Source organism: Capsicum annuum, chromosome 3, assembly GCF_002878395.1.
Source record: "Capsicum annuum cultivar UCD-10X-F1 chromosome 3, UCD10Xv1.1, whole genome shotgun sequence".
Classification (NCBI taxonomy): Eukaryota; Viridiplantae; Streptophyta; class Magnoliopsida; order Solanales; family Solanaceae; genus Capsicum; species Capsicum annuum.
Window position 1 is genome coordinate 117,547,044 of NC_061113.1, and position 72,089 is coordinate 117,619,132.

The 72,089-nt window shown below is 37.1% G+C and overlaps 1 long non-coding RNA gene across 1 annotated transcript; it reads left to right on the forward strand.

The window, feature by feature from the left end:
* Nucleotides 1-14,750: 14,750 nt before the first annotated feature.
* On the forward strand, nt 14,751-17,638 carry LOC124896644. Its single transcript, XR_007053000.1, has 2 exons — nt 14,751-14,963; nt 15,080-17,638. It is a non-coding gene; the product is annotated as an uncharacterized LOC124896644 (long non-coding RNA).
* Nucleotides 17,639-72,089: the final 54,451 nt, after the last annotated feature.

Consider the following 72,089-nt stretch of genomic DNA (forward strand, 5'->3'; position numbering starts at 1 on the left):
TTTGGAAGCAACTTCCAGAGAGATCATGTAGATAATCCTGCGGCGCCCTAGCTGGATCGGGGCTCTAAACCAGGATCATCCTTGGATGGAGTAGTGCTCTACAAAATTCTTAGCCTTGGCTGGATCAGGGCAACACCCAGGGTGGCGCCCCCTCCGCTCCACTGCTCAATTCTTGGTTAGTTCCTACTCCTACATGGCTTTGGCTTACACTTATGCTATAAATACATCATTAGACACGTTTTTAAAGATCTGGGGACATCTTGGAGAATTAAAGGGCTTCTACAAATTCAAATTTTAGGTTTTTATTATTTTAATTTAGCTCATTCATGTTCTTAGTTGTTAATTACAACCTTGTGATTACAATTATGACTATGCGTGGGTAAACACCCTCTTTCCATGGTTAAAGCCAAAACATGAGTACAATTGTTTTGAATTAAGTTCATTTAAGTTTACTTATCAATATTGGTTGTGTGTTTATCTATGATTTAACTATTTGAAGGATTGATCACCCAAAAAATACATCGATTGCCGACCTTTTGATCATGGGAGAGGGAATAGGGAGATAGAACATGAAGATGAACAAAAAAGGGTTTGTATTCTTTTATGAAATAAGGAATTCAAATTAGTGTCTAGGACAGAGATTACTTAAATGCCTTGATTCAAACGTAGGATGATAACTTAAGAAACTGAATTTGATTAGTACATCCCACTAAACGATGTAGTTGTAAGGTCCAAATTAGGTAAACGGTTAGAGGTTGGGAGACTATGATCATGCAATTAACCCTACGAATCATCAACCAAGATAAGAAAGTTAACGAATGAAGGTCAATAACATAGTATGATTGTTCAAAGTGTATTAACCATGGGCTTTAATCCATTGATTGTTTCAAGATCTTTATTTTACGTTTTATTTACTTTTCTTTAGTTACAAATTCAAAACTCTCTTTTTGTTTACCTTTGCATCAAATTAATCTAAACGTTAAACTAGAATTGAATCGTTATTAAAGCAAGTCCTTGTGGGATAGATACTCGGCTTTATTAAAGTCCACTTTACTACTTGGTAAACCACGTACACTTGCATGTGCGCTTGAGTGCTGTCATCAGGGCTTTATAGAATATCTCCAACAAACTTGTCCCTAAAATTCGATGGTTGGGCACCATGCTAAGTTTCTTCTTGAACAAGAACCAAGCCTCGTACATAGACTATGACTGCAGCTTCCTGTAATTTTAAATCTCGTCCTTCAGCTATAACACCCTAGATGGAGGAAAGAACCTTGGCAAGAATTGTCTGTATAACTCATTCCACATAGTGATAGAGCTTCTTTGAAGTTTACCCAGCCATAAAAATGCTTCTCCTATAAGTGAGAAGGGGAACAACCTCAGTCTAAGCACCTCCTGATTCACCCCAGGAATGGTATACGAAGTGCATATCCTAGTAAAATTGGCTAGATGCATCTTTGTGTCATCTGTAGTCAACCCCGAAAACACAACCATTCAGTATAAGAGATGGATCATAGAACTAAAGATATCAAACTTGACATTTGGGGGAAAGACTGGAGAAATAATAACTCAAGTCTCTATCGGCTCAACATACCCCATATCCTCTTTATCATCCTCATAGGGCTTCAATTACTGATATGCTGGGATAACTTGAGCACAACCACCTTTAACACTGTTCTAATTACAATCAATTGCTACTCGGCAATCTACTTCCTGCCTCTGCATAACTAACTTTAACTCCTGAGCTATGTCCTAAGCATTTTCTTCTCTTCTCTGATTAGTAGCTTGTTCTAACAGATCCTTAGTCTGTCGATCAATAATGTCCCAAACTCCTTCAAGAGGAAGGGGTTTGCAGGATTATCACGACTTAAACCAGGGCCTGGTCGTGATGGGTATCTCAAGTCCCATGTGGACCAGAGATCACCCCCTTCACCTAATATAACGATTACAACAACCACAATTGTCAGATAAATTCTAACATATAATAAGATAATGAAGAAATAAGACTGATGATAATTCATGATAAGTCTATACCAACAACCGGCAATCGGACAATCGTTGGTCGCTAAGCATCAGATCCAGCCAACATACCCAAGTCCACAGTAATCCAATCAAGCCTCTACAATTCGAAGTCAATAAAATATCCGGACGTGCCCCTGGCAATAGAAAACACCAAAGTCTAAACAAGTCTAAGACATAGAATATAAAGACTAAGAAATGAAGCCTTCCAAAGTATGGAAGATCAACACTTCAACGTCAACTCATGAACAACTCAAATACCTGATCACTATGGAGGTAAAGTAGAAGAAGTTCTTGGACTTGCATTGGATGGGGATACATCTTTCGGAGATGATTAGAGGTTGGAGCGCTAGCATGTAACTCAGGGATAAAGAAATAAAATAATGCTATCATTCAAAACCAAGTCAAATAATCATATGCAATAACACACACACACACATATTATGCCAAGATAGGGAATAAGGCTTAGCATGCATATTGAAAACCTTAACTTGGGATGTGTAGCATAACCGTCATATAACAAGGCACCCACGGGCTATACGGGCCCATCTCTCCCCTAACTGGAAGGGCCCCAGTGCGTGTAGCCGCACAAACCAGAGAATATCCATAATAGTATATGCCATTATGGAGGACTAAGACCTTTCGGTATAATCAAGGTGACTTAAGCACCAAGGTATACAATATAGGGGACTCGAACCTCTCATTCATATATCTATTCGGGGGACTCGAACCTCCTAGTCATATAGAAACCCACACCGACTAGTGCGGTTTTTAGTGTTAGTTCCTTAGACTCGGGCCACACATCCCCTTTAAATCCCAATTTAAAACATCCATTACACACATAAACAACCATTAATCCATTTACTTACTAAAGGTATCCCATTGGTATAGTCATACCAATCCCACTTGCAAACGTAAACATGCCATATCCATTACCAATCAACTTTGGGACTCGAACCCATTGTCTAAACCAAGACATCAATGCAATTCAGCATTAAAGGACTTGAACCCATTTAACCAATTAAACCACCAAGGTTACCATTAAAATCAATTTATGGCCAACAAGGCCTCCATAAAACTATTTACCAATCAACAACATTCATAGCCCAATGCCTTAGTTAAAAACATAATTCATATTTGACAAGATTCTTCTCATTGATATTTTCATAAACAGGTTGAGGGCATACCATTATTAAACCTTTATTCAAGCCAAAAACCATCAAGTTAGGGTTAACCATGACCCCTTAGTTTAAATAAAAATTCCCAATCACCCACGTGTGCAAACTATTATCAAAACATGTATAATCACAATTGAATACATGAGAAAACAATACTCAACATTATGTATTCAAACCCTCAACCATAGTTTTCAAAACCACCATTAATGATTCATAAACAATGTTGAAAATATATGATTTTTGTGAACTAACAATGAGGGAAGTGTCATATGCCTGAGTTACAAAGATTCATGGAGAGATTTTGATCATTAAGCCTCTAGATGACCACCTTGAAGAAACCTTAGCCTCCTTGAGAGGTTTTTAGAGAATTGTGAGAGTGTTTTGATCTTCTTAAGTGAAGAATGATAGGCCAAAAAGTGTTATAAGATGTGGGGTTGTAAGGGTTTGGTGTGGAAATGTGAAAAATACTCTCATCTTAAAAGCTATAAAAAGAACGCAGGAGGGTACAATTGGACCCCTCAGCTCGTATCCATATCATACGAGTGGTACCCTCAACTTGTAACTTGATTAGAAAGTTGGACACCACATTCTGTCCAACATTGACTCCTTAGACTAACTAGTACCATCATTATACGACTAGTACCCTTCAAGTTGTACCCTAAGTAGAACATCAAAGGGTAGACACTGGACAATATACGATTAAGCACTATACCTCTCGTATCAAGTATATACGACTCATGTGGAGTCTTTTTGTACCTTGAATAGAACTTAGCCAATATTACACTAGCCAACATACGACTAGGGTCCTAGACTGTATCCACATCATATGACTAGCATAGTGCGAGTCGTATGATGTTTAGAAGGCTCAAAACTTGAGAAATTTGCAAGGGCCAAAGTTATGGGTGTTTCAGCCTCCCCCACTTAGGATCATTCATCCTCGAATGATGGAAAAAGGCAATACAAGCACAATTAAACCCTCAAACTTCTCTACTCTTACCTTTAAGATAGAAAATAGCATGCCAAGGAATTCACAATCCACCATTAACAAAGATAAAAAACAAGGAGGTTAAGAGTAATACATATATCAAGCATGATTCGAAAAGAGGAATGGATACTTGGACTTCATGTCCTCCTCGACTTCTTATGAAGCTTTCTCAGACTTTTGGTTTTGCCATAGAACCTCTACCGAATCCACGTCCTTCATTCGCAATCGACTAACTTGCTAATCCAAGATCCTCATTGGGACCTCCTTATATGACAAGGAATCCAAAATACCAATGTTCTTTAAAGGACCAACCAATGAAGTATCAGCCACGCATTTCCGCAACATAGACACATAGAATACCGGATGAATGAAACTCATGCTAGAGGGAAAATCCAAATCATACACAATATTACCAACCCTTATCAACACCACATATGATCCAACATAGCGGGGATTGAGCTTCCCCTCCCTTCTAAACCGCATTACTCCCTTCATGGGAGACACCTTCAACAACATATAATCTCCAATCTCAAACTCCAAATGCCTTCATCTCATGTTCGTATAGGACTTCTGGCAACTTCGGGCGGTCTTAAGCCTATCCCAAATCACCTTCACCTTCTCCAAAGCTTTGGTGAACTAAATCTGGGCCAAACATCTCCGCTTCACCAACCTCAAACCACCCAATAAGAGATTTACACCTCCTACCATACAATGCCTCAAATGGGGTAATACCAATGCTAGAATGGTAACTATTGTTATAGGAAAATTCAATCAAACAAAAATTGCCGAACAAACTACCACCACAGTCAATCACACAGGCTCGCAGCATATCCTCTAAAGTCTGAATAGTCCTTTCAGCTTGCCCATTGACTGTGGGTGAAAGGTTGTACTAAGACTCACTTTAGTCCCTAAACCACACTAGAACAAGTGCCAAAAATACGATGAAAACTGATATTAGGCACCCTGCGTCCTATACCCTTCACCATGCTTAGAGAAAAGATCACCCAGTGGCTTCGGGTAAGGAGTACTACTTGTAGATAAAGAACCTGAACTCCCCCATTTCTTCTTAGGCCACTTTCTCCTATCTCTACCACTCTGCTGCTGGCCTCCACATTAATCAGAAAATCTCATCCTGCTTCTTTTTTTTTTCTCAACTTGTTACATATAAACCAAAAGATGAGAAATATTCATATCCTTGTTCAATAAGACATCCTTACTCTCCAAAATCAACTCATGGGACAACCCAGAATCAAACTTATGCATTTTAGCTCTCATACTAGGCACCAAATCTGGAGAATACCTGGACAACTGAAGAAATTTCAATGCATACTCCTTGACTGTCATTATTCCTTGCTTCACGTTAACAAATTCCTCTGCCATGGCCTCCCTCAACTCCTAAGAAAAGAAACAATCCAAGAAGGCACTGAAAAGTCATCCTATAATACAGGATCAACATTAGTTCCCATAGACTGTTCCCACTCTTCGTACCACTAGTACACCACATCCTTCAATTTGTAGGCAGCGAACTCCACACATTCAACATCAGACGCATGCATAATTCAGAAGATCTTTACCATCTCATCAATAAAAGCTTGAGGATCTTCCTCAACTTTAACAACATTAAAACTTGAAGGACTCAACCTCATGAATTGGCCAACCCTTCTAGACTTAGAAGATGGAGTAATAGAAGAACCATACTTAGACTTAGAAATTACAAACTAAGCCAACATATGAATAGACTGACAAAACTCAACATTTATTATGTTTGCCTGAGGAGCTCGAAGAGGGCTAGAGGGGATCAGTGGAACTCCAGCAAAGCAATCAGGGACTAAACCCTAGAATAAGTCTACACCCCATAAACAGGATGTGTACCATCAACAGTATCCTCTTATGGAACAGAGGAGTCCCCATAAGCTTCACATCATTTGGGAGGCATGATTTGAAAATACGAAGAAGCGGGAATTAAAGGAATCTAAGACCATAGAATTTATAGCTCAAAGTAAGACAACAAGAAAGAAAAACATTCCTAAATGTCTCGTAGCCTATATTTTATAAGTGTGGTGCACTATACACCCATAAAAGATACTTTACTTGACCTAGGTTTGTGGACACCCAATTGATCATGAACTTGGCTCTGATTCCAATTTTGTCACGACCCGAACTAGGGCCTGGCAGTGACGGATATGTCAAGTCCCATATGGACCAGAGATCACCCTTTTCACCTAACCTAACCAGTATAATAATCATAAGTGTTGGATAACTTCTAACATATAACAAAATAATGAAGAAATAAAACTAATGACAATTCATGATAAGTCTATACCAACCACCGACAATCGGATAACCGTTCATCGCCAAGTATCAAATCCAACCAACACACCAAAGTCCACAGTAATCCAACAAAACCTCTACAATCTGAAGTCAATAAAATGTTGGGACATGTCCCCGACAATAGCCAAAACTAAAGTCTAAACAAGTTTAAGACATAGAATATAAAGACTATGAAATGAAGCCTTTCGAAGTATGGAATATCACCACTCAATGTCAACTCATGAACCACTCGAACACCTGATCACTCCACAGGTAAAGTAGAAGAAGTTACAAGACCAGCATCATGTAGGGATACAACGCCCGGCGATGGTTAACAGTTAGAGAGGTAGCATGTAACTCAGGGATAAAGGAATAAAATAATGCCATCATTTAAAACCAAGTAACATCATCATATCCAATCACATGCATACATATATACATATGTATATTATGTCGGGATAAGGAACAAGGCTTAGCATGCACGTTAAAAACCTTAACCTGGGCTGTGTTGCATAACCATTATATAACAAGGCACCCACGGGATATATGGGCCCAGCTCTCCTCTAGATGGAAGGGCCCCAGTGCCTGTAGCTGTATGAACCAGAAAATATCCATAACTGTATATTCCATTATAAGGGGGTCAAATCTCTCAGCGTAATCAAGGTGCCTTAAACACCAATTTATACAATATGGGGGACTGGAACCTCCCATTCATATATTCATTCGGGGGACTCAAACCTCCTGGTAATATAAATACCCACACTGGCTAGCACGGTTTTCAGTGTTAGTCCTTTGGACTCTACTTTCATGGACTGTCTACACATCCTACTTTAAAGCCCAATTTAAAACATTCATTACATACATACACAACTATTAATCCATTTACTTACCAAAGGCATTCTTTTGGTATTGACATACCAACCCCACTTACAAGTGTATAACATGCCATAACCATTATAAATCAACTTTGGGACTCAAACCCATTGTCTAAACCAAGATATTAATGCAATTCAATATTTATGGACACGAACCTATTTAGCCAATTAAACCACCAAGGTTATAATTCAAATCAATTTATGGCCAATAAGGCCTTCGTAAAACTATTTACCAATCAACAATATTCATAGCCTAATGCCTTAGTTCAAAACACAATTCATATGTGACAAGATTCTTCTCATTGACATTTTCACAAGCAGGTTGAGGGCATACCATTATCAAACCTTTATTCAAGACAAGAACCATCAAGTTAGGGTTAATCATGCCCCCTTAGTTTAAATCACAATTCATAAGCACCCATATGTGCAAACTATTATCAAAACATGTATAATCACAACTGAAACCATGAGAAAATAATACTCAACATTATCCATTCAAACCGTCAACCATGGTTTTCAAACCCATGATTAATGATTCATAAATAATGTTTAAAATACATGATTTTAGTAAACTAACAATGAGGGAAGATTCACATGCCTGAGTTACAAAGATTTACGGAGAGATTTTGATCCTTAAGCCTCTAGATGACCACCTTGAAAAAACCTTAGCCCAATATCCTTGAGAGGTTTTTAGAGAATTGTGAGAGTTTTTTGATCTTCTAAAGTGAAGAATGAAAGGACAAACAGTGTTATAAGACATGGGTCCTCAAGGTTTGGGGTGGGAATTATCCAAAATACCCTCAGCTTAAAAGATGTAAAAATAACATAGGGGGTATGGTTGGACCCATCAACTCGTATCCATATCATATGAGTGATAACCTCAACTCGTAACTTGATTAGAAAGTTGGACACCATATTCTGTCCAACTTATGACTCCTTAGCCTAACTCATTCTATCACCATAAGACTAGTACCCTTCAAGTTGTACCTTAAGTAAAATATCAAAGGCTAGACACTGGACAACATACGGTTAGACACTATAACTCTCATATCAAGAACATATGAATCGTGTGGAGACTTCTGGTACCTTGAATAGAACTTGTCAAATATTACACTGGGCAACATATAACTAGGGTCCTAGATTGTATCCACACCATACGACTAGCATGGTGTGAGTCGTATGATGATCAAAATGCTCAAAACTTGAGAAATTTGTATGGGAAAAAGTTTGAGGTGTTTCAAGGATTCCTTCTAGATTAGGATTTCATGGGAGTAAGGTATTTCCTCTACTCCATGTGCTTGGCATATGTTGGTGTATACCCAACTAACACCAAAAACAAAAAGACTCGAAAACTATAACAACCTCAATTTACAACTCTACACATATTCCCCGGCAACAACTCCAAGTTTTGGTCATGCGCAAGATATATCTTCAAGATGAAAATTATATGATCATTGTCAAATACGGTAACCCAACAAAGGTTAGGGTTGAATCCCAAGGGAATACGTGGAACTATGGCTCTTAACTGTTGTAGTTGACGGGCAGAACTGGAAAGTAAATGGTGCATTTAAAGTGACTATATAAAAAAAGTCGCAAATATTAACTCTGGTTCTAATTCAATTATCGACGAACACTAAGGCGATGTTCTCCCTGGCTTCTAACTCAGTTAGCTTCTCATGATCAATCCAACTATATAATTGTCGTACATGTATAGTCTGTTTAGATAGTTATCACCAACTGCCTCTTTGCACTACTTTATAAATTTCATTCATCTTCTCTTGATCTCAGAGTGCTCATTACTAACCCTTACCTTGGACCCGAGTTACAACTATCTCTTCTTGGTCTCAAGTTGATTAGATGGAAGTTAACAAGCTTAAGAAGATAATAAAAGTAAGCTTATACTGACAATAATCCCAAATTACCATTGTGATTTTTTTCTCCTAATCTCTACCTTTATCTCAAATTTATAGTAAATACAGGCTGGATCCTAAAATTTGAAACCGTTAAGACAATAATCTAAGAAAAGAAAATCATAATTTATGTAACAATAATACTCTAGAAGGATTGAACACTTCCCTTACTTTGTTATGTAGCCAGGGTTCCCACAACCCTAGCTAAAAGAGATTAGCCGCTTATGATTGTGTAAGGATTAAATGAATTCATGTTTGAAAGCATTCAACAGTCACCCAATAATCAACAACTGAAAAAACCAAAGCTTTAACTTAATTAACAACCAAACTCATTACAGAATAATTTCAAGACCAAAGATGGATCTCAGAATCAAATATATGTTTGTGCGTATAAAGATTACGTAACTCTTACTAAAAAACACATAAGGGGTATTTATAGTACATGAGGAAACTCTAAAATCAAATTCTGGATGAAAAAGGACAAAAAAATGTCGATGACCACTTACCCGCGTCTATATGTGGCCTGGACTTGGGCGCATATACCACATGTGGCCTGACCCTGGGCGCATGTAGACATGGGTAAAAACCAAAAAAATTTCCTTTACCTTCTTCTTTTGGGACTTTGGATTTCTGGCACTTACTCTACTCATATATGGTCCACATGTGCTACATGCGATCCGCATGTTGACATTGGTAGGTGTTGTAAGTTTTTTTTTCAACTCTCCCACTCTCTGGATCTTTAATTCTGGTACTTACCTTAGTCTCATATAGACCACATGTAGGTCCACAAATAGACATAGATAAATGCCAGGCCTTCCAATACTTGCAACCAAGCTTTCAAACTTCAAATTTCATCACATGCGTTGGTCACGTACCTCTAAAAAATATCACAAATACGAAAAACTGATCAAATAAGTAGCCAAAAACTCCATTTTTCATATTTTTCACGAACTTAGCATCCAATACCTAGTTTCCTGCAAAATATACCCAAAACACATCATATCTAACAAAACAACCTAAGAAACTTGCATATTTTTATAGTTTTAAGCATCGAAAGTGCTATATTTTTATAAAACATCATCCACCATGAGTAAGAGGAGTGAAGATGTTGAAGGATCAGTACCGCAATAACCATGAGACCAACACTGATCCCTATAAAATACTACCCCAAAAAGGTATAACAAGAGTAGCATCAGTATAAACTACACGTATTGGTAAGACTTATCAGTTGACCCCAATCAGAATACACGAATATAAAATAAATTTTTAAAGAATACATGCATTATTTAGACTCATTACCAACCCCCACATATTTCCTTTCACCCTTTCACTAACTTTTAATAATGATACGTGAGACACCACTCTTTGCTTATGATTATGCTACCCTAGATCACTAAGTCTGGTCTTATACTAAGGGTCAACGTAACTTTTAAGGACAACTACAACAAAAAAGACCCTAAACCTAAGTCAAGAACCTAATAAGTTGCCTAGCATTCCTGGAGAAGACCATTCAGACATGTGACCCGTCTACCTAATTCCCCAAACATTAACTCAGTTTTAGTCCATAACTTATACCCATTCTTATTTGTATCCCAGTAACATAGATTTATTTAATCATCCTTAACTTCCGTAGTCATATCCCCGCCTGAGGCAATACAATAAGTCAGGTCATAATAAAAATTACAGGTTGAATGATAAATAGTCAAGACCTAACTGGAATATAGTACCATAAGTTAATACATGCTCAACCAATACACATGTATCACACAAATAACTTAGGAATTCAATCAGCAAGTTAACATGTTCTCAATTCAGTCAAGACAAGTCAAGAGACAACAGGCCGAATCAACCATAATCGAGTCAACAACTCTGATTCTAACGTTATTCAAGTCAACCAACCATGACTCTAATAAGAGGTCTCTAAAATATATAAGAAATACCCAGACCATATAAGAATCACTAATATGTCAAGCATATAAATAAAATCCTTGGTTCAGTCATGGAACCATCAAACTCACCTACAGTGGCGGAGCCAGGATTTTAATTTAGGGGGTTCAGAAGTAAATATACGAACCAGTCGAAGGGGGTTCAACCTCTACTATATATGAATAAATAATATATACAACCATGTAAAAATAGTATAATTTTCCCTCGGAGGGGGTTCAGATGAACCCCTTGAAACACATGTAGCTCTGCCCATGCTCACCTAACCCTCGTATATACATGCTATAGGTAATTCATCCATACTCTAGACATGACCTGCTGGGGATAATTTTTGTTCATGTACTAAATCCCAGACACAAGTGTCTTCCAACTTTGTTTCACTAATAACTTGTGATAACATTCCACATTTATCAATAAGGTAGGTCAAATCATACAATAACATAAAAATCCTTTACATTGACCACACCAAAAAACATGCACTAACAAGTCATACTACACAGTAGTTAACATACACATAGTGTGTGAATTGGATTAAACTCAAATACCATTACCTACTAGTAGTTAGGGCCTTAATCACAACACCTTCATGATGCTACGTTCCAAAAATTTCAATATGGATCACCACCCCAGATCATTTCTAATCTCTCCACAACATACCTGGATTACTACTTGCTTTATGGTTTAACCAATAACTAGTGATTTATAATTCCCACTACCCTAAATAAGTGTCATATAATAGTGAACCAATAAGTTTTAGCACAGACATAACATAACATGACAAGGTACATAAATAACCCATAATTATACGTTACCCGAACCCTAACAAATTTTGGTCATCCTAACTCTATCCTTAAAGGCCTAGACATGAAATCTCTTATCCATCTATGTTACAATCATGATCTCTAACTAGGGTCTATGATACCATTAACCTTAGCTTACTTAGATATCAACTAGCTATAGAAAAGACTTACGAATGCAAAATTCGACCTTACAAAGATTGTGGACATATTGATTCTTAAATATTCATGGGTTCGCACCCATCAATATCATTTTCTCCCCTTCTCCATAGTTCTAAAATATAAGAGGCAACCCTAAGGGGTTTTGAAGCCTTTCATATTATTTATTTCAACCAAAGTGGAGAAATAAAATAAACTATCTTAAGTAGGTATCTAGTGTGCGCCATCCCGCTATAGCAGTATGCGTACCATTATAGCGGTATCGCTATAGTAGAATAAATCCCGCTATAGAGGGCTGATGTTAGCCAGACCCAACTTCTTTTAAGTCCTAAAATTTTAACACACATGTGCCCACATAAATTTGCTATTGAAATCCCAATAATATCCGTACTCTGCATGAATATTGAAGAGTTTTCTTGTAACAATGGCTTAGGTTATTATATTATATATACATTTATATATTATATACATACTTACATATATACTACATACATACATTCATACATATAAAACACCAGCGATGACCATTTGCTAAGTCCTAACGAACTCCGATCGGATGCTTGGGGTTTATTCAGAACCTCATGCACGAAACAAATTGTGGAACCCTTCCAAATTTGGCATTCCTAATTCAAAGGAACCACTGAAATTTCAATCCAAGGTTGTTTTGATAGAATTTGGGTTCCATACCTAAGGTTTTATTTTTACTAAAATCCATCCAATAGACCAAAATGAGACTAGAAGCCTTAGTACCAAGACCAAGGGTTCCCCTAGCGTAAAATCAATATTTTAGAGATAAATACACTATAAGAATTAGCATCCAAGTCCATTTATCTAAAGTTTTGGCCCAAGACCCTTTCTTTCAACTTCAAAAGCTCTAAAATAGAGAAATAGCTATAAAAACCAAATAAAATGCATGGTAACCGAACTGTCAGTTCTAATAAGTCATAAATGACTTGGTGTAGGTATAAAAAAGCTCTATATATAGACAAAGCACAAAAATGCAAAAAATATGAAGGGTCATTACATGCTCGCATTTTCTTAACCTAATCTACACCTTATAAATAAACTATCTGTCTTTGGGCACAACACTATTGTGGGTGAGAGATTGAAAAGTACATGATTTCAACTATTAAGGCTGCCTGATATCTCATCAAAATTTTCCACATGCCCCCACATGGTTGGTAATATTTTAGCACAATAAAACTTCTCTACGGATGTGTTTGGTATGAAGGAAAATATTTTCCATGGAAAATGTTTTCCTAGAAAATGTTTTCTTGGAAAACAAGTAGACTTCTTACTTGTTTTCCTGTGTTTAGTTGGTGGATGAAAAATATTTTTTGGAAAATAGTTTGTAATGTTTGGTTGGTGAATGAAAAAATATTTTTTAAAAAATACATTTTAATCTTTAGCTAAAGCGTAAAAATACATTTTTTTAAAAAAATTTTTGATCTCAAAAAATATTTTTTGGGGTGTGTTCGATATGAAGGAGGAGAAATATTTTCTAAAAAAATAAGTTGTTTCTTATTTATATTTAGGGGTGCATTCGATTTGTTCGGTTTGATTGTTGAATATCGGTACAGTTTTTTGGTTTCGGATTGACGAAATGACAATCATAACCAAACAGAAATTATTTCGGTTTGGTTCAATTTTTACAAATTCGGTTCGGTTATTTTGTATTTTTATTTCGATTTTGAAGATTAAAGTAGTGAGCATTTAAAATTGGTGATTTTTCTAGAAAAATAATTTTTTTTCAAACCTATTTTCATTCTTAAATATAATTAATTCAACACGAATGAAATAACCATAAATATCGACTTTACTGAGTCATCACCGTTGGTGTAACGACAATGACTGCATGCGACAGCGACTGTCGATGGCAGTAACGGGGTTGTCAAAATAGGTAGTAATGATAGGTAAGAAAATAAATTTAATTTTTTACAAAGCAATTTTTTTTGCGGGGGTGAGGGGTGGGGAGAGGTTGGGGGGGAGTATGGGGGGGGGGGGGGTAGGTGCAGGTGTAGGGGAGTATGAGTCGGGTAAAAAAAAATTGAAATATGTTTTTTGCATGTGGGTAGTAGGGGGTGGGGGTCGGGGCAGGAGAGTGAGGGTGGGGTAAGAAAAAAATTGAATTCTTTTAAAAAAATTTTAAAAAATTTATTTTTTTTAAACGGGGAGGGAGGGAGGTTGGTAGAGGAGGTAAGAAAAATGTTTGATTTATTTTCAAAAATATGATTTGTTTTGTTTTTGGAAAGGGGAAGGAAGTAGGGTTTTGGGTAGGGGTGAGGTAAAAAAGAATTAAAATATATTTTTTAATAGGGGTGGTAGGGGGTGGGGGTGGGAGATTGAGGGTCGGAGTAGGGATGAGTGATTTTGAGAGTTGTATGAATATTTCAATTTAAGAGTGAGATTGAAAGAAAGTTTTGAAAAATATTTTTCTTACTTTTTGAAGGGAAGTCATTTTCTTTAGTTTTAAGAAAAATAAGTTGATTTGAAAAATAGAACAGGAGAAAACTAAAAAATATTTTGCAGAAAGTGTTTTCCTTCGTACCAAACACACCCTACGTGTTGATTCAATCAAAAACACCTTTTCCAAGATAGAGTTTGGGCTTGCTTCTTTCATCATACAAACTTAACCTATGGGTTTTGACTTCTACCTTTTCCTTTATCTCTTATCTTTCTAGAGTTAAAATTTTAATCTCTTATGCGGTTTTTTGCCTGATATCTACTCCCTCAATGAAAGAGGACACCCCTAACTCAGATCTAATACTTCTATAGTAAAGAAAAAGGTAATAACCCTTCTTTCTTGGGTCCATTATTGACAAAGTAGTACCTAGTTTGTTCAAAGTTTTGGAGGATTTTTTAACCAGCTTAATGAGGATCTCAATGGAATACTTGTATACAGGTTGGGCTTCCTTGCAAAGGAGGACACTCTTTCCTAATTATCTAAGAGTGCAGATTGGAAGAAATAAGGATTTATTGGGAGATTTCTAAGCTTGGTGATAATATTATTTGCTAAATGCCAAATCTTTTATGTTTACATATACATGCTTAGTATCGGCCTTGGTAATCTAATAGACGAGGTGGTCTCTTACTTCTGCAACACTTTTTAACTGTCCCTTGGCCAACTAAACTCGGGAGTGTGGCAAACTATCACCTATATTCATGCACTTACTTTTATGTTGGGTGTTAGTTTTACCTTGACTCATCTTCTTATACTCTATTTCCTATGCTTGCTACAGGGTGAGATAATTAAATTGATCTATTAGGGCACTAAATCCTCTACTGGGGAAATAAGTTAATTATAATCTGCTTGGGTGATTCCAAGACTATGAGTGGACTGATCACTTTATGTATCCCTTACAGGCCTCTTTGGGGCTTTTTATATATTTCCATGGAATACTCATCTTAAGTTTTTGTGCATTATATCTCTTTTTTACCTTGCTTCTCATTAGTACGTCACTTTTTTATGCATATTTCATAGATCCACAGTGGCATCTACCTTGAGACAGCAAGCTCTTTGGTAAAACCTAGATGATTTTCCTTTAGGTGGCTTTATTCTCAAATGTACCACTGTAGATAACCACACCTGTGCTAGTGTATCAAGCTATCATGGATGGAAAGCAAAGAATCACGATAAGGATCTTTTATATTTGAGTAAGCCTTAATTATTTTAAAATTTTTAGGATATTTCTTATGCTCTTTTCTACACCATTTTTGAAGCCAGACTCTGTGATTCTCCCATCTTTTGTTGTGTCTCTTAGCCTTGTTGGATGGACTTTTGAGAGTCACTTCCATTCTCAGACAGACACAAGCCTGGAACTTCTTTCTAACAATTCTCTTGTTCCCCATAGCTCTAGTAGTTTGGGGAATTACTGGTACTATCATAATTAACAAGAGAATATAATCTTGAAGAAAAGTAGTTTCCATTGGGAGTTCTGATAGCTTACCTTACGTAACTTCAAATAATTGGGAGAAATCTCCCATCTTTGTTGAGTATGAGATAGCCAAGCTATTTTATTTTATGGACAATGAAAGGAATGATAAGGGGTCCACCTCGTGCTCTACCTATTTTAACTAAGATCATCCCTTGTAGGGCTAGTCATAGTCAAAGGTAGTATCTCCACCTATCCCTGTGTGTTTGAGTTTTCGAATGCTAGTTCTTTCTTCATCTTAAGTCTTGTAGGTATAGATCCTTCTACTGATCATGCTACCTCGTATTAATAGACGACCATCTTAGTTGTTCTTAGTGAGGTAAACCTTGTTTATCTCAAGGCTGATTAAGGTAACTAATTATGTAAATATCGGCATTTCCTCAAAGGACTATCACAAAATGAAAGAGACCTTTATTCAATGCATAAATAAATTATGTCTCTCATTATATAGTGAGGGTAAGTTATACTTGTCCCCCTTTTATTTTTCTTTAGGAACAACTCCTAACATGCTTCTTTTTTTAGGCAAGTGTCTTAATGGTTGAGGTGCTTCAATGATTATTGATGGAGAAGGAAAGTTACTGGTGAGACTCTTGGGGCTCAAAGGTTCTCTATATATTTTGCAAGAGTCGAGCATTTCTGCCAATATTACAACCTAGTGGTTATCAGAAATTAAAGTGCTCAAGGCCAAATTTTATGCACTTCAAATTAAAAGGGATAACCATCAAAGGGATGTGCTTCCCTTCTAGCAGAGCAAGTGGCCATTCTCCAACAGGAGAACCTTTTATAGTCTAGTTCTATCAGCACCCTTCTCAAGGGATAAATACATTTATACTGCCTGCTTGTGCAACCCTCACTCAAAGGGGCATTCCCCATCTCCTTCTACATTTATACTGCCTGCTTGTGCAACCCTCACTCAAAGGGGCATTCCCCATCTCCTTCTACTTAAGAGCCAACTAGGGCCAAGATCCATCATATGAAAAAGAGGTTCAACACATTGGAGAAGTAGGAGTTTGCTCGAAGAAAAGTCCTTGACCTCAAGATGACATAGGACAGTTTATCTTGGCATTCATCCTTCATGAGTTCAAAAAGCAACATCTAAAATTCAAGAGGGAGATTGATAAGTCCTATGATTTGGCTAGCCATATTGGAAGTCTAGATCTAAGAGCTAAGGGATTTGTACTTTAGAAAGAGGAAGAGGACGTATCTAATTCTAAGGGATCGTTTGATTTGAAAATGGTTATCCTGGAATAACATATCCCACCATGTATATGGGATAAAAATGGTGGGATAAGTTATCTCGGATTGTATTAATTCCTCCAACCAAATAAAGAAAAATGTATTCTTTTATTTTATTTCGGGATAATTAGTTATTCCAGAATGATCATTTTCAAACCAAATACCTAAGGGTGTTAGCAAGAGTAGGGGTATGTACGCTATTCGATTTTGTTATCCTGACTTGGTGGTTATCACCTCGGGACATGGCTCAAATGTATTTGCACATTATTTTAAAAAAACCTTTTGATGCCCAAGGCAATGCGTGTCTTGTCTTTTTATTAATTTTGTATTTACTTTTCCTAGAGAATATAAAATAGCTAAAGATATTGCAATGCTACCCTTGGGGTGTGAGAAGTCATAGATACTACCTTTCATGGTTTTCATAATCTTTTCATAGATACTACCTTTCTCTCATGGTTTTCATAATCTTTTCTCTTTCTTTCAGTCGCTGGCTCTAGCCTATAAAAAAGGACCAACCTTTCCCAACCATTTCTTTATATTCATCTTCCTCTGTCTCTCACATCTTTGAATACCAATCTCATATGGATAAAAAGTCAACTTCTTAATGAGGTACTTTCTCAATTTGTTGAGGGCTCCTCACTACCTTCCTTCCAATCCCTAGCCATATACTCCCCCCGTTTTAGAATATAAATAGTTGGGGTATTTATTGGTGTTTCAAAATAAGTGAATTATTGAATTTTTTTTTTAAATTTGTCCTTATGATTTAATAACTAATTAACTTTTGAAAAGGTATTACAAGATCAACTATTTTTTTTGGCTAAAAATGAAAAGTTGCGTTAAATTTATGTCTTTAATGTTTTTTCCTTGATATGGTGTTAAAATCCAATAATTCATTTATAATAAAACGGAGGGAGTATTTTTTTATTTGAGAATCTTTAACGAGGCTCACTTCCCTAAATTTGAGATTATGGTAGGGTAAGTACTATTTTTAGACCAATATCTATCATCATAGGAGTGACTTTTGTCGATCACCTTTCTTTAAGTTGCGCCCATTCCCCCTCGGAGTAGGTTAAAGAGGATGTTTAGCCTCGGTCACCTTATTATGTTTCTGATAGAACTTGATAATTGTACCCTCTTCATAAGAGAATTATATTGAGGTTTGTTCCCTGGGTTTGTTGTTGTTGTTGAGATACCCTTAACTCCCATTCTCAAGGCTTATGCTTGAGGGCCCCTTCCATTATCTTTTCACACATAAGGTTTGGTCATTTTATGTAGTGTGCCCTTTGTTTGGAGCCTTGATCTTAAGCAAAGACATATTGTCTATCACAGTATCCTCTCTTTCTTCGACTTATCTGATCGTATTGCTTAGAGTAGGCCCATTCGTATTATGTATCACACTTTTGTAATTATGCACCTTGTTTGAGATTCTACAATAATAAAAAAGAATAGTTTGTTGTTCAAATTCTTTGCATTTTCTAAGAGCCTTGTTCTTTTATCATTTATATTTCTAGCAATTGTTTTCCTATGCTAGTCACAAAAACATATTGCCTCTTTGTTTTTTTATTGTAAAGCCTGATCCTATTAATTCGCTCAGTCTAGGTGACCTTACTTTATGAAAAGTTATCGATCACTAGTCTTTTGGAGGGTTCTTAGAGGTGCCTTACATTTTGGGTAACTTCTGGTGTGGACTTTGCATAAATGTTTTGGTTGGGTTTATGAGTTGTCATGTTTGTGATAAAGACAAAGATAAATACTAACTGGTTTTTCACTTTTGTCTGCCTTTTGGGTCATCTAAATTTTTCAGTTTAAAATATGAATTTAGGACTTTTGGGTCTTGTATACCTTGTTATGTCAAGGATGGATCCCTATAATTTTTAATTCATCGTGCATCTAACTATGTCTAAGTATGTCAAGGATGGATCCTTAAAATTTTTATTTCATCGTGCATCTAATAAGTCTGGACATATCCTAGGTACTTTAGTGTGAAGCACTAAAGTGATTCCATTTTTTATATTTAGTATCAACTTACAAGATTATTCTCGGGGATAAATAGAAAATAATTATTCATAGATAAAATTTCAAAATCGTCCCTCTGGTTTGATCATCTTTGAACGAGTGGGTGGTGACATGGTCTCAGATGCTTTGTGATTGTATGATCATTCCCTGTGGTTTATGTGGTAATGCTTCCTAAAGAGGTTGTGAGTTGGGTTCTTACATCTATGGAAGTGAGTCCTGAGTTCATTTACGTATTGAGCTTCTTTAGACTTCTTCTTCAGTCCCTAGCGTAAACCTTAGTGTTGCAGAGTCATTCCCCTTTGTTGAGGTAGGGGAGAGCACCATTTAGTTTTTTTTTGTTTGATATTTTAAATGTTGGTGTCTATGGAAGTGAGTCTTGAGTCCATTTATGTAATGAGCTTCTTTAGACTTCTTCTTCAGTCCCGAGCGCAAAATCTTAATATTGTAGAGTCATTTCCCTTTGTTAGGGTTGGGGAGAGCAACATTAAGTTTTATTTTATTTGTTTTTTTTTTTTGAGTGTTGGGGATCCCCGGCTTGAGAGGCATTGCTTAATTACAACAAGTCACAATCCTATTAAAGAATCTACTCTAGTAGAGTTTATTTTCCTATTTCATACCTGAAAGTCCCTACTACTACCTTGTTAAAAACCTTGCCAGAAAACACATTTTTGGGATAAAAATTGGGAAGGAAAAAATATATCTCGTCTTTGGGTCCATCAATAGCGATATTTGAGCATCACTTGTTGCGCATCTACCCTGCAAAGAACCCATAGGATAAAAAAAAGACAGCTTGTTGAAAGAAAAAATACAAAAGGAAGTAACACACCTTTTTTCTTACATTCTCATCTTTTGAGGATCCCAATGGTCTATGGCAACCCTATTGCCTTCACATATTTTCCCATAGTTTCCTTGGCTCACTTTCTCAAGCACTCTTTAAGGTGTCCACCCTTCAGTAGGTCAGCGGCTGCCTTTTAAAGGTAGTAAAAGTCCCCGATGTCATCATGCTCGTGAGTCCCATAAAACTTGCACCGAGAGTTTGTTATCCCTCTCTTCTAGTTTAAACTGGATGGGCTTATGGAATATTTCATTATCAATGGCATACACTATGGGCTTCACAGTTTACCGATTTTACAACTCTGTTTGAGCAGGTTCTTTTTGTATTGTTCCATCGTGTTAGAATCGGCTTAGTGTTGGATATCCTATCCTACCACTAGCCTTAGAATATGCCAAATTAAAGTCATATCGACCTTGGGTTGAGCCCTTCAACATGTTTCATTGAGGGGTTTCTGAGCTGATCTATCTTCTATACACCCCATGAGTTCTTGGAGGCATTGGTTCATTCCACATCTAAGGGTTTTTTCAGTAACTCTTTGATAGTCATCCTCAATCCATATTTTAGATTCATATCGATTGTCAACATCTTTTAATGTTGTGGCTTTGACTTCTATCATATTTTCTTTAAGCTTGAATGAATTAATCAAACATTATGGTTTTAATTCTTTGGTGACATCCTCCATTGCCAAGTCATTCAACACCAATGGAAGTAGCAAGCTCTCTTTCTAGAACCTGGAAATGAACCCTCAAAGCACCTCCGTATTTTCTTACTCTATCTTGAAAATACCCCCTCAGTGGGGCTGCACCTTCTTGGCTCGGCAAAAAACCCTAACAAAGTTGTAAGACAACATATTGAACAAGTCAATAGAATTCTCTTAAAAAAGAGAGTACCGCACCTAAGATTATCCCAAAAGAGTCTCACTAAACTTTTTATCTATGACTTACTTAACCTTCTTTTGGTCAAGCCATTGTCGTCTACCATTGTGCCAAAGAAAATTAAGCGATTATAGGGGTCTGAGTTCCTATCGTATTTTGGGATGCTCGGCATCTTAAGCCTCTTTGGGATAGGTCTTATTACTGTGCTAGCTATGTAAGAAAACTTGGAGTAACTCTTAGAATTAGGGCCCTTTATAACTAGCGAGGCTCCTGATATATGATTCTTCCGAGATTGGAGCTTAGAGTACTACACTTTTATCTCTTTTCTTAAGGATTTCAGCATGGCCGCTGGCGAGGTTACATCTTTGAGCCTGGTCTTTTCTTCTACCACTATCACTTTCTTCATTCTTCCTTCGTGCTCTTATATATCTAAGTTATCTCTCTTATTTCCCCTCAAAGAGCTTAGGGTAACTTGAGCCATGCCTTCTGAAGTTTATCCATCCTCTTGTCCCGTGCTTTCATTCAAGCCATCAACTCCTTGTGGGATGTAGCAAAATCCCTTAGAAGCCCCTGCAGCCCTTCTCTACCAATTATTCTTACCTCCCTTAGAAGCCCCTGCAGCCCTTCTCTACCAATTATTCTTACCTTGTCCTCAAGACCAATGTTTATATATGCCCTGATCATGACAAGGGGAAAATGTTTGTCTTCATGGGTCATTTGTCCACTTGAGCTTGTGGAATCCATCAGTTGAGTCCCATACATCTCATAAGGAACCACATTCTTCGTACAATTACTATTGTTGGCCATCACCTATTATCCTGCAACATAAAATCCAAAAGAAAACAAGAAAAAAGATGAAACTAAACCCAAATAGTTGCTCTGGCCCCACGGTGGGCACCAAACTATTTTTATCGATTTGGCATAGTTGAATTTGTAGGTAATTAAAGATCACATGTTATGACATAGCTTCGAGTTGGTAAAGAAAGTTTGTAAATAAAAAGTAAATTCTAAAAATAATGTAAGTAACGAACAAAGTAAAGTTAGGGAATGAATCTGAGGCACGACATAGAGCGTATAATCAAGGTTCACTGGCTTTGAGCCAGCTTTTATTAGAATATTAGACTAGACTAAGCGATGAGCAAATTAAAACTTAGACAATATAAAAAACTTAAGGACAAAGCTTAAAAGAATTTTATTGTTTAGAGATAGAGTGTTAAACCAGATAATCCATTACATGGAGAAAACCATCTATTTATATTGTACAAAATTGGTCTATGAACAATAAGAGTTTGCCACTCAAAATCTATATTACCATGATAATGATCAAATGCCATTTTCTAAAGAACCATTAGGAGATGCCAACTAAATATCCTGCATTTGACACATACCTACCGACGGTCGTCCGTGCACCTGAGAGTCCTGACACATTGGTCCTTTGTCTTTCCTTTATCATGCAATCGCTATCTGTCACGACCCAAACTCACAATGAGTGGAAACTACTTTAACTCTTAGGAGGCAGAACCAACTAACCCAAGATATCAACCCAACACTTGAAAAAAATAGGCAACTAAACCAATCTTATTAATATACTAATGTTCAGCATCTCAAAGAAAAATAAATACAAAAATATAAATTTGACATAACCCCCTATACCTGAAATTCATTGTACCAAAACTCTAATAAACATCAAAAGAAGGGACGAAACCCCCAAACCAAAGTAATATCCTAGACCCCAAAAAATGAACCAGAAAAGAATTGAAGAACTCGAGGTAGCCCAAGAGTGTATCTCACTCTTGAGTTTGAATATGGTCTAATTCACAGTTGTGGCCTCAGAATAGTCGCTAGAATATTCTCTACACTGAATAAAAATAAGAGCACATGTAGTATTAGCACACAAGAAACAATTGTGTATCAAGAGGGTCATTAGAAACCTAAAAATGAGAAATATGGATACATAACTAAACCATAGTACAATAAGACGATCATGAACCCTAGTATACAACTCTATTTCAAGCTAATAAAACTTCACCTTGTTAACAAGTACAACATAAAGTTCAATCAATATAAGTCAACAAAGATAACAAGTCAAGTCAACTATGACAATCAAATAAGACTCAAAGTCAACACCCATGAAACAACTACCATATATTTCATGTCCCAATAACATAAGTAATAGACAACACAAAGTTATATCACAACTTGCAGTTAACCTAGACCACTCAAATATCGACAAGGACAATAAAAATGGAAAATATCATGTATATCAATTTACATAAAGAAAAAACCATTATCAATTAAGCACATAAACCCAATTCACTCACGAAATCAATTTATAATGGCAACACTCAAGTGTGTTTCAATCAAGGAACAAATATAATTAAGAAAACACATAATCCATAGTTCATACAGGGAACCATCACACTCACATCTACCTTGTACATATATGATAAGGGTCATATGTGTATATCCACTAGTCATGACCTATATGGGATGATCTTTTGTCCATGTACAAAATCTCAGACACAAGTGTCTGCCAACCTTAAATCAACTAATCCTATAAAGATAACTAGATACTGGTACATTCCATAATAAAGACAAATATCACAACAATCACAACCATAATGATAACAGAACAACACTTGCCAAAGCCAACAGGCTTTCATATAAGATCATTACATGCAATTAAAACTTAGATATCAAATAGTCATTCCCTTTCTTGAACATGCATTGTACAAAGTAATACTAACAGTTAGTTACTATGTACATACAACATAAATTAGGTTTCAACTACATTAAAACCCATCAACTACCTCAATTTGAGCTTGCACCACTTTAATAAACCTAAGCCTTGCTCTTTCATGTAATTTTTGTTTAGTGGTGGTCTAAAATAGAAATATAGTACATAACCAAAAAAATGACATATAATGTTGAGGATTAAAATCTAATCCTTAACCCTAGGTCAATTTTATGATTATTCTCCCCATTCTAGGGCTTTCCTACCATACATTCACCTTAAAACTACTTATAGTCATGAAAGAGTAATTAATCAATCTATAACTAAAACCCAAAAGTTCTCCACCCAATTAACCCCCTTGCACAGGAAAATTCACTTAGGTCAAGTTAAATCCTCCCTAAGACTTAGTAAATTAGTTATTCTATGGTTAATGAATAGAAAAATTAGTTAATGTGGATAGATAACTTTCCTTTACAAAGAGTTTTAGTGGAAAATAGGTAAAAATCTCCCTAAATTGCCCTATCCCAGCCTAAAACATGTTTAGAATTAATAAACTATTTTTTGGGAAGTTTCTTCATATACAATAATTTACCCCGATAGCGACCTGTGATAATGGGATTGATCATCTTTGACTCCTACTATAGCAGGATTGACCATCTTTGACTCTCGCTATAGTGGGCAGATAACTTGACTCTTAGTGGTTTCTACAACTGGATGATTCTTCTATTGGACCGTTACTGACTACTTGTCCTCAAGGTTTGGACAAATCGATTGAGAACAGAAATCAACTGTTCCTTATAAGTAAGATCCTTATCTAACCAAACTGAATCCCATTTGGTAATGTAGTATCATGACCCAAACCAGGGCCTGGCCGTGATGGGTAGTGTCAAGTCTGAGAAGGATTGGAGACCACCCTCTTTGCCTAGTCAAACAACACACAATACAACTATAAGTGGATGAGTTTTGAATATATTACAATATAGAGCTAAGTTTCAAACATATAACAAGATATTCAAGTAACTAGCTCAGAAAGAAATATAAGAATTTTAACAATCATTCCAATCCACAGTAATCCACAAAATCTTTAATAACAAAGAACAACCTAAGTTGGGCATACCCCTAACCATAGCCAAAATGAGTCCAAAAGGAATATTCCAAAACATGAATGAAACAAGATCATGAAATGAGGGTCTTCCGAAGATTGGAAGCTCAACTTCAAAGTTGTATCACGAGCTTTCAAGTACGAAAACACTTTTGCTTTATCCAAAAATCACCTATCACTGCATAGAAAAAGCATAAGTATTTCTGTACCCTACATTGCGTGGGGATATAACATTTGGAGATAGTTAGTGGAGTGAACACTAGTATGTAACTCAGGGAACAGATAAAGTAATGTCTTGATCAAATCAGTCCAAAACTATTTAAAACCAATGTACACAATCATACACACGCACACACGTGTGTGTGTGTGTGTGTATATATATATATATATATAAAACATACTGGAATAGGGAATGAGGTTTAGCATGAAATTTAAAACATTAGCCTGGACTATATAGCTTAACTTTCCTAAAGGCACCCACGGGCTATATAGGTTTAGTTTTGCCTCCTGAAAGGGCCCAATGCATGTTAGCCGCACGAACCAGAGATATCCAACAAAGATTAGGGAATGCCCTGACCTCATGTCAATCCAGGATACATATGTATAATATAGTGTGAACTGTACACACGGTCATCAAAACCCCCATGACAGAACATGTAGTTACCAGTGTTCTTCCTCTCTGGGACTTACACCTTCACGGTGAGCTACACAACCCCTCTTTAGCTCTAATTAAAACAAGTTTCACATAACCCATCCATTTATCCAAGGAATTATTTTTTAAGTCACCAACAATAGGTATCATTATACCATTACACTTGCAAGCTTATAATTATGCCATACCAATTCCACCAACTTGGGGGAATGCTACGGCCCCTTTTAGTTCATTAATCAAGTTAGGGGAATGCCATGACCCCCTTTTTTCATTAAATTAGATTGGCGGAATGCCTCAACCCCTGATCTTCCAGTTTAAAATAAAAAATATGGCCAACAAGGCCTTCAAAACCCTTTTTATCCTTTTAACCATTTATACAATGCAATTGTTTAGGGAAGTAAGCCAAATCATTTGATTAACCATATTTTAAATCCAATTATGTATGTAGGTTGAGGGATCAAAATTTCCAAAACCAAATTCCAAAACCAAAATCATTAATTTGGGGAAATACTTCAACCACCATCCTATTCACCATACCCATGCACCCCAATGGGTTTGAAATACATAAATAGAAACATGAATACTTGCACTAAAACCATGGGAATCCAATTCAAGTAACGATCATTCTAAAACCCACAATCCAAATTAAAACGCATATTCAAATCTACATGAATACCCAATTAGCCTTATGCTTTGAGTAAAACAATTTTAAGGAAAGAGATACATGCCTGAAAGTATTAGGAATTATGAAGATAAATCAAACCATAAGCCCTAGATGATCAACCTTGATAAACCCTAGCCTTGTTCTTGCTTTAAGGAACTTGAGAGAAGAGAAGTGTATTTTGATTTCTTTTACAGTGATAATAAGACCCTTAAAGTATTTTTAAGTCATGGGTCACAATTGGGGAAAGATGGAAATGACCAAAGTGCCCCTAATTAAAACACTAAAAAAACTATCGCTAGTGACTACGAGTCGTGTCATGACTCATAATGTCTGGCTTCGAGTTGTCACCATGGCTCAAAGTCTTGTTACAGTCGTGGGGCCTTTTCTTGGTTAACCTTACGAGTTGTACCCAATAACTCATATATTGACCTTATGACTCGTATGATCCTAGTCGTAACCATAACAGTGACTTGGGCACCTACACTGGTTTAGTCATGAGTTATATCCTTTGACTCGTAATTGTTCCTCATGACTCATGAGGTTTGTGTCATGATCAAGACAGAAATAGGGGAAAACTCATTGGTCACCCTATGAATCAAGTTGTGTGACTCATAAGTAGACCTTATGACTTATTAAGTAAGTCACAGAGTGGGCAGTAAACTCAAAACTCAAGAAATTTTTAGAGGCACAAATCTGGGGTATTACATTACCCATTCCCCCAGGATAATTCATCCCCAAATGAGGAGTCAAGCCATCTATTAACACAATTGTAAAATAGAAACATAACCACAATTCTTTTAGCAAAGTCAAAAAACAAAGAGAGTAGGAAAACGCATACCTTGAGTATAATTATCTAGTTTGGGGAACAAGAATGGATATTTGAACTTCATATCCTCTGCATGTGTTCTTAATTTCAAAGGTAGTTGGGATGACCATTTGTTGTTGATTGAGTTTTCTTATAATAACAGTTACTATGCTAGTATTCAAATGGCCCCGTTTGCTATTTGAGGTTCTTTATGGGCAGAGATAGAGATCGCCAGTTGGTTAGTTCAAAGTAGGTGAAGCCACTTTGATTAGGCCAGACATGCTGTTTGAGGCCATGGAAAAAGTTTAGTTGATTCAAGAGAGATTGAAAGTATCTCAGAGTCGTTAGAAATCTTTTGCAGATATAAAAAGAAGAGATCTTGAGTTTGAGGTTAATGACCTTGTGTATTTAAAAGTTTCACCCATGAAGAGGGTGAAGAGATTTGGCAAAAAGGGGAAGCTTAGTCCCTAATATGTAGTTCCCTTCCAGATTTTGAGTCTTGTTGGGAAGGTAGCATATGATCTTGATCTACCCGCAGATTTGTCCTCAGTTCATCCAGTATTCCATGTATCCTTATTGAAGAAGTGCATAGAAGATTCAGCCATTATAGTCCCTCTAGAAAGTATAGATATTTAGAATTGCCTCTCATATGAAGAGGTTCCAGTAGAGATTCTTGATCATCAGATCCGTAGACTAAGGAACAAAAAAGTTCTCTTGGTCAAAGTTCTATGGCAAAATTAATTTGTTAAGGGTGCTACTTGGGAGGCAGAAGCAGACATGCATACCAAGTATCCTCATCTCTTCTCCATAAACTCAAATTTAGCCAAAGGTAATAGTATTCCTTCCTTAAGTTTTTTTCCAGTCTCGAATTCAGTTATATAGCTATTTTTATATGAATTCATGCACTCGCAAATCAGTTCAGTAGCTCAGTATATTTTAGATTCAGTAATACAGTTTATCTCAGATGTGTATGATAATTTATAGCCTTAGGTTCCTCAGTATTCTCAGCTTACCTAAAGAGGAGATATTATAATACCCCATAGTTTTTCCTAGCCTAATTTAGCTCCTAGAACATCAACAGTAAGCTTCAAAAATGAATAACCTTTGTTATGTATGTAATTTTACAATTCTAGACCCTTCATTGTGTAGAACATTGAATTAGCTTACCATCGATATCGATTTTGCTAAAACCCGATACTCAGTTGAGAAGTTATGGCATTTTTAATAAAGAAGTATGCCATTTAGGCAAACACCACATCACGAATAGGGATAATTTTGCAACTGTCAATTTTCAGTGGACCTCCGTGATTGGCCCACACTGCGGAGAAGTTTCAGGTCCCAGTCGTCTTTTTCTAGTGTCTTACCGCGATGGTGGCGCATCGCGATGATGGTCAAAATGGGACATGTCCCTTTTCCGGTGGCCCAATCCGATTTCACCATATCGCGTTGGAGCCCCATTTCCAGTTGTCAAAATACAGTGAGCCACCGTGATAGTGGCGCGTCGCGGTGGCATGCAAAATTGGAAATTTCTCCCTAATTTTAGTTCCGACGAAAATTTAAAAAAAGACTTTTTAGTCAATTTCCAAGCCCCCAATTCATCCAAAACAAGAAATTAAACCTATTCTAAGCACTTTATGTTTATTTTCATCTATTCTCTCTCAAAATAAAAAAAACCCTAGAGCTCAAAACTTTCTCTCCAAAAAATCAATTTTCTCCCTTGTTTCTCCAAGAAAACTCGAAATTGAGGATTCCCAAATCAAGATAATCAAGAGTTCATCTTCAAGAGCACAAATAATGATTCAAGTTCAATCTTTCTTAGAAATTTCATCAACTAACGTATGTGGGTTTTATGAACAAGGATTCTCTTTTATCCTTGTGACCAAAACTAGCTTTTAACTATGAATTTACATGATTTTTTTTATGAAATTACATGAGATTCATATTAGGGTTCATACCTATTATTGCTAATTTCAAGATTATGAGATTTCAAGAGATTTAGAAGTTGAATTGTGTGTTTATTTTCATATTTTCATGCCTATTGTAGTAATTTCTAGATTTTGAGATGTGTTATCATTGTTTTCATTACCAAGAATGATTATTATTGTAATACCCCGCATGTTTCTAAGCTAGGAAGTGAATAAGTTTTTCTACGTATGAAACCTCCTATCCTATGAGTAGCATTTTAGTCCATGACTTACAATGACTATCCTAGCGATAAGATAGTTTGTGATGCCTTAAGCATGCTCATATGAGTCTCTTAGAGTGATGCAAGCTAAGAGTTTTTGAATCCATCAAGTCTTAGTGTTCGATTTTCCAAGGGTCATCTTTGAACAAGAATAACATGATTGATAGGTGACATTTTGGAAGATTTAGACCCACCAAATTATAGAGAATCGAATTAGCTTTCCAACGATACCAATTTCATCAAAATCTAACACCCGAGCAAGGACTTATGGCCTTTCAAAGTAGAATGCGCCGCCTAACCAATCGCACATGGCCACTAGAAAGAATATGCAATAGAATATACGCCGCCTATGTAAATATAGGCGATATCATATGCGGAACCTATGTAAATATAGGGGATATCATATGCGGTGCCTATGTAAATATAGGCAATATCATATACGACGCAGATCTATGATTTCAACCACAAAAACACTTAGTTTTTGAGTTATTCTGAGGGTAGTTAAGTCTTTTAACACTCTTTACATGTCCCTAAACTTAACCTCGCTAAATTTATAGCTTATAAACACATTACAACCCTATTAACATCTCAAAGTTCATTATCCAAGAGCACCATAGGAGAAAACAACTAGGGTTGCACAATCAAGCTTGAAGATCAAATTTCAAGGAAATTCCTCCGTCAATCATCAAGAACCTCCCTTCCAAGGTATGCGTAGTGTTCATCAACGGATTTCTTTCATCCGTAGAGTTCTAGAATCAATCTTTAAAATACAAAAGCTTGGTTGGTTGTGGTGATATGGTCATACCCATGTTGATGCTTGTTTGTTTTGCTATATAATAGTATCGTGACTGTATATCTCATGAAAGTTATGTTGTTAGTTGAAAAACATGATCTTTAGATGGATTGATAGAATGCAAGTATGAAATCCACCTATGCTTTAAAGAATGCATTCAAGGTGTTCGATAAATTGCCTATTATGTTAGAACTTCATATTTACATGATTTCATGATATCTAAATAACAAGTTCATGTTAGCCATACACTCCAATATGAATTTCCATGCAAATTATATGTTGTTATTGTTGTGGTATAAATCACGTATGATAATGGAGATATAAATTATGTATATAAAATATATCATGCTTTTCCTATCATGTTTGAAATGTTGAATGAATACATGAAGTATACTATCCCCTGCTTATGATATTGTGAATTGTGGACTCAAATTTTGTGATCAAGTCATGTCATGTGTGTCAGTTTCCTCCTATCGAGTCCTGGGGGTATTCGTACTCGAAAACTATAGCTGTGTGCCTACATCCATATCATGTTTCATGATATTCGAACTCAAGCTATGATTCCATAGACTTCAATCAGTCATGTGACTTATGAAAACCTCATGATCTCAGTCAGTTGTCAGATATCAGTAACATTCCGCCAGTCAACGGAATTCAGTAAGATTAAGTCATGTATAGTCAGTTATTCATGTCCAGTTCCTCCAAATGGGAGTAGAGGTGAGCACCGATTGAACCCAAGGATGGGAACTCATCCGCCAGTTCAGGGTGTGATTCTTAGAAGTCATCCTTGTGTTCCAGAACTACGTAGACAACATAGGTTAAGACATCTTAACCTGTCAGATTAGGGTTGATGAGGTGGTTTAACCTGTCAGTTTAGGGTTCCCACCATTCTCATTGAGTACCTGCCAGATAAGGGTCACTCATAAGCTGTCCTTACCCTTGGCATGGTATTGATACCCCTCCAGTCGGGGCAGAGATTGGACCCCAGCTTAGCCATAACGGCATACATGGGGCATGTCGGTTAAACACTACCTCCCACTGTTTCAGTATCAGTCTCAGTAAAAGAACTCAAGGTGTTCTTTAGATTTTAGTATATACAGGACTGTCAGATACAGTCATCCATGTTATCATCTTGCAGTATCAGTCATGACAATTATCAGTAAACCATGTATTAGCTTACAGGTCTTTCTATCACACATTCATGGTCCCAGTTTCTATATATGTATGTTTGCACTCCCACATTCATATTAGTCATTCAGTGTTGTTCATGCATGAAACCCTTTATGTTCAGCCTACCTTCCTCGTATACTCAGTACTCCAGTTGTAATGACACATTTGCACTATGGTGCTTTCTTTTTATGTTACACCATAGGTTTTGAGACACGAGCTCCAGCCCTGCAGTAGCGGTAGAATTCCAGTCACAGCGACACAGTGAGTCCTCATTGATTTGAGGACTATATGATTTGATATATTTATTTATTTCTTTAGTTCAGTTTTACAGAGTTAGTTAGAGACATGTCCCCTTAACTCCTTATTTAGATAGTTTAGAGGCTTTCAAATTTATGTTCAGATTTACGTTCAGACTTAGCTTTTAGATTGAGTTGTTTTGGGTATTTTCACTCACATGGACGTTATGATTTTCAGACATGGTTTTATTCAGTTGAACCTTATGGCCTTACAGTTTTATGTATTCTGCATTATTATGCCATAATTTGCAGTATACAGGTACAAATATCAGTCATGGGTTAGCTTATGGTCCCTCGGGGTCATGAGCACCGTGTAGCATTTTGGTTCAGAAAATCGGGGCATTAAAAACTTGGTATCAGAGCCTAAGGTTCAATAGAGTCCTAGGAAGTCTGAAAGCCGCATCTAGTAGAGTCTTGTACATGGGTATGTTTCACGCCACATTTATGTATAAGAGTCTATAAGATGTTTTAGGAATAGTCCCCTTTCTTCAGTATTCATGTCATGCTAGTGAGCATAATCACAAGTTAAACTCTCAATCTAGTCCATTCTTTTTTTATTTCAGACCATGGCCCCCAAGAGAAGAAACCAACCAGCTTCTCCGCCCGAAGATCCTTTGGACGAACATATTTGTCATGTGGAGTTTAGAGCCGCATTTACCACACTTTCTCAGTACGTGGCTGCAAAGAATGAACGGCCACCAGTCATTCCATCCAATCCAGTGGCTAATCCCATAGCACCTAGGGTTCGGGACTTCACCCGGATGAACCCTCCATCTTTCCATGGGTCTAAGTCTGATGAGGACCCTCAGTAGTTCATTGACCAAGTCCAGAAGGTCATTGACATCATGGGTATTACTTTTATTGAGAGTGTTGAGTTAGCCGCATATCAGTTACAAGATATGGCTCATGCTTTGTACAAACAGTGAAAGTCTGAGAGGGTAGAGGATGCAGGTCCTATTGGGTGGGAGGAATTTGTCATGGATTTCTTAGACAGATTCTTTCCCCAAGAGCTGAGGAAAGCCAAAGTTCTTGAGTTCGTCAACCTCAGGCAGGGGAATATGACAATTAGGGAGTATTCTCTCAGATTTACTCAGCTAGCCAGGTATGCTCCTTATGTGGTTGCATGCAATAGGGATAAGATGAGCAAGTTCATGTCAAGGGTCAACGATAGCGTGGTAAATGAGTGTAGGTCTGCGATACTGATCGGTGATATGACCTTAGCCAGACTCATGACCCATGCCCAGCAAGTAGAAGAGTACAAGGTTAAGACTAGGGAGAGGCAGAACAAGAGAGCAAGGTCAAGTAACTTTAACTTTGCTCACCCCAAGTTAGATGGAAGAAATCGTTCACAATTTTGCTCTAAGTCAGCCGCTCCAGCCCCTTCCTCTGCCAGTGCTCCAGTGCCAAAGTTTAAAGACGGCAACAAAGACAAAGCACTAGGCTGTAAATCTCAATGCAGTATTAGTAGTGCCCGAACAAATCCCCTTTGTTAGACTTATGGTAAGAACCACAAGGGCATTTGCAGAGCCGATAGTGATGTCTGGTTTGGTTGTGGCAAGCCAGGCCATAGGATTAGGGAGTGTCCGCAGTCAAGTTTTCAGGGTCAGTAAAATCATTCTGCAGCTCAGTCTGGTCGCTCAAACCAGCAGGGTGCCATTTCCAGTGCTACCAGTGGGCAACGCCTAAATAGACTCTATGCTCTTCAGTCCCGGTAGGATCAGGAAAATTCTCCTGATGTCGTTACTGGTACGTTACAGCTTTTCCATGTTCATGTTTATGCTTTGCTAGACCCAGTTGCATCCTTGTCTTTTGTTACTCTATACATAGTAGGCGATTTCGGAATCAGTCCTAAAATTCTAGCAGAGCCCTTTTCAGTCTCTACCCCAGTAGGTAAAACCATCATAGCCCGGCGAGTATATAGGAACTACCAAGTTATGATATCTCAAAAATCCATGTCAGCAGATTTAGTTGAGTTAGAAATGACTGATTTTGATTTCATTCTCGGTATGGATTGGCTTCATTCCTTCTATGCCACAGTCGACTGCAGAAATAGGATAGTTCAGTTTCAGTTCCCGAATGAGCCCGGCCTAGAGTGGAAGGGTAGCATTTCAGCGTTCAGGGGTCAACTTGTTTCCTACCTTCGAGCAAGGAAAATGATTTCTAAGGGGTGTGTGTATCATCTCGTGCATGTTAAAGATTTCAGATCTGAATCTCCCTGTCTCGAAACAGTCCCAGTTGTTAATGAATACTCAGATGTCTTTCCCGAAGATCTTCTAGGCATTCATCCCAAAAGGGAAAGAGACTTTGGCATAGACCTTTTTCTGGATACTCAACCTATTTCTATTCTACCATACAGAATGACACCAGTAGAACTCAAGGAATTGAAAGATTAGTTGAAGAATCTCTTAGATAAGGGATTCATCAGACCCAGTGTTTCCCCATGGGGTGCGCCAGTATTATTCGTGCGCAAGAAAGATGATTTTCTCAGGATGTGTATTGATTACCGTCAACTCAACAAGGTTACGATCAAGAACAGATATCCTCTTCCCAGGATTGATGATCTATTCGACCAACTTTAGGGTGCCAGTTACTTCTCTAAGATAGACCTCAGATTAGGCTATCATCAGCTCAGAGTTAGAGAATGTGACATTCCGAAGATAGCTTTTTATACTCGGTATGGTCACTTCAAATTTTTAATCATGTCATTTGGTCTTACCAATGCCCCTACAGCTTTCATGGATTTGATGAACCGTGTGTTCAAGCAGTACTTGGACATGTTTGTTATAGTCTTTATAGATGATATTCTGGTCTATTCTCGCACAGAGCATGATCATGCAGACTATCTCAGGATTGTTCTTCACACTCTCAGGGATCACCAGTTATTCGCTAAGTTCAGCAAGTGCAAATTTTGGCTAAGATCAGAAGCATTCCTTGGCCATATTATTTTCGGTGATGGCATTAGAGTAGATCCTCAGAAAATCAAGGTAGTAAGAAACTGGCCCAGACTTGTATGTCCATCAAATATCAGGAGTTTCTTGGGTTTGGCTGGTTATTACAGACGGTTTGTCAAGGGATTTTCTTCTATTACATCTCCCATGTCCAGATTGACTCAGAAGAAGATTAAGTTTCAGTGGTTAGATTCATACGAGAAGAGCTTTCAAGAGTTGAAGACTTGACTCACCTCAGTCCAGTTCTAGCTCTTCCAAATGGTTCAGACGGTTTTGTAATATATTGTGATATATCCAGAGTGGGTTTAGGTTGTGTCCTCATGCAGAATGGTACGATCATAGCCTACGCCTCCAGACAGTTAAAGCCACATGAGAAGAATTATCCTACTCATGATCTTGAGTTAGCAGCGGTAGTTTTTGCCTTGAAGATTTGGAGGCATTATCTCTATGGAGTTCATGTAGATGTTTTCAGAGACCATAAAAGCCTCCAGTATGTTTTTTCCCAGAAAGATCTCAATCTTCATTAGATAAGGTGGTCAGAGCTTTTGAAGGATTACGACACGAGTGTTCTTTATCATTCGGGCAAGGCCAATGTTGTGGCCGACGCTCTTAGTAGACTCTCCATGGGTAGTATTTCTCACATTGAGGGTAGGAAGAAAAAGATGGCTCAGGAGATCCATCAGCTTGCCAGACTAGGAGTTCACTTAGTCGATTCTTCAGAGGGTGGTGTATGTGTTCACAGTAGTTTAGAGTCATATCTTGTTTCTGATGTGAAAGAGAAGCAAGACAGGGATCCTATCCTTGTCAAGCTCAAAGAGTCAGTTCAGAATTAGAAAGTTGAGGTTTTCTCCCAAGGGGAAGATAGTATTCTTCATTGTTAGGGTTGTCTATGTGTTCCAGGTGTAGATGAATTGAGGCAGCGAATTCTTGCAGAAGCGCATGGTGCGCAATACTCTATTTATCCAGGGGACACTAAGATGTACCGCGACATGCGGGAGATCTATTGGTGGAGTGGGATGAAGAGAGATATTGCAGAGTTGGTGGCTAAGTTCTCTACATGTCAGCAGGTTAAGATAGAACATCAGAAACCTAGTGGTTCCATGCAAGAGTTTACCATTCCTACTTGGAAGTGGGAAGAAGTGAACATGGACTTCGTGATGGGTTTGCCTAGAACTCATCATCAACATGATTCAGTCTGGGTCATTATAGATAAAATTACCAAGTCAGCTCATTTCCTTCTTGTTCGTACTTCTTATTCCGCTGAGGATTATGCCAAACTCTACATTAGGAAGTTAGTTAGGTTACACGGTGTTCCACTATCTATCATATCAGACAGAGGTACCCAGTTCACCTCTCACTTTTGGAAAGCATTCCAAAAGGGTCTCAGTATCCAAGTCTATCTCAGTACAGTATTTCATCCTCAGATAGATGGTCAAGCAGAGAGGACTATTCAGACTCTTGAAGATATGCTAAGGGCGTGTGCAATTGACTTCAAGGGAAGTTGGGATGACCACTTGCCTTTAATTGAGTTTGTATACAACAATAGCTATCATTTTAGTATTCAGATGGATCCATTCAAATCTCTCTATGGTCGGAGATGTAGATCTCCGATTGGTTGGTTCAAAGTTAGTGAGGCCTCATCATAGGTCCTGACTTAGTATTCGACGCCTTAGAGAAAGTTCAATTGATTAGAGAGAGACTCCGGGCTGCTCAGAGCTGACAGAAGTCCTATGCAGATATTCGTAGAAAGGATCTTGAGTTCGAGGTCAATGACTATGTCTATCTTAAGATCTCTCCCATGAAGGGAGTGAAGAGGTTCGATAAGAAAGGGAAACTCAGTCCCCAATATGTCGGTCCCTTCAGAATTCTCTATCGCTTCGGCAAGGTAGCTTATGAGCTTGAGTTTCCTTCAGATCTAGCCTCAGTCCATCCAGTCTTCCATGTCTCTATGCTCAAGAATTGCATAGGTGACCCAACAGTTGTTGTCCCTATTCAGAGCATCGACATTCAGAACAGCCTCTCTTATGAAGAGATTTCAGTCAAAATCTTAGATTATCAGACTCGTAGATTTAGGAACAAAGAAGTCCCTCTAGTCAAGGTACTTTGGCGAAATTAGTCTCATGAGGGAGCTACTTGGGAAGCTGAAGCAGATATGCGTACCAAGTATCCTCACCTCTTCTCCGCTAATTCAGATCAAGCTTAAGGTAACAATTCTCCTTAAGCTTATTTAGTTTCATGTTCATGTTTCCAGTATAAACTTAGTACCTATTAACCGTTGCATACTTAGTCATGCATTCATGTCTCAGTTGTCCGTACATCAGATATGCATGAGTTCAGTATGTTTAGCATGTCAGTCATGAGATCAAGTTTCAGTTCTTCATGTTTAGTTCAGGTTCTATTGTCTTGTATCCCCTCTCAGTAAGTTCTCATTTGAGGACGAATGTTCCCAAGGGGTAGATATTGTAGTACCCCGTATGTTTCCAAGCTAGGAAGTTAATAAGGTTTTCTATGTATGAAACCTCCTATCCTGTGAGTAGCATTATAGTGCATGACTTAAAATGAATATCCTAGGGATAGGATAGCTTGCGATGTCTTAAGCATGCTCATATGAGTCGCTTAGAGTGATGCAAGCTAAGAGTTTTTGAATCCATCAACTTTTAGTGTTCGATTTTGCAAGGGTCATCTTTGAACAATAATAACGTGATTGATATGTGAAATTTTGGAAGATTTAGACCTACCAAATTGTAGAGAATCCAATTAGCTTTCCAACGATACCAATTTCATCAAAATCTGACACCCGAGCAAGGAGTTATGGTCTTTCAAAGTAGAATGCGTCGCCTAACCAATCGCACATGGCCACTGGAAAGCATATGCGATAGAATATGCGGCGCCTCTGTAAATGTAGGCGATATCATATGTGGCGCCTATGTAAATATAGGAGATATCATATGCGGCGCACATCTATGATTTCAACCACGAAAACACTTAGTTTTTGAGTTATTCTGAGGGTAGTTAAGTCTTTTAACACTCCTTACATGTCCCTAAACTTTACCTCACGAAATTTATAGCTTCTAAACACATTACCCTATTAAAATCTCAAAATTCATTATCCAAGAGCACCATAGGAGAAAAACAACTAGGGTTGCACAATCAAGCTTGAAGATCAAATTTCAAGGAAATTCCTCCATCAATTATCAAGAACCTCCCTTCCAAGATATGCGTAGTGTTCATCCACAGATTCCTTTCATCCTTGGAGTTCAAGAATCAATCTTTAAAATAAAAAAGCTTGGTTGGTTGTGGTGATATGATCATACCCATGTTGATGCTTGTTTGTTTTGCTATATAATAGTATCGTGACTGTATATCTCATGAAAGTTATGTTGTTAGTAGAAAAATTTTATCTTTAGGTGGATTGATAGAATGCAAGTATGAAATCCACCTATGCTTTAAAGAATGCATTCAAGGTGTTTGATAAAATGCCTAGTATGTTAGAACTTTATATTTACATGATTTCATGATATCTAAATAACAAGTTCATGTTAGCCATACACTCCAATATGAATTTCCATGCAAATTTTGTGTTGTTATTGTTATGGTATAAAACATGTATGATAATAGAGATATAAATTATGTACACAAAATATATCCATGCTTTTCCTATCATGTTTGAAATGTTGAATGAATACATGAAGTATACTATCCCCTGCTTATGATATTGTGAATTGTGGACTCAAATCTTGTGATCAAGTCATGTCATGTGTGTCAGTTTCCTCCTATCAAGTCCTGGGGGTATTCATACCCGCAAACTATAGCTGTGTGCCTAGATCCATTTAATGTTTCACGATATCCGAACTCAAGCTATGATTTCATAGACTTCAGTCAGTCATGTGACTCAGGAAAACCTCATGATCTCAGTCAGTTGTCAGATATCAGTAACGTTCCGCCAGTCAATGAAATTTAGTAAGATTAAGTCATGTATAGTCAGTTATTCATGTCCAGTCCCTCTAGATGAGAGTAGAAGTTAGCACCGAGTGAACCCAAGGATGGGAACTCACCCGCCAGTTCAGGTGTGATTCTTAGAAGTCATCCTTGTGTTCCAGAACTACGTAGCCAGCATAAGTTGAGACATCTTAACCTATCAGATTAGGGTTGATGAAGTTGTATAACCTGTCAGTTTAGGGTTCCCACCATTCTCATTGAGTACCTGCCAGATAAAGGTCACTCACAAGTTGTCCTTACCCGTGGCACGGTATTGACACCCCTCCAGTCGGGGCAGAGATTGGACCCCAACTTAGCCATAACGGCTTACATAGGGCCTGTCAGTTAAACACTACCTACCTCCCATAGTTTCAGTATCAGTCTCAGTAAAAGAACTTAGGGTGTTCTTCAGATTTCAGTATATACAGGACTGTCAGATACAGTCGTCTATGTTATCAGCTTGCAGCATCAGTCATGACAGTTATCAGTAAACCATGTATTAGCTTACAGGTCTTGCTATCACGCATTCACGGTCCCATTTTCTATATATGTATGTTTGTACTCCCACGTTCATATTAGTCAGTCAGTGTTGTTCATGCATGAAACCCTTTATGTTCAGCCTACCTTCCTCGTATACTCAGTATTCCATTTGTACTGACGCATTTGTGCTATGGTGCTTTCTTTTCATGTTACACCATAGGTTCCGAGACACGAGCTCCAGCTCAGTTGTAGCGGTAGCATTCCAGTCGCAGAGACACAGTGAGTCCTCATTGATTCAAGGACAATATTATTTGATATATTTATTTATTTCTTCAGTTTAGTTTTCTGGAGTTAGTTGGATACATGTTCCTTCAACTCCTTATTCAGATAGTTTAGAGGCTTTCAGATTTATGTTCAGATTTACGTTCAGACTTGGCTTTCAGATTGAGTTGTTTTGGGTATTTTAACCCACATGGATGTTATGATTTTCAGACATGGTTTTATTCAGTTGAACCTTATGGAATTACAGTTTTACGTATTCCCCATTATTATGTCATGATTTGCAGTATACAAGTACAAATATCAGTCATGGGTTAGCTTGTTGTCTCTTGGGGTCATGAGCACCATATAGCATTTCTGTTCAGCAAATTGGGGCGTTATAATTATGATGATTTGACCTTAGATTTATTATTTCAAGAAAGAGTATGCTTTGAGAATCCGATGATCTGTTTATTTTCAGATTTTATGATAAAGATTTGATCTTTGAACTCAGTTTAGATATGAAATCCACTTTATAGTTTCAAATTTCAGTTTAACTTAGTAACTAGCTAGTTGGTTTTTATAATAAGCCATTATTCAAGATTTTAAATTAGATTTTCCAACAGAATAGGCATACATATTTAAAGGGAGTAGTTTTTTGCACTGAGCAGGAAGTGTGGGTTTAGCGCATCTTACTTCCACAGAACTACGTAGCCAACGTAGGTACAGATTCAAATTATTCCCATTTCTATATGGATGACAAATACAGATATGATCTCTTAGATAAGTTTATACTCCTTGTCAAGAATATGATGTTTCTCCCCATCATAAGGTTTTCCCAATAGGAGAACAAGACGTTAGACTCCATGTTAGCTCACATGGTTTATGTCCGTTAGAATAACCTCCCAAACGATATAAGCTTTCATAATAGTTTTAAAGTATTTCCTTACTAGTAATAAAAAGCTTTTAGAAAACCAAGTGTAAAGGCTCACAACTTTATTCAGATTATGCTTTACAGAAATATATTAGCTACAGATTTCAGCTTTTAAATTTCAGATACAGAAGTGAGTCCTTTCTATACTTAGGCAGCATGATTCACAGATAGAACACTAGTACAACTTTTAGAACTAAATGTTATGAATCATTTTATTTACAAAGTATGATTTGTTATTCATGATTACAAATTTCAGTAATTCAGATATTCAAGATTATGTGAGTCATTTACATATAGAATGCATTGTTTTACAAATTATGATGACTATTGATACTTTGTTTTTCTTATGCATTTCACCCCATATCCTCAGTACATCCTCAAAGTACTTATCCACATATACATCTATGTGCTGCATTGTCTCATAATGTAGGTTCAGGTGCTCAGTTTCCGTAGCGAGAGTGATTTCGAGCATCTCCATATACATCTCGACAATAGGTGAGTCCTCATAGTTCGGGGACTTAGTCATTCAGTTTATTTTAGCCTAATAGATTAGATGATTCAGTAATTTTAGATAGTCCAAGTAGCTAGAGGTTTGTCCCAGTGGCTCTCTAGATGTTAGTAGTAGAGTCTTGTCAGACTACTAGATATGATTCAGATTATTAAGTTTTTCTTCGTCGGACTATTGAGACTAGTATTTTTCTGAGAATATGTTAAGATATTCTCAGTTAGCTTAGAAAGATTTCCGCATTCAGTATGATTTTTATATCTATATTCCTTTATTATAATATTCATACTTAGTAGAAGGCAGACAGGAGCACCGTATGACATCTTGGGACCAGGTTTTAGGGCATTATAGAAGCATTACTTCTTACTTAATGACTAATGAGACTATGCAATTTTAAACCCGTTTACATGACCAAATGGTCACAATGACTTCAAACTTGATTAGCACCAACAAGTAGCTCCAAAGCATGGGTAAAGCTATTCTCACAACCCCCCAAACATGAAGAATAATCTCAAAGATGCAAAAGCCTTTAAAGAACAACAATGCAATAATCACTAACTCTCTAGTAGTGACTCTCTATCGATAGAAACTCAAATACACTCTTTTGCCTCATTTTTGGAGGATGACAATTTCACCCACCTCAATTAGTCTACATGCCTCCTCACAAAAGGAAATCCCATACATCAAAGTATCTGTCATGTAACAAGGGATTAAAATGCAAGTTCTCACCCTTATAAAGATTCTCTCAATGCGAACAAATATCATACCATATGTTTGCCCTTATTTTCAATCGCTACAACTTTGAGTACACTTGGTTGGAGATCTCAAGGGCTTTTTTCAAGATTGTAATGTAGGCTCAGAAAAGGGTATGATATCATTTAGGAACAAAGTGACTACACCCTCCTTGCACATCTACATCACACTATTTAATCAAAGTACAAACCATGGGCCACTTCATTTGTTTTCATTTCACATATATGCCTACTTTCAATACTTTGATTCATCCATTTCTCTTGAAATCATTTTCATCTCATGTATTTCCTTCGTGTAATTTATACTTTTCCTTCTTTTGATGATTACTTTCTTCTTCACTTTTTCATTTGCTCTCTTTTCTTAGATTTTAGGCATCCACTTACAACACCATGGCCCATGGTCACCTCTTCCAAGACTTACTACCCCCAACTTAGGATTTTGGCCTCATGTTGCATTTTCAAGTTTAATAAGGGTAGGGTTCAGAATAGGGGTAAAATTAAAATGGTTTAAGGCATGCAATATGGTTGCCAAAGAAAGGCTTGAAGGATCAAAATAGGTGACTAGGGATAGTATTCTATGTACGGGCTGGCTATTTAGGCTAAAGTGGATTTCAATGTTCACAAAGAGAGCCTAAGATCATTTCACCAAACAAGCATAATCACAATTAGCCTTGAGAGACTAATGGGGAAAATTTTAGAAGATTCAAGAAAACATGAGAGTTAAAACTACTACGCTCAACGTACATGACATGCAAACTTTCAAGGAGGCTCAATTGCATTACCTACTAGAGAAAAAAGGAGGTATTTACCATATACTACACACTAAGGAATTTTGAGTCATAAAAAGAGGGAGAGCATTGTTATAAAAAATTTCACATCTATGCCCTTGGTTTTCAAAAAGTTTTTGGATGGAGGGGGTGTTTGCTTTTCTTTACACCACACAAAATTTGCTATTAATGGCACCAAATCAAGCCGTCGTCTCATATTTTGGATCTCATGAGGGCAAACCATATGGATACTATGAATTCACCATAGGTATAAGGGCGATCCCAAAACTCCAGTGCTACAGGTACTTAGACTTCCCCTACATCTATGGCTCAAAACCCAAAAACGATGATTTTCCCTAAAGAATGTCATCACTCAATTTATCATAGGAAAGTCTCGTCCAATATCATCATGAACACAATAAGAATAGAATAAAATTCTACGAATAAAAATAGACAATTAATCCATGAAATGTAGGCACCATCAAGGTGACTGAATATTACAATCCAAAATAAAAATATGATCATACAAAAACAAAATAAAAACATCTAAGCAGATATCCAAATAATAAAGTCCAATCAAATAACTACGGCTACTAAGGAGACGGGCACCCCCAACACAAAGCTTGTAGTGACCTCACTGCATAATCATGAAGGCATAAGAAAAGAGAAAAGTGTGCTCCATGTAACTACATAAAACACTATTGTCGCTCTTAGTCTCGGCATCCTCTGAGTCTGACCATATAGCTGGGACCTCATCATCCTCATACCAGAGGAGAACAAAGTTTATCTTTGGGTTTCAGGACCTTCCATAGGGCCTTTACCCCCTTCAACATCTTCGTAAAAAACTTATCTCTCTTCTTCTACCTCTTCTTTATCTTTTCATGAGACTCCTTAAGTTCCCTATACAATTGTGGTAAGGACGAATGCTCTCACAAGCCTAGATATAATGGCCCCATGATCCTATGGATCTGCCCAAAACTGCTCATAATCATTCTAAGAAACATAAGAATGGTGAGTTGTAGATGGCCCTCTTGGCCCCATAAAAAACCCAGACACAAGCTCCTTGATCGCCCTCATCTTAGCTAAGATCTCCCTAAATAGACATACTGTGGATGTCCTGCAAGAGTCTATATCTTTATTATTGACTTGCCTTCTTGCTCTTACCAAGTGCGCCTTCACCCCAAATATTAAGACGGTAAACCTTTTTGGAAACACCCAAGTGTCTCTGGGATACTCCTCAACTTGGGCTATCTTGTAAGCTTTGTCATCAGAGAAGGAAATAAGAGTAGGGAGATACCTCAGTTTCTGAAATACCTTATGTTTTAAAGCACAAGCTGTCCAACATTCAAAGGAATGTTGTCTAATATATATGCAACCATCTGGGCTCGAACATCTGGAACATAGGTCATGTGAGTGCATAGGGAAACCCAACTACAAATGATCTCTAACCATATCTTCTCCTCAGCCGTGAAATAATGCAATGATATCCCCATCTTGGTGATAGCCCAAGGGACCTCTCTACCAGGACAGAGCTTTTTAACCAACCAACTTCTCAGTTTACACGTTTTTCCCTCAAATTGGTCTATATCCTTATTCGGTAGCCCATATAGGTCATTTATTTTCTCAGCCCTGAAGTGAATATTCTTTTCTTGAATCCTTACATCTGGTTTAGAGAAAGATACTCGGCTGAGGTAAGTGTAGAGCTCCCTCACCTAATGTTTATTCACCTGACATAGTGCCGGGGTGAAATATCTCCACCTTGTGTCTACAAGTTTGCCATGAAAAACAGGGAGCTTCTCAGGCACCTTATCCAAGCATATGCCTCTCTCTGGAAGTAGCTTTGTTTTTGAGAGGTCAACATAGCACAAGGTTTGTCCCTCCGGGCAATGAAGTAGGTTTGGTTAAAATCACCCATATTTATATTTGAAAACCTGAGAACAAACCAAAAGCATTAATTATCAACATTTACATGTAAAAAATATGCTATGTTATTTAATTCAGCTACAGGAATGATGTCTTGGTAATTTTTAGGAAACAAATGGACTTGCATGTTTTTTGGTCTTGGATGAAAACAACCTCAGATGTTGTGATCGCGGTCCACTGAGTTGCAATCATGTTAACACGATCACATCCATGTGACAGCGGTCACAGTAACTGAAGCATGCTCGACCAAAATTTTCAAAATTCAAAACTTCCAATTTTAATGTATATTTGTGTTCCAAATCAAAATTTTACGTTATGAACAAGAAACATAGTCCTTAGATGTCCGATTATGCCCTTAGAACATGTGAAAACTATTAAGGAATTGGTTCGGGCATTTACTCAAACACTTGATGTGCAAATGCTAATACTATTATTTTTTTGAACAAATTAGGGTACTCAAGACTTCCCCATCAATGTACACACCAATAACAATAGCTAAATACACCAGCAAGCTCATTTAAACTACAGATTTATCATGCAAAACATAATTTAAGGCCATTACTAAGACATGAGTTCTAAGGCTTGCACATGAGCATAAAAGAGAGAATTTGAAGAACATACCAAATTGAGAGATACAAAGGGGATGCTTATCCACTTTTGGATGTCCAATACTCAATCACAAATGGGTGTAATTTGAAAGAAATTTAAAAAAGAGTGTGGGGAAAAGTTTTAGGTCGACTGGTTATTTAGCCCAGTCTTGACTGCAATCTCGATTAGATTTCTATAATTGTGGTTACACAATAATCACAATTGCGATATCACACGTACCGCATTCACGGTAATTGAGGCCAATTTTTGTTCTTCTATTTCCCTTATTCATCCCTTTATTCAAATTTACCATACTTCCCCTTTTTCAACCTCATTCAAAACACCTTATAGTTCCATAATTTCATGTATTAATAACAAAAAAATAAAACCTACTCTAACAATCAAAATTCAAAGGATACGGGCCACTTACGCTGCATAGATGGGTTGCCTCTCACCTAATGCCTAATTTATTATTGTGACAAAACGTTCTTCAATATTCAAGTTAGATCGTTGAGGGATCTATCATAAACCTTCATGTACACTACATCAATGATGGACACCACTTGAAGTTTCATTGGTTGTTTCTCGGCATTACACATTCAAAAGAAAACTTCATTATTTTGTACCCAGAATTTCATCTCCCCTTCTCCATATCAAAAATTGCTCTCCTAGTTCCCAAAAAATGTCTCCTAATATTATTAGGTATTTCTTGGTTGATTTCATAATCAAGGACAACAAACCGACCAAATAAAATGATCAACCTTTACCAAGACATCATACAAGACTCCAACTGATTTCTTAATAGAGCAATATATCATCAAGAGCCTCATTGTTGTGGGAGTAGGAGTACCCAATCCAAGTTTTTGATAGATTTAATATGACATTAGATTGATGTTTGCAACAAGGTCACACAAGGATTTCTCAAATTTGTGTATCCTAATGATGTAAGGTATTGTGAAGGCTCCTGAGTCTTTTTTCTTTTCCACCATAGAGCTAGTCATGATAGTGCTACAACCATAGGTAACTTCAATGGTTTTCACCATCCACATGGTAATTTTTGAACATCAATGTTTTTATTAGCTTAGCATATCCCAGAATCTCTTAAATGGCTTCTAGCAACAGGATATTAATTGAAAAATTGCTAAGCTTCGTGAGAAACTTATTGAATTTGACATTCTCCTCCCTTTTCTTGAGTCATTGAGGGAAAAAAGAAGGTATTTTCATTGGAGACAGGATCACATTATGGTTCACCACCCTTAACTAATTTTGGAGATCCTTATACATCAACCATCTCTTTAATTATCATTGATTCTTCATCATCCTCTTCTTGAGACTTTGGAGCCTCATCATTAGACTCACCCACATGTTTCTTCTCAGTGTTAATTAGATCATCAATAGACTTTTATTTGATCTTAACCTCTTATGCACAAACTTATTTACCACTTCGGGTGACAATTGCTAATACATGAGCATCATTTTTAAGATTTTCCACTGTATCACTAGGGAAGACATCTTTGGGCCTAACACTGAGTGCAGTTGAGATTTGACCAATTTAGGTCTCTAATTACTTGATTGAAGCAGAGTGTGATACTATTGTTTGGTTTATTTGAGAAAAGTCTCCTTTTAATTCTCGGACCATCTTATTTATCCCTTCCACTCTCATCAAGATTCTAGCAAGCGTATTCTCAACTTTGAACTCACCCTTTGGTTGATTTGATAAAAGTCTCCTTTTAATTCTCGGACCATCTTGTTTGTACCTTTGACTCTCATCAAGATTCTAGAAAGCACATCCTCAACTTTGAACTTTTATGGATCCATGAAATTTAACTCCTTGCTATTTACTCGGTCATGAGGGAATATATCTAAGATACTGCCTTTCCTTATCTCTCCAATCAGGATCTCTATTTATATCACGCCATTCCCTTTCTGGATCACGATCATTCCAACTTTGGTTCCCACCCTGCCTTTAATAGGCCGGGTGGGAACCCCCATGTAATTTTCCAAGTATCTAATTTCTTCATCAAGCCTCTTATTTTTTTCTTCATCATATCCTTTGTATGCCACGACATTTACCTTTTTACAGGTGCACCCATCACATGCTTTGTAAGGAGTTCTAATTGTGTCATCATTTTTTAATATTTTTCTCCCTCTCTTCTTCTTTCTTCCTTTTCTCTTTATCTATTGTAATACCCCGCATGTTTCTAAGCTAGGAGATGAACCATTTTTCCTACATATGAAATCTCCTATCTTGTGATTCATACTTGACTACATGACTTACAATGAGTATCCTAGTGATAAGATAGCTTATTATGTGTTAAGCATATTCATATGAGTTACTTAAGGTAATACAAGCAAAGAGTTTTTGAATCTATCAAGTTTTAGTGTTTGATTTTGTAAGGGTCATATTTGAACGAGTATAACTCGATGTTAATGTGGTATTTTGGATGATTTAGACACACTAAATTGTAGAGAATCGAATTATCTTTCCAACGATACCAATTTCGCCTTTATCCAATACCCGAGCAAAAAGTTATGCCCATTTTCGTGAGAGACAGTAAGGATAGGCGATTGGTTAGGCGCCGCCCAACTAATCATAGGCGATTGGTTAGGCGCCACCCAACCAAACATAGGCGATTGGTTCGGCGCCGCCCAACCTAGCTTGGGTAATTACTTGGGCACCGCCTAAGTCAGTTTCAAGTGTCAAAAAAACTCTATTTTGAGTTATTTTAAGGATAATTAAGTCTTTTAACACTCCTTACACGTCCCTAAACTTAACCCTACAAAATATTTAGCTTCTAAATATATTACAACCCTATTAACATCTCAAAGCTCATCATCCAAGAGAACTAAAAGAGAAAAACAACTAGGGTTGCATAATTAAGCTTGAAGATCCAATTTCAAGGAAATTCCTCCGTTAATCATCAAGAATCTTCCTTCTAAGGTATGCGTGAGTTGATTCATGGACTCCTTTCATCCATAAAGCTCAAGAACCATCTTCTAAATTATGTATTATGATGTTTATGTTGTTGGTGGTTGATGTTTATGTGGTTGACGTTTGATCTAAGATGGGATCTTTGTATGTTCTGTGTGAGGATATGGTGGTATTTAACTTATAAACATTTGAAATTGGTGGTTGAATGTTTGAAATCTTGATAAATCCACCTATGCCTAAGATGTGCATGTAAGATGTTTGTGAAAATACCTAAGGGAATAGAAATTATGCTTTTATGACATAATAAGCCTTAAATTACTATTCCATGTTCTAAGTTTATGTTCAATGTGTTCCCCATGCTAATGTCTTGAATTGAAGATGTTGTATGAGATGCTCATGATATTGTTGTGATATGGAATGACCATGTTATTGAAGCCATGCAAGTATATACATGTTGTGTGCATTCCCTATCATGTGATTGTTTGTTGAGAATCATTATTATTATGAAATCCTTACTTATGATATTGTGAATTATGGACTCTACTCTTATGATCAAGTTAGTCATGTGTCTCAGTTTCCTTCCATCGAGTCTTGGGGGTACTTGTAACTAAAAACTATAGCTGTGCGCCTAGAGGTAGTGTCATGTTTCAAGACATCCTCAGTCAAGCTTTGTTCCATAGATTCCAGTTAGTCATGTGACTCAGGAAAAACTCAAAAATCTCAGGAAAACTCAGTACTCAGTAAGATCGGCATTCTCATGACTTAGCTAGATATCCGATATTAGTAGTGTTTCGTCAGTCCAAGGAACTTAATAAACTCAGAATCTGTTTAGTTAAGTTAGTCAGTTCAACTCAGTTAATCTGTTTAGTGTCTTTTAGTTGGCAGTTGGAACTAGCACCGAGCGAGTATGGGGATGGTGGTTTTCCCGTCAGAGAGGTAGAATTGTTAGCACCAATCCCTGTACTCCAGAACTACATATCCAGTGCAGGACAGGAGTCACCCATCAGATTAAGGCTAAACTTTACTATTATATTGCCTTAAGCTTGATTTTCTATTGAGGGTCACCCGTCAGAGAGGCTTGACCATAGTAGAGGTCTCTACTCGTGGCACGGTATTGACACCCTTCCAATCAGGGCAAAGATTGGACCCCACTAGTAAAGTAGTGGGGCATGTTGGTTAGGTTACTACCTCCCATAGTCACAATCACAGCCACAGTTACAATCATAGTCACATTCATAGTTACAGTTACAGTTTCAGTATCAGTGTTCAGAGTAGAAATTAGGAATCAGGACTGTCAGATACAGTCATTGATCTCAATAAGGAACTTAGATAGTTCCATTGATTCCTAGACCATCCCTTCAGATAGGATTGGTCCCATATTCAGATGCTTATTATTAGATCTAGAGGTCAGCCGACAGATAGGCTTGATCTCAATCTCAGATTCAGTCAAGTATTCTCATTATCAGTTTCAGAGATCACTCGTTAGCCAGGGCTGATCTCAGAATTAGATGTTCAGATGTGATTTGGAACTCAGATATTTTTCCCCAGAATTAGGAATGTTAGATACAATCATCCAAGTCATCAGTCATTCAGTATCTCAGTATCACGAAACTCATGTTGTCAGAGTTCAAACTCAAGTAGTCAGCATCTCCAGGAGTTCAGTAGTAGTTATGTATGTATATATGTATGTATTCTCACATTCATATTAGTCAGCATGTTCATGCATATAAACCCTATGCATTTAGTCTACCCCTAAGTATACTTAGTACTTTAGTTGTACTGACGCATTTGCGCTATGATGCTTGGTTTTTATGTTACACCATAGGTTCTTAGGTGCAGATTCTAGATCAGCAGTAGTAGTTCAGTAAGCAGTGAGTCCTCATTTTTTGAGGACATGATCGTTACATTTATTATTCCAGTATTTCAGTTTATTTTTAGTTTAGGGAGTTAGTTGGAGACATGTTTCTTCAACTTCTTATTCAGACAATTTAGAGGCTTTCAGACTATTATAGAGTTTTCAGATTTAGACTTTAGTATTTTCAGTTTTGTTTTTGTACTGTGATACCACCTTATTTTAGATATCTTATTATTCAAGATTGAACCTTAAGCCCTCTTTGTTCATGTTTCTGCATTTTATATGAATATTATGCAGTTATAGGTACAGACATCAGTCATGGGTTAGCTTGTGGTCCTTCGGGATCATAAGCACCGTGTAGTATTCTGATTTAGAAAATCGGGGTGTTACAAACTTGGTATCAAATCCTAAGGTTCAATAGAGTCCTAGGAAGTTTGAAAGCCGCATCTAGTAGTGTCTTGTACATGGGTGTGTTGCGAGCCACATTTATGTACAGGAGGCTATAAGATGTTTTAGGAACAGTTTCTCTTTTTTCAGTAATCATATCATGCCAGTGAGCAAAAGCTTAAGTTGAACTCTCAATTTAATCCTTGTTCCTCTTTTGTTTGTAGAACATGCCTCCTAAGAAAAGAACAGGGAATGAGTCAGCCCCGCAGCCCGCAGATCCTTTGAATGAGAATGTTTCACATGCATAATTTTAGGTAGTTTTTCTGGCGCTAGCCCTGGTTGTGACCACTAGTGTTCAGGGCAACCGACAGACTGTAGCCCCACCCTAGCAAGATGGGGATTCAACTGTAGCTAGAATCAAAATTTTTATAAGAATGAACCCTCCAGAATTCTTTGGGTCAGTAACAGGTGAGGAACCATAGCTATATCTAGAATAGGTAAAGAAGATCACCTAAATCATGCATGTGTTAAAGGAGGAGAGTCTGGAATTAGCGTCTTATAGGCTAAAAGATATTGCTCATAATTGGGTAGTGTTGTACAAGAAGAATAGAGGGGAAGATGCAACTCCCATGACTTGGAAGATATTTTATGATGCCTTCTTAGATAAGTTTTTCCCATTAGAGATGAGAGAAGCTAAGGTAGAAGAGTTTATGAACCTGAGACAAGGCTCCATGATAGTGAAGGAGTATTGTCTTAAGTTTAACCAGTTATCTAAGTATGCTCTCGACTTGATAGCTGACCCCAGAGCAAGTATGAGTAAGTTTGTGACTGGTGTGTCCGGGTTGGTATTAAAAGTGTGTAGAACAGCTATGCTCAATAAGGACATAGACCTTGCTATATTAATGATGCATGCTCAGCAGATAGAGGCAGATAAGTTTAAAGAGAGGGAGAGATCTAATAAGAGATTCAGAGCAGGTAGTTACAGCTTTTCTCTGGCTGGGTCACAAGGTGGTAATCGTTCTCACCATAGTCGAAAAAATTCAGCCCCTGTTTCATCTTCATCTAGTATGCCCACACCTAACTTTGGATATATTAGTCATGGTGAGGCGCCAGGCTCTAAAGCCCAGAGTAGTGTTAGAAGTGATCATACTTATCCGCTTTGTGGAGAGTGTGTCAAGAATCATCTAGGTGCATGCAGAGTTAATAGTCAAGTATGTTTTGGGTGCAGTAAGCCAGGCCACAGAGTGCGAGAGTGTAGAGTGTTAGCTCAGAGAGGTAGAGATTCTCGTGAGCAGGCCACAAATCCCAATACCAATAGTGGTTAGCGTTAGAATTGACTCTATTCACTCCAAACTCACCATGATCCAGAAAGTTTCCCTAACCTAGATTCGAGTTACAAGTTTTTCATGATTATTGTGTGTATTGTTAGATATCTTGTGCTCGTTTGAGCTTATGTTTCCACATGAATTAGTCATTAACATTAGCAGGTCTAGTTCAGTTTATGCATCATGCAGTAGTCTCAGCTCTCCAAAGTTTAGTTATAATCTAGTTCGTAGATGCCCTGTGCATCACTCCAGTATCTCAGCAAGGTCAACATTCCTAAAGGGACATAGTTTCCCAAGGGGGATATGCCCCACCTTTTTTTTATGCTTTCATGTTCTCGTTATAAATTAGTTATCAAGTGCCATGGCATAATTAGTCAAGCTTTCAAGAGTCAACTCAGTCAGATATTCAGGCATTAGATATACGTGTTCAGTAGATAAAGTACTATTTATCAGTAACTTTACTCATACATTTACATATCATGTCAGTCATGTAATCATGCATCAGATATGCATGGATTCAGTCTTTCAGTTGTGCATCAGATATGCATTCTCATTTTGAGAAAACTCACTTTATTAGAATCCTCAGTCTTATATTCATGAATCAGCTTCCCGTGCATCAGATATGCATGTTCAGTATATTGTCCTCAGCTTTTAGTTATGTCAGTCATGAACCCATGTTTCAGTAGTTTATGTATTGTATGTACTTCATCTTATCATCTCCCCCACCTCAGTTAATTTCCATTCGAGGATGAATGTTCCCAAGGGGAAGATATTATAATACCTCACATTTTTTAAGCTAGGAGACGAACCATTTTTCCTACATATGAAATCTCCTATCCTGTGATTCATACTTGAGTACATGACTTACAATGAGTATCCTAGTGATAAGATAGCTTATGATGTATTATGCATGTTCATATGAGTCACTTAAGGTAATACAAGCTAAGAGTTTTTAAATCTATCAAGTTTTAGTGTTTGATTTTGTAAAGGTCATATTTGAATGAGTATAACTCGATTTTAATATTGTATTTTGGATGATTTAGACCTACCAAATTGTAGAGAATTGAATTAGCTTTCCAACGATAAAAATTTCGCCTTAATCCAATACCCGAACGAAAATTTATGCCCATTTTCGTGAGAGACAGTAAGGATAGGCGATTGGTTAGGCGCTGCCCAACCAAACATAGGAGATTGGTTAGGCGCCGCCTAACCTAGCTAGGAAAATTACTTGGGCACCGCCTAAGTCAGTTTCAAGTGTCAAAAACACTCTGTTTTGAGTTGTTTTAACGGTAATTAAGTCTTTTAACACTCCTTACACGTCCCTAAACTTAACCCTACAAAATATATAGCTTCTAAACATATTAAAACCCTATTAACATCTCAAATATCATCATCCAAGAGCACTAAAAGAGAAAAAACAACTAGGGTTGCATAATTAAGCTTGAACATCAAATTTCAAGGAAATTCCTCCGTCAATTATCAAGAATCTTCCTTCTAAGGTATGCGTGTGAAATTAGTTGTTGAATGTTTGAAATCTTGATAAATCCACCTATTCCTAAGATGTGCATGTAAGGTGTTTATGAAAATACCTAAGGAAATAGAAATCATGCTTTTATGACATAATAATCCCTAAATGACTATTCCATGTTCTAAGTTTATGTTCAACGTGATCCCCATGCTATTGTCTTGAATTGAAGATGTTGTATGAGATGCTCATGATATTGTTGTGATATGGAATGACCATGTTATTGAAGCCATGCAAGTATATACATGTTGTGTACATTCTCGATCATGTGATTGTTTGTTGAGAATCATTCTTATTATGAAATCCTTACTTATGATATTGTGAATTATGGACTCTACTCTTATGATCAAGTTAGTCATGTGTGTCAGTTTCCTTCTATCGAGTCCTGGGGGTACTTGTACCCAAAAACTATAGCTATGTGCCTAGAGCTAGTGTCATGTTTCAAGACATCCTCAGTCAAGCTATGTTCCATAGATTGCAGTTAGTCATGTGACTCAAGAAAAACTCAGAAATCTCATGAAAACTCAGTACTCAGTAAGATCGGTAATCTCATGACTTAGCTAGATATCAGATGTTAGTAGTGTTCTATCAGTCCAAGGAACTCAGTAAACTCAGAATCAGTTCAGTTCAATTAGTCAGTTCAGCTCAATTAATTATTTAGTGTCTTTTAGTTGGGAGTTGGAACTAGCACTGAGCGAGTATGGAGATGGCGGTTTCCCCATCAGAGAGATAGAACCATTAGCAGCAATCCTTGTACTTCAGAACTGCGTAGCCAGCACAGGACAGGATTCACCCGTAAGATTAAGGCTAAACTTAACTATTATATTTCATTAGACTTGATTTCCTATTCAGGGTCACCCGTCAGAGCTGCTTGACCATAGTAGAGGTCTCTACCCGTGGTACGGTATTGACACTCTTATAATCAGGGAAAAGATTGGACCCCACCAGTATAGTAGCAGGACATGTTGGTTAGGTTACTAACTCCCACAGTCATAGTCACAACCACAGTCACAGTCACAGTCACAGTCATAGTTACAATTACAGTTTCAGTATCGGTCTTCAGAGTAAAAATTAGGAATCAGGACTGTCAAATACAATCATCGATCTCAGTAAGGAACTCAGATAGTTCCATTGATTCTCAGAACATCCTATCAGATAGGCTTGGTCCCATATTCAGATGATTATTATTAAATCTAGAGGTCACCTAGTAGATAGGCTTGATCTCATTCTCAGATTCAGTCAAGTATTCTTATTTTCAGTTTCAGAGATCACTCGTTAGCCAGGACTAATCTCAGACTTGGATGTTCAGATATAGTTTGGAACTCAGATAGTTTTCCCCAGAATTAGGACTGTTAGATACAGTCATCTATGTCATCAGTCATTCACTATCTCAGTATCATGAAACTCATGTTGTCAGAGTTCAAACTCAAGTAGTCAGTATCTCCACGAGTTTAGTAGCAGTTACGTATGTATATATGTATGTATTGTCACGTTCATATTAGTCAGCATGTTCATGTATATAAACCCTATGCCTTTAGCCTACCCCCTCGTATACTCAGTACTTTAATTGTATTAACGCATTTGCGCTATGGTGCTTTCTTTTTATGTTCACATAGGTTCTTAGGTGCAGATTCTAGATCAGCAGTAGCATTTCAGTAAGCAGTGAGTCATTATATTTCGAGGACATGATCGTTACATTTATTATTACAGTATTTCAGTTTATTTTCAGTTTAGGGAGTTAGTTGGAGACATTTTCCTTCAACTCTTTATTCAGACAGTTTAGAGGCTTTTAGATGATTATAGAGTTTTCAGATTTAGACTTTAGTTTTTTCAGTTTTGTTTTGGTACTGTGATACCACCTTATTTCAGATATCTAATTATTTAAGATTGAACCTTACGCCCTCTTTGTTCATGTTTCCGCATTTTATATGAATATTATGAAGTTATAGGTATAGACATTAATCATGGGTTAGCTTGTGGTCCTTCGGGGTCATGAGCACCGTGTAGCATTCCAATTTAGAAAATTAGGGTGTTACATCTATATAGGAGGTGGTAGAGGACCTTTTAGCTGTCTTAGTGTCTCGAGTGTTCCAACCCCTACATTTCTTTGAAATTTGCTCAAGAAAAGTTAAAGCCACACCAAATGACAACCTTAAAGTGATCCACCAATTGCATTATCCACTATGGTATTGTTGAGCGTTTCCAATGCCCTACAGTATATTTGTAGGATCATCTTATCTAGTACCTCATGGTTAGGACATTGCACAAGATTTTTATTAAATCTCTCCCAAACTTCATATAGAGTCTCTCTATTGATTTGACAATAATTAATGATTTTTTCTCGCATTTGCAACATCTTTGATAGTGGAAAATAATGATTTAAGAAAGCATCTGCAAGATCAGCCCTTGATTTGATGAACCCGGCAGGAAGAGACCCCAACCAAAACACTGCCTCACCTATTAGAGAGAACAAAAATAGTCTTAACCATATGGACTCTTGCGCCCTCATTATCTTTACCACCAAATATACCTTTCATTTGAAGCATGTACAACATCGTACTTGAGACGTAGAATACCCCATTCCCTTCATTCAGTGGGATGTGAATGGCACTAGCATGATCTGCATCATGGAGGTAATCCTCATAATTGAGAGAAGCATCAAAGGACCCAACATGGTATACATGATCACTCATTATGTTGTGGATACTATTAGTATCTCCTATAAATAAACAACAAATAGAATAAATAAAAAAAACTATGGGTAAACCCAAAGTCATTATCAATACCACACAAGAAAAAACTAAGTTTCACTCCTCGGCAACGACGCTATTTTAATTATGCTCACCTATACCATTGCTTTGGTGTTGGACGATCATTGTCAATATAATAACACAAAGCTGTTTAAAATTACAAAGTTGGCCCTAGGAATTTAGCCATACCATTGCAATCGCTATAGCTTGATCACGATGGAAACTCCCGCAATTTTTGTAAGCCCATCGCGATCACCGTCTTTTACTGGTTCTAACCTATTGTAATTGTGACGCTCAAACCATGATCGCAGTAACTAAGGGTCAGTCCCTACTCTATTTTTCAACTTTTGCACTAACTTTTATCTTTTTGTTCTCTTTTCAGCTCACTTCACTTGTATTCTTTTATTTACTTGCAAACCTACAAACCATTGGAATTAGTGCATTTAAATGGAAAATTTGCCTCATTTACATAATTTAATCATATTAGGGTGCACAAATTTAGATGTAAATAAGTATTACATTTATCAGTTATCAGGTATCTTGAGGTACCAAGGTAGGTTGTATGTGTTGGATGTTGATGGGCTACGAGAAAGAATTTTGGATAAAGCTTATGATTCGAGGTATATAGTTCTTCCCGATTTGACAAAGATGTATCATGACTTAAAAGGAGATTTATTGGTGGAACAACATGAAGAGAGATGTGGCTAACTGTATAGTATGAGCAAGTGAAGGTTGAGCACTTGAGGCCTGGCAAAATATCTCAAGAGATTAAGTTTCCCATAAAAAAGTGTGAGGTTATCAACATAGACTTTATTACTAGTCCTCCACAGTCTTAGAATCAACTTGATTTGATTTGGGTTATCGTGGATAGGATGACTAAATCTGCTTACTTCGTACTTTTGAAGACTACTCACACTGGAGAGGATTTTGCAAATTTTTTTATTTAGGATATCATCAAATTACATGGTACCCCAGTTTCCATTATTTCAGATCAAGGTACACAATTCTCTTCTCGCTTTTGGCATTCAGTTTAGCAAGGCTTGGGCATAAGGTTGAACCTTAGCAGTGTATTCCACCCTTAGATGGATGGACAACCATATAGGAATATTCAAACTTTTGAAGATATGCTAAGGGATAGTGTCATTATTTTTGTGGTAATTGGTTTGATCATTTTCCTTTCATTGATTTTGCTTATAATAATAGTTATCATTCTAGTATTAGGATGAGTTCTTTGGTAGGGGGTGTAGATCTCCTATCCAGTGGTTTGAGGTTGGTTAGACCAGATTGTTAGCTCTGGACTTGGTTCACCAAGCCATAGAGAAGGTAAAGGTGATTTGGGATAGACTTAAGACATCTTAGAGTCACCAAAAGGCTTATGCAAATATGAGGCGAAAAGAGTTGGAGTTTGAGGTTGGTGATTGGATGTTCTTGAAGGTATATCGCATGAAGGGAGTGATGAGGTTTGGGAAGAAGGGGAAGCTGAGTCCCCATTATATTGATCCATACTTAATTTTGAGGAGAGTGGGGAAGGTTACTTATGAGTTGGAATTGCCCTTGTGTTTGGGTTCCGTTCACCCATTTTTCCATGTGCTGATATTAAAGAAGTGCAAGGGTGATTCTTTTTTGGTGGTGCCTATTGAGGATATTGCTGTTTTGGATTTCTTTTCTTATGCGGAATCCCTAGTTAAGATTTTGGATAGACAAGTTCGTAAGTTAAGGACCAAGGATGTGGCTTTGGTAAAAGTCCTTTGGAGGAACCATAAGGTAGAAGAGTCTACTTGGGAGGATGAGCAGGGTATGGTATTATTTTCTTAATGAGTATTCGGGTTACAATCAAGTCATTATTGCTCCTGAAGGAAAGCAAAAGATGACCTTTACTTTCCCCGATGGGACTTTCACATTCAAAAGGATGCCATTCAATTTGTGTAATGCTCCATCTACATTTCAGATATGTATGATGTCTATATTCTCTGACATGGTGGAAGATACTATTGAAGTCTTCATGGATGACTTTTTATTAGTTGGTGATTCTTTTGATGATTGTTGCCCACTTGTCCAATGCTCTTCACGGGTGTGAGAAATGCAACTTGGTATTAAATTGGGAGAAGTGCCATTTTATGGTAAACGAAGGCATTGTTCTATGTTCCAAGATCTTGAAAAGGGAAATTTAGGTCGATAAAGCATAAATTAAAGTAATTGAGAAACTTTCACCGCTAGTATCCGTTAAGGGTATTCAGAGTTTTTTAGGCCATGCTAGCTTTTACAAGCATTTCATCAAGGATTTTTTGAAGATTGCAAACCCTCTATGCAAGCTTCTTAAGAAAGAGGTGAAGTTTAATTTTGATGATGCATGTCTGAAGGCTTTTTAGTGTTTGAAGGAGTGATTGGTGTCAGCTTTTATCATTATGTCTCATGATTGGTCCCTGTCATTAGAGATTATGTGTATTGTGAGCAGTGTCACCTTAGGTGTTGTCCTAGGCCAAAGGTGAGAAAAGATCTTTCACCTAATTTACTATGCCAGCAAGGCACTAAACCCTTTATAAAAAAATTACACAGTTATTGAGCAAGAGTTGGTTGTAGTGGTTTTTTCCTTTAAAAAATTCTAGTCCTATTTGATTGGGACTAAGGTCATATTACATACATATCATGCAACTTTGAGATACCTAATAGCAAAGAAAGATGCAAAACCAAGGTTGATTCGTTAGATACTCTTGCTGCTAGAGTTTGATTTTGTGAATAAGGACCAGAAAGGGACTAAAACTCAAGTTGCAAATCACTTGTACAGACTTGAGAAAGAAGCAATGAAGAATGTAGGGGATGCGCTTGAAATTGATGATACTTTTCCAGATGAGTAGATTTTGGTAGTATCGTAAGACCTAATCCCCTGGTTTGCTGACTTTTCCAATTACTTGGCGAGTGGTCTTGTCCTAGAAGACTTTTACTTACCTATTCAGGATTTGTAAGGATGGTGTTATATGTAGATGCATCTTGGAGGTAGAGATAATGTGTATTGTTGGGGCTTGTCATGCTTCACCTGTTGGAGGTCACCATGGAGGAAACCACAAAACCCATAAAATCTTACAATGTGGGTATTACTATCTTACAATCTACAAGGATGATCATGACTTTGCACTACCCTGTGACCAATGCTAGCATCAAGGTAATATTTCATGACACTGTGAACTCCCTATGACCCTTATTTTAAAGTTAGAGCTATTCGATGTGTGGGGAGTTGACTTCATAAGCCTGTTCATAAGCTCCTATGCTGTGAAATAAATTTTGGTTGTTGTTGACTATATGTCTAAAGGGTAGAAGCAATAGCTCTCCCCAACAATGAAGGTAGAAGTGACACCCCATTTCTGAAAAAGAACAACTTTGCTCGATTAGAACCCTATGTGGAATTATTATTAATAGTGGGTCACATTTATGTAATCATCTATTCAAGAGAATGCTTGAAAATTATGGTGTGAAGCATATGGTGGAAACACCTTAGCATCCTCAATTGAGCGGGTAGGTGGAGGTCTCCATTAGAGAAATCAAGTCCATATTGGCGAAGACTGTGAATGCCAAAAGGACTAACTGGTCAAGAAAGTTGGATGATACATTTTAGGCCTACCAGATGCCTCTCTATAGAAGGTTGTGTATGGGAAGGCATGCTACTTGCCTACTAAAATTGAGACTGAAATTAAGCTCAAGGCACTATGGGTATTGAAAAAGCTAAATTTTGAGTGGCATGATGCAACAAAGTTGAGGATGAGCAAAATAAACTAGTTGGATGAATTCTGACTTCTGGATTATGAGAGTTCTACTCTGTACAAGGAGAATATTAAGTTGTATCATGACCAAAAATCAAGTAAAGAGTGTTTAAGCTAGATGATCAGGTTTTGGTGTATAATTTGAGACTTCGCTTGTTTCCTGACAAGTTAAAGATTAGGTGGAATGGACCATTCACCATGGTGAGGGTGTTCTCATATAGTGCTATAGAGCTAAAAAATGATAGTGAAGCCCCATTCAAGGTGAATAGGCAAAGGGTGAAGCACTACATGGGAAACACGGAGGAAGTGAAAGTGATTGATGATTTGAACCTTGGTGAAGTCTGAGTAACCAAAGAAACTGTGTCGTGTTATGACGTTAAATCAGGCACTGCATGGGTCTAGTTGGTGATGTATGAGTATCAAATCTAGCCTCCACGATATTAAATCAAGCGTTGCATGGGAGGCAACCCATGTTTTGTACTTATTTGATTGTAGGGTAACTTGTGTGATCTTTGTGCAGGGCTAGATTTGTAGAAAAAGACTAGAAAAGTTTCTGGTGTCAGGCCCTATGACCCCCTTCATAATCCACAGGGACACTTCATCACTCGTTATCAGGGACATGGGGAGCTGGGACTCAGGCCATCCTCAGGTATTTGATTTTTAAAGTCATCACAACTCTCAGAATGAGTCGTAATTAGTGATTACGACTTGTCTCCTTCAGTCATGATGGCTAAAAACCCATGTAAGGTTTCAGTCATTATAGGGGGAGTCCACAACCCATAGTTAGTGGTAACGTGTCGTTACAATGACTCGTGACTAGGCCCGACATCGCGGCGACAAGTCGTAATCAACTATGAAAAATCTCCCAAAAGTGAAAATGTCAAGAGTTAGGGCCCAACAATCTTTAAAGCAAAGCTCTTAAAGAATCTAAGTCAAGTCAACAAGTAAGTATTTTATGTTAAAATTTCTATGTGCTTAGTTGATACTTCAATGGGTAAGAGTGATTTGGATCTCTTTATTGAAATATGTGTGTATAAACATAATTGATCCCTATTTTTGAGTAATTGGTAATGCAATGTGGTAATGGTAGTAAACATGGACTTTGTGCTATAAATTATTGAATAGGGATGAAGTATGAATTTTTTATGATTGCTCTAATGTGTAATGTTGTGTTAGGAAGGTGTATCGGGGTCAATTCCTCTAAACAAACATATTATAGTGGATATAGGACGTAATGACTCGTAGGGTCACCTTATGAGTCATTACATGACTCATTGCCACTGGTAACATAATTGGTTAGAAGAGTGTAGATTCTGGTAACATCACCACTCAAGGTCACGAGTCGTTTGACTCAAGGTCACGAGCCGTAGTCTGACTATATGACTTATGGTGAGGAGTTGTAATTAATGGGAAGAATAATGCACCAACTACTTATCTCTGGTCATACAACGAGTATTGGTAACGAGTCGTAATATGAGTTCGCGACTAATTAAAAAGACTCGTTATCTTACCAGTGGACAATACCCAGGCACCAACTCAGTTCACGAGTCCTATAATAACTCATGACCAGTGGGTATGACTCATACCCTACTTTCGTAGGATGTCTAGTCCATGCTTTAGTGACACTAAAAATTTTGTTTTTTTCTTTTCTTCTTTAAGAAATTACTAACGGGTAAATTTCAATAGGTACCAATGGCTCCTAAAGTAGAGCCAACAAAGAAGAAACCACCAAAAAACCTGCCCTAAAATCCACTTATCAATTTATTAATGAGGAAATCGATGAGTCAAGTGGCTTAGTCGAGGAATATCAATTGGTAGAGCAGGTGACACCAAGAAATAAGTTACCTCGATGTGCTAAAGCAACTTCAGAGTAGGTCTCACCCTACTGGGCCAAGCATATAATGAAGAACCCTAGCACCTCACCACCCCATTCACCATTCTAAGAGGATGGAAAAGATAATCATGAAGGAGATAATGGTGAGGATGATGATGGGTGGAAATACATCTTTGAGGAAGAGAACAATAAAAGGGGGCAGATGATAATGACGAGTCTAAATTTGGAGATAAGGGTGAGGATGAGAAGAGTGATACATCAGTTTAAATTCAACCACCACGAGCACCGACCACTTCAATATCCATTAAGCCTACTCTGACGTCCATCATTGAATAGTAGGGCTACCCAAAAATTCAGGCCTTATATAACAAAGATATCGCCATAAACCCCTCAACTAAAAAACCACAAAGGGGCATTTATCTGGAGAGAAATCTGACTATAATAGGCATGGATGATATGCCTATAATTGATGCCTGATTTACACAATACAACTTTAAGTGGATGACTAGAGCTTCGATAAAATATAGTGCAGCTTTGGTACATGAGTTTTATGCTGCATACCAAATAGAGCTAAGGATATTGAATCCACAGGGGCAACTGTGGAAGGTTGTAGACCCATTATTAGACATGGTAATTTGAGGTGTTTGGGTGAATATCTCAGTGTAGACTATTTGTTGAGTTTTGAATAAGCTTGAGTTCTTACCTCCGGCTAACACGTTAGAGATTGATTTATTGGTTTATACGATATGGAAAGAGAAATATATAGGATTAGAGGATAAGCTTATTCATTTTTAGTGGATTATCGGGATTATTATTGTGGGCACGGAGGAGGTTTCCTGGGTAGTTAGAGGTATTGGCAACTCATCATCGATCAAAAAGGGCAGCTTGAACTTTCAGGCTAAGTCTTGGTGGACCTTGGTACAATATAGATTGAGTCCCCACCCTAGGGGATAATTCATTGAGTCTTGACAAAGCATCCCTGGTCATGGGAATTATGGAAAGCAACGAGATAGATGTAGCAAAATAGATAGCTAGGGGTATCAAAGATCGGCAATAAGTACTGACATAGTCATGGCCTTCCCATGCTAATTGACAAAAGTTTTCTTGGATGCAAGAGTAAAACAAGTCCTAGAAGTTGATCAGTTCATGAGGCCATGCAGCACTACAGATTTGGGTTTGATCAGCGATGTTGCTAACCCCATATCTAAGACGGCTAAATTGGGAGCTACTTTGATTCAAGTGGTATATGAGGTCACAGGGCACGAAACAGATACAACAGGGTTCACCGACATAGATGAAATCCCTTTAGAGAGTGCCCAATCCAAGCCACTGACCTTTGCTGATGCAGCTAGCACTTTCCAGACCCAGCTTTCACCACCTACCAAGGCACATAAAATATTTACTTCCAGATTGATTCCATCGGTTATGATTTGGTGCCCCAATTATTTCTACTAGAGGTGAGGAAGAGATTGGGAATGGTTGAGACAAAAGTAAGGTTGATTAAAAAATGAGTTAAGACGTGGGTAGACAAACGGATAAGGATGAGATGAGGATGTTGTAAAAATGATATGATGGGTTCGAGCAATGAATCTGTCAGCGATTACAGATGATCCAATCCCCAGATTTGGTAGGTGTACAATCTAATCTTGTTGAGCTCCATAAGGCTATTGAGGAGCTATATGAGAGACCATTCCCATCTTTTCCCATGATAGTGAAGATCTACAAGGAGGAATATATCCAAGATATTTAGGGTTTTAGAGATTATACCTCTGCGACTGATGTAAATAAAGGTGAGGATGGAAAATAAACAAGAAAAGGAAGAGGAGAACAACCAAGGAAGAGAATGTTGAGGATGGAAAAGTGGATAGTTTTCAGAGTGAGAGGGACCACCATATGAGTGTTTAAGAAATGGCAGTAGGGGATGGTAGTTATTGACCTACAGATGCTACTGATTTGAGAAGTAGTATAACCCCTCCTCTTGAGCTACTATTGAGAGCACCAGCCACTACCGGTGTCACTGCTGCTAAGAGCTTCCCTGATGCTCTTGGGACTACTGATGTTGACAGTGGGGATCATACTGAGGCCCCACATGCTGACACAGCTTGAGCTGGCACCTAGTTTGCCCAGGTATGCCTTTGTCCCTCATTTTATATCTTTAGATGCACTGGGGATGGTGCAAAGGCATTTAGTTTGGGGTGGGGGTGTACCGCTTAGATGCCGCAGTTGTTGCTGCCCTATTTTTTTTCCCATCGGCTGCCATTTGAATGTTGAACCAACATGTCTAGTTTAGTTAAATATGTGTGTGTTTTTTCTGTGATGTTTTGTGTGATGTTTAATTAGGAAGAAAATTTATACCTAAGGTAGTTGACGTATTTTGATTGATTGTGCTGAATTTGCTGAAGTTTTTTGAGAAAAAGATACCCCCAAAACTTTTGACAACTATGTAATTTGTGTATGCATGTAACTACTGTGAATATGGTAATTACATTAGAATTAGGGATGTAACAACTGTGGCAAACAATTGCATGAACTGGATAGATAGCGACTAGTGATGCGACCCTGTACAATGTGTGTGTGAGGCGTTACCTAGTTCCCTAGATATATGGAATCCAGAAATTGCCTGGTTACTCTTGACTAGATTTTAGGTAGTAAGTTAGGAGATGATCATAGGACATTTTTTTATGAGTCCACTTGAGCCTAAATTGACATACCAAATGAAATATGAATCCTTTGATCCTGGTTTTAAGCTAAATAGACCTATTCTTTTGTTCACACCAATTCACCTTCTTATTTTAAACTACAATGAACCTATTTTGACCATGGTTCTCCTTGGAAAATCTGCACCTCAACTCAGGAAAATCACCTAAGTTGAGGGTGACTATCATAGAGGTGCATAGTATAAAGTGGAGTATGAAGAAAGAGTGCAGATAAAAAAATGAGTAAGGTTGAGTATGGTAGAACAATAAAAAAAAAGAATAGAAAAAAAACAAAGATTTGAAAAAGAAGACAAAAGAATAAAATAAATTACACCCAACATGAATAAGTAAGAAATAAAATAAAAAGGGAGAAATAAGAGTGGAATAGAAGAAAAGTTGGCAAAATAGTGGAACCCAAAAAAATCGTAGTGCCAAGGAGGCCAAGTCACTAAAAATCCCCAAATATACCATACCAACACCCAAGCCTATGTAACAAGATTAACAAAGTCCTAGAGTGATCCTAACACAACCGTCTGAAAACTCAAGTAAAGAGTATATGGGAAAGCCTATGGGATTCTGTATACACTAATTAGGACTTCTTTGAGAGTGTAAGTGTCTCTTGACCATCCTCATAGGAATGTGTTGATCTAATTGAGTGATAGGAACTTCTTTGACTATGAGGGTGAAGGGGTCGTTATTATAATGCTTATTTATTCGAGTAGTGTACCTTGTATATGTCTAATTGTTCGTTGCTAAAGTAATTCCATCACTTGATTCCTGTGTGTCATATTGTTGTACCTAATCAGTACATAGTTAGTTTGAAAAAGTTAAAAATAGGATAGGTTAATATGTTTTGAGCAAGGATTGATAAGTCGACTACTAATGGCATCTTAGGATCTTTCCAGATAAACATCATCTATGTTTTTGTTTTATATTTTTACCTGAGGACATGTAAACGTTCTAAGTTGAAGGTGTTGATGAGCCATGATTTCAAGGCACATTCAATGCTTAAAATGGTGAAACTATGCATTGACTTAGTTATTTCATTGGATATGATGTATGTTTTATATGTATTGCAGGTAAATTAGGTCGGAAGTCAGTGTTTCACTGAAAAAAGGAGAAAAATTTAAATGGTGAAACTATGCATTGACTTAGTTATTTCATCTGATATGATGTATGTTTTATATGTATTGGAGGTAAATTAGGTCGGAAGTAGTGTTTCACTGAAAAAAGGAGAAAAGGTACTGAAAGGTTGAAGTAATGCTTAGTCTACGAGTCGTTACGTCACTTTACAACTCATATCCATACTCGTGAAGATAATAGTAGCAAAAGATGAACTGAAGGGGCTAAGTAAAGATAGACCACGACTCGTAAGGAGTGACTATGATTCATGGTATGTAACAATAATGACAACAGTGGCCAAAGCTAAGTTCCAGGAGTTAAACAATGGGTGACCACAACTCATAAGAAGAAGTTGTAATGAAAATAGTGGCGAGAAGTCATAATAAGAATAGTGGATAAAATTCCTGAGGTCCAATAAATAATGTACCAGTGGTAACGAGTGAAAACCACGAGTCATAATGTCAAACTATGAATCGTAGGGAGGAGCCATACTGACAATAGACTCAATAGCCCAGAAAGAGGAAGTTCACTAGATTGAAGAGGACTAGCAGCCTACGACTCATAAGGACACATGAAGAGTCATGACCATTGAAGACAGAAAAGAGCTACGATAATAGGCAATGAGTTGTGACCAGTCCTAACGACTCGTTGCTAGAGGCGTAACCACTGCCGACATAGTTTTTCTATTTTGTTTTAATTAGGTTTCCTTTATAATTTTGGGAGACTATAAATACCTTTGGGTTATGCTTTTATTATGATACGTACTTTAGATATTTTTCACATACATTGACTTTTTGCTGCTCAATAATTTTGTTCTTGGGTTTTCGGTTTCGTAATCAATTGAAGATTTTAGAATTTTATTTTTTCATTCTTGTGCAATTAATTTTGTGTCTTCTTAATTGATGGTCATGAATTGTTGCATGACCATGAGCAGCTAAATTCCTTAAATAGAGTTATAGGAACCCTGATAGACTAACAACGTAAGGGAAGTGAGAGATTAGTCTATTTTGTTATGACTGTGTGTATTGTGATCTTCTTCATATCTATTGTATCCCTATCTACTGTACAAGCTTGGGAATTTCCTATATTCGAGATCATCCTTACAAGGGAGTTTGAGAATGGGAAAAGGGGATTGCGATAGTGATTCAAGGCTATCAACCCTTGTCTAATCAACTTGAGACCCAAAAGGTTATAGTCGTACTAGGGTCAAGGAAAAGGGATAGTAAGGTGTTTCCAGGAGACTCAAATAGTGAAGGGTGAGATTTATCAACGCATTCACAAGCTGGTTGATTATACATAGCTTGTCAGATTTGGCATGTGGAGTAGTGGGATAGGTGAATTGAACAACAAAACCTACAGAGTTAGAAGCCATGGGAACATAGTCCTAGTGTTCGCTGTCTATTGCTTACAACATCAACCACTAAAGTTCGGTTACGTGTTACTATGACTTTCAAGTCCCCCCGTTTACTTTTCCAAACTGGCCGTGATTTTATCAGGTTCGAGATATAATTCCACGTATTCCCTGTGGGTTCGACCCCAACCTGGTTTTGGTTACTATATTTGACATCAACCACAACATATTTCTTTGGAGGTTAGTTTTTGGGTGACATTATTCTTGTAATTGAATTTTGAGTTTCCCTATCTCTACCTGATCCATATGGTAAAAAGGAATAGAAATTGGGTGAACACCTAGCTCTAAATTTATACAAAACTTAATATCCCTAACCAGAGGCATATTAGGAAAATCTATAGGACATATATCATGAAACTTGGAAATGACAGTAACAGATGCACTAGAAGGGGACTCCGTACTAACATCCCAAATATGAACCAAAAGCCTTCCCCACTAGCTTTCTAACCTGGAAAAAAGATATGAATTTCACCTGCTTAGACTTATACACTCACTCCCACTCTAGTTTACCTATCCCCAGTATTGCTAGAGTTGTTGTCTTAGCAATATAGTATAAGACAATATGATATGGAGATAACCAACGCATACCAAGAATAAATCTCAAAATCAAACATGTCCAAAATGATCAAGTCTACCCAGGTCTGTAAACCCATAAACAACATAGAACATGTACGATACACATAGGTCACCATCACAAAATCTTCAACTAGAGTAGAAATATATACAGGAGAATTGGGTACATCATACACCAAATCAAGACCCATAGCAAATCTAATAGATACATAAGAGTAAGTGGAACTTGGATCATACAAAATAGAATCCATCTAGTCATAAATGAGAATAGTACCTATAGTAACGATGTCAAATACCGAAGCATCGATCTTTCCTAGGAAGACATAACAATGAGCTTTATCATCAAGCTAGGCAATCTATCTAGCTAGCTGCACTCCAACCTTCCCTACATTACCATTATCTTTCTTTCCACCATGACCTCTGTAATTACTACCCCACCCTCCCTATTGATGACTCTTACCTTTACCATCTTTATCTCTACTACTAGAACCATAATCCTAGTCTACTTCTATGCCTGATTACGTACCTTTCTCAAATGATAATCTCTCTTGAAATGCCCTACATAACTATAATAATAAAACACCTTACTCGAGAAAAGGCATGTTTGTCAAAGAATAAGAGGTCATATGGCCTTTAGCTACTAAGGGCTACTAAATATACCTAGAATGACAACTTATGGAGGCTGACAAAGTTGACTGAATAAGGTGATCCATAAAAGCCTATTCGTTGTGACCCCTAGAATAAGAACCACTGAAGTTACCCACATTCTGGAACTTCTTGACTAATTCCTTAGCATGACTAACCTATTTAAGTCGCTTAATCTTCTTTACATAATCAAACATCTCATTGAAACCCTTTCCAACAGAAGTCATATGAAAGGTCAATACTTAAAGATCAGTAGTCAAACCTTCAACAAGTAATCAAATGCTCTCCTTCTTAGTTCCTGATAGTTGGGTAGAATAGCGAGAAAAGGCATGGAACTTATCCTAATAGGGTACAATTGACATACTTTCTTGCTCAAGAGCCTAAAAATTATCTTTTATATGGTCACAAAGGGTTCAGGGCGCGTACTTCTTTAAAAATAAGGCATGAAATTAAGCTTAAGTTAATGGAGGTAGGGCCAGTAACTGACACTTAACATATTCTTTCTACCACTTCTTGGCATCCCTTTGCAGCTAAAAAGTCAAAAATTTACCATCCCTAATTTGTGTAACTTCTCATATTAATAAATGATGAACTCAAATACATCCTTAATCATAGCACTATGAAATAAAAGAGGTTTTGTTTTCAAAAACTTAATCAGCAAATCATGTTTGGTACTAGTCATGATAAGGCCTAACACAAGATGGGGAAACTACATGAGTCCCCAAAGCCTCATCCACTTTGGGAGCTAAAGTGCTAGTAGGATAAGTACCTGGAACCCAAAAGGTCAGCATAGTAGGAGTGGCTCCAGAAATGACCAACCTACATAAAAAATCTAAAACTTTCTAAATAATCTCATAAGATACCATAGGAAAGGTTGTATCTCCAACCGATGTTGCTACCTATGGATCTAAACCATCCTTATTCCCTTCCCCAACCTCCTTAAAATAATCTTGAAAGAGGTAACACTGACCTTTGATGGGCCTAGTTAGCTTCTACATGAGCTTTATACCTGGTAGGTATTGCTCTTCTTTTTCCTCTTCCCCTATCCCTACCTTATCCTTTCCCCAAATAACTAATTTCACAACTAGAGATGATGGTGTTGGGGTTGTAGATCATACTACATTCGATCAAGTGTTCACCATTTATGGGCAAAAAAGTGAAAAAGGTTAGATACTAATATGGATTGGAATCAATTTAGAGCATATAAGGAAAAAGAAAGGATAGTTTCCTAAAGTCCTATAGCCTCTCAAACAAAAGTACAGACATCTTCGTATCATTCAACAAGACTCTACCAGACCCGTTTGGTATGATGAGATCAATGAACCTAGTTCATTGATACCAACTTTATAATGATCCAAAACCATCATGAGTGGCACCTACTCTAACTCTCATATGGGAGAACCAACTAACCTAATACATCAACTCAACACTTAGCATAAATGGGAAACTAAGCCAATATCATTAATAAATTAGTGTTCAACATCTCAAATGAACATAAATGTAGAAATATGAAAATAAATAATGCCCCTAGAACCTAAAAGTCATTGTACCAAAACTGTAGTAAAAGTCAAAAGAGGGGATGCAACCACAAAACAAAAGTAATAGCGAAGTCCAAAACAAATAGATCGAAAAATAAAAAAAGAACCCATGATAGCCCGAAAGATGCAAATCACCCTTGAGTTTGAATATGGTTTGATTCATAGCAGAGGTCTCAGAACAGCCACTAGAATATACTTTGCAGTCAATAAAAAGAAGATCATGTGTAGTATCGATGTACAAGAAATAATAATGTGTTGGTTGGGTCATCGGTCAACCTAAAATGAGAAATATGGACACAAATCAAAACATAGTACAACAAGATAACCATAAACACTATCCTGAAACTCTATTTCATGTTCATAATACTTAACCTTGTAAAAAAATACAACATGAAGTTTATTCAATATAAGTGAACAAAGAAAATAAGTCAAGTCAACTATGATAACCAAATAAGACTCCAAGTCAAAACCCATGACACAATAATTATATACTTCAGGTCCCAATTAAACAAGTAATAGACAACACAAAGTTATGTAACAACTCATAATTAACCTGGACCACTCAAGAATCCACAAGAACAACAATAATGCCAAATATCATATATCCTAGTTTACATAAAGAAACCACCTTTAGCAATTAAGCACATAAATCCAATTCACTTATGAAACCAATAAATAATGACAATGCTTAAGTTTAGTTCACTCAAGGAACCAACATAATCAAGAAAACACATAATGCTTGGTTCAATCAAGGAGCCGTCACACTTATTAGTACCTTGTACATACTTTCTAAGGGTCTTATGCCTGCACCCACTAGTCATGACTTATAAGGGATGAACTCTTGTTTATGTACCAAATCTTAGACTTCAAGTGTCTGTCAACCTTATATCAACAAATCCATAGAGATGTCCAAATGCTAGTACATTTCACAATAATGACAAATATCACAACAATTACAATCATAATGATAAAGGAAAAACACCAGTAAAATCCAACAATCTTCCATATAAGTTCATTGTATGCTATTAACACTTACGATATTCGATAATTATTTATTTTCTTGAACATGCATTGCGTAAGTAATACTAACAATTAGTTATCATGCAGACTTAACTCAAATTTTGATTCAACTATGTTAAAACCATCACCTACCTCAATCCAAGCTTGTACTATTCTAATAAGCCTGAGCCTTGGTCTTTTGTGTGATTTCTGCTAGGTGGTGGTCTAAAATAGGAATACATCACACAATCAATTAAATTACCTATAACATTAAGGATTACAACTTAATCTTTAACCGAAAGGCCAATTTCATGATCATTCTCCCTATTCTTAGTCTTTCCCAACATAAATTCACCTTTAAACTACCAATTTCATGGTTAAATTAGTGAGTTATAGTCATGTTAGATTCATTAATAAACTTTTAATTAAACCCAATGATTTTACATCCAACTCACCCCTTTTCCCTAGAAAATTAAGTTAGGTCAAGTTAAACCTTTCTCAAGACACGTAAACTAGTGATTCTAAGCTTTAAGGATTTGAAAACTAGTTAATAGAGACAAATAAATTACCTTTACAAAGAATTTTGGTGGAAAATAGGTGAAAATTTTCCCAAATCATTTGAGCCATCGCTAAAATGTGTTTAAAGATAATGAATCAATTATGGGGAAATTTCTTTATATAAATGATTTACCCCACTATAGCGACCCTCTATAACTATATCGACATTGCCATAGAGGAATCAGCTCGCTATAGCGGGATTGATAGTCTTTGTCTCCCACTATAGTAGGAATTTCTCCGCTATAGCTGTAGTCTTATAGCAGCCTTCCACACTCTATAGCGGGTATGGTAAGACAAAAACTCAAAAAAGTTTTTGATTTTTCCTTTTTCACAATGCACCCTCCTATCATGACATCATAAGTTCTAGTTACCTTAATTCACTTTTGAATAGTCTTACGAGTTTCTTATCGTGTTAAATATTATAAAATCATACTAAAATTTATTACTTTTACACAATCCATTCCTATATGTCAATAGATCAAACCTCACTCAGATTTTTTTTGTCTAATGAAAGTTGAATTTTTTATAATGCAACAGATTGTTTATCCGTTGTAACTTCTACCTGCACTGAAAGATAGTTTATCTGTTGTAATAGGTTAGTCATCTGTTGCATTATGCCGATATTTCTATCTAAGTCTATCTGTTGCAATAGTGGAAAGACTTGTTTGATAATTTCTAATATATGACCTACATGTTGCAACATATGTCTAAATCTGTTTGATATTTTTCAACATTTACGCTTGAATATCCATGTGCTAAACAACACCAAACCAGTAGAAAATACACGACCATAAAAATTTCAGCAATTAGGCTTGAATATCCATGTGCCTAACAACACCAAATCCGTAGCAATAACGCCAACAATGTAGTATCTTCTTGCTCGATTTTGTTTCTCTTCAAAAGCATTGTCTTTCTTCAACAAACCTCAGATTACATGATTTTTTTGTGAAGGGTGTCGTTCTTCATACCAATCAAAGTAATCAATCCACCCAATTTCTATAAAAACAAGACCATAATTACAAAATAATTACAAGTCAATAATTAATCAACTAACTAAATTAAAAAAAAATATGACCTTTGAAACTTACAAGTAAAAAATCTACGACCTGAATTTTATTGAGTTCAAAAACTCTTCAATAGATCTTTATGATCACACTTACAATATCAAAAATCTTTATCACAAAATTAGTGGAATATGAGCTCGACATTGGCAAGTTCAGTTGGAAAAAATAAAAAAAGATGAAGAAAAACCAAATACAAATAATTTGAAGAATTTGGATAGAGAAAAATAGATGATACAGAAGATGATTTGGGAATTTAGGGTTAAATTTTAGGAAGAAGGTAAATATATAATACAATGGGGAAAAATAATTGTTAGAGGCCAAATCAGACGCCAAGTCAGCAAAACTGGGGGTTCATTGCACCTTGGTTGTGTGAATTATATTCGAGCTGCCAACAGGGAAAAAAATGCCAAACTGACACATTTGATTCCTATTTTAGGTGTTTAAAATGAACATTGTCTACTTGAGGTGCCAAAGTGAAAGATCATTATAACTTTAGGTGCCTATCGATGGGTTCG